The sequence below is a fragment of the Bidens hawaiensis genome, unplaced genomic scaffold (assembly GCF_021521415.1).
Source record: "Bidens hawaiensis isolate Kalapana, Puna unplaced genomic scaffold, B.hawaiensis_p1.1 tig00030218_1, whole genome shotgun sequence".
NCBI classification, from domain to species: domain Eukaryota; kingdom Viridiplantae; phylum Streptophyta; class Magnoliopsida; order Asterales; family Asteraceae; genus Bidens; species Bidens hawaiensis.
Window position 1 is genome coordinate 40,736 of NW_027495029.1, and position 72,089 is coordinate 112,824.

Here is a 72,089-nt window from a genome sequence, read left to right on the forward strand (position 1 = left end):
ACTTGAACCTCAGCTTCAGGATGATTCTCTCCATATCAAAGAAGCATTGCCCTCCAAAGGTAACTTCAAGATCAACTTGTTCTTCAGGAGCTGCAACAGGATCAGCATGAGTTGCTTGCTGTACCATGGGTGGTGGTTAAACCACAGGAGGTGGTTGAGGGATATCAGCCTGTTGCGGTGCTGGATCATTAAATTCATCTTCCGGAGGAGCAACATACTCAGGATTCACTAAGTAACCAAACAAGGCAGTGTGCCTCAGACGTAGCTCCTCCCTGCTACGTGCACTCGATGGTCGACATTGAGCAAAAATTCTTTTAGAAACACTCTCCACGTAAGAAATAGGACGTCGTTGTGACAGATTTGGAGCTACATGATTGAGGATCATCTGTATGAATCTCGGGTACATAAAAAATCTTTCCCGAAGCCACTTCGTGTCACTGACGGTCGATCTCATAGAAAATCATCTAACTGAAACTGTAAGGCTTGTTGTAAGTCAACGCAGTCATCGCCGATTGCATTGTCGCACCCATACCATCTGTACCAGCTTTGCGACCAGACATGCACACAATCATCACGTGCATCAGAAATCTCCACTAATCTAACAGAAACCCCTTTCTTCTCTAAGAGTCCGCCAATGGGCCTGAATACCCCATACGAACAATTGCACCATTTCGGAAAGTGGCCGAAAAGTCAGTAGGGTCGTCAATATTCTCAACCCCAAACTATAAAGCTTCCCTGATCTGATTGGCGGAGAACTGTACCACCTGATTGTTAATAGTAGCGCGCATCACAGGTGGGTCAACACGACAGTCATACTCAACCGAGTTCCCGAAATCTTCAATGTTCGGTAGTGAGATCGGAAGAGTAGTAGTAATGGCATGAAAAATACGTGAGCGAATGAGAAACGTAATGATCTCACGGAAGTCATTAGTTCCACGACCATCCGGATCCAAGGTGATATACATGTTGTGACCCGGAAAAACTGTCTCTTATCACCTCTGCCTTCGTAACCACCGGTACCATCAGCACCAGCCACTGCAGCCATATCTGCAAAACAAACGAGCTAAGTCAGATCACTACATCAACAGGTCATAACTTCGCTGTTTACTAGAAGCGAAGTTATGATGTAGCGAAGTTAACGTAAAGAACTTCGCTGGAGTAGAAGAGTTCAAACATAAATTGTACCAGGGTCAACACTACCCAGGCGAAGTTACAATTTATTGAGCAGAAAGGGTCTTAATGACAGGTTTTAAAGTGGGCGAAGTTAAGTTCAACTTCGCCGAGACCTAACTTCGCCCCTGTTCAACAAAGAAAACAACTATTTGATTTATCAAGACACGGTGAGATCAGAGGGTAGACGAAAGAAGGTAAGTAGATGATTAAGGTAATGGATGACTCGTTAATACTAAAACGGCCTTCAATCGATCTTACTATGTGTTTATAGGGTTTGATAAAAGATGAATTAAAAATCGTACATTGCGAACCAGATTAGCAACCAAAAATAAGAATTATGTGACACAATGATGCAACGAACCTTTAACACTGAACGAAAACTGATTATAATGAGGTTTGATTCAGGTGAATAAGTTCGCCTAGGGTTTTAGACGAAGAGGTTGGACCAAAAGTTTGACCCAGTTTGACCACTGAGGGCCAGTTATATACTTTTGGAAAACCCCAATGGCGAAGTTAACGTAGGCAACATCGCCATTTACCCAACTTCGCCCATGGTCACCTTTTGGTCAACTTCGCCCTTAAAATAAGTTCGCCCACAGCGAAGATAATGAAGATCACAACGTTCAAAAACAAGTAACCAAGAGCTTATGAAGTCAAACCATAAGACAAAATACATAACAAAAGTTAAATAAAAGGACGAGATCAAATTTCAGTCTTGCAGAAACCCAGCATGTTTTTAGAAAAGATCCTAACAGGAATCATACTGATTAAGAGACTGTCACACAGATCCATGTTCAGCGGTATTATGACATAGAGAAACAGGTTTTAGGCAGGTATAAAACTTAGTATGGTTTTCATTGCTTCTGTGATACGGATTAGGTTCAATTAAGCTCAAAATTTAGATGGACATCACATGAGAGATTGTGATGCCTCCTATCTATTCTCAAGGCGTATTTGGCTTTCCCTAAGTCACCCCGAGTTGATTTCGACCCTAGTGTCTGATCAATCAATATTCACATGTCGACCTTCCGACTCGTCTTCCCGAACTTCCTTATACTTAGAAATGTTCTTTCTTGCCTCTTCCTTGATATTTGTAATTAGGTAATCTTCATAAGGCTTAATGATAATAACAAGAGTGTATTTTTTTATGTGACAATAATACAACTGCAAGTCCCGAATCTTGATCACTGCAGAAACATAACACTATCTTCGCGGGAATCGAAACATTTATGGGCTCGTGTATGACTGGGTAATCACTTTTCTTCCTATCATTCAGAGAGATGTATGTGGAGACATGCACAGCTCATAATGACTCACCACAGTAAATCGAGAAGATTTAGTTTGTACCACTTCTACTTTTACGCACCATAGAAAGCTACCATAACATACAATGACTGTTCTAGAGTCTTTTAGGCCTAATAACTTCACCGGTTAAGCACACAAAATCTGTTTATCTATCACTTTTCAAGGTTGGATCAATTTTCATTTTAACACCAATATTAAAACTTCTTGCGAAGTTATAGGCTGAAAAATTATATCATTTCCCTTTAAAAAAAATTTTTAAAATTCAGACGCCCTGAACAAGCCAAAGTCTTTAGGTAAGCGGCTATCCTGAAGATCCAGTGGATCAGCCGGACTGACCACATACGAGTATGTGTCATTCCAACTAAGTATGAATGACTAATTTTAAGCGAAAGAATAAAAACTCATCATAAACCGCCCCGGTCACTTTCAGTCATCTGGCTAATGGCTATCCTTATAGTCTACACGTAGATGTAAGGACCAAACATATTCATGGAATATGTCCTTCAAACTTGAGCAACCGACATAATTTTAAGCGATAGTGATGTTTTTTTTAAAGATAAAAAGAAAACTAGGTTACTCGGGATTGATCATCCCATTAAGCTCAACAAGGTTTTTGAAAACGGGATAGGTTAAACGCTTTTGTAAAAAGATCGGCAAAATCATCCAGTGAATCAACCTTTTCAAGCATAATTAATTTCTTCTCAGCACAATCCCGTATGAAATGATGACGAATGTCAATATGTTTAGTTTTACTGTGTTTAACGGGATTGTTAGTTACTGAGATTGCGGCAGTGTTATCAATGCAAATAGGAGTTTGAGTGAAATTCAGACCATAATCGCGTATTTGTTGTTGTACCCATTAAACCTGGGAGCAGCAGTTAGATGCTGCCATGTATTCTGCTTCGCAGGTGGATATGGCTACAGAGGTCTGCTTCTTGCACTGCTATGACACCAATCTTCCTCCGAGAAACTGACATCCTCCGGTTGTTGACTTTCTGTTCTGATTACAACCTCCATAGTCAGAGTCGGTATGCTACCAAATCCAATTGTCCTCCTTTCGAGTACCAGAGTCCCAGCTTGGGCTTTCCTTTAAGATATCTTAAGATTGTCTTCACTCCCTTCATGTACGATTCCTTCGGGTTGGCCTGAAAACGAGCACAAAGACAAACTGCAAACATAATGTCAGGTCTAGATGCAGTTAGATACATTAAAGAACCTATGATTGCCCGATATTGAGTGGGATCCACATCTTCATCACTGTCGGAATCAGCACCCAGTTTGGGGTTGACGCAGATTGGAGTGTCGAACGGGGTACTGTTGTCCATCTTAAATCTCTTAAGCACATCGTGAACATACTTAGTTTGATGAATGAAAATGCCATCCTTCTTTTGATCTACCTGTAAGCCCAAAAAGAAAGTTAATTCACCCATGGCGCTCATCTCAAACCTCTTCTTCATGACTGCTTCAAACTCCCGACACATAGAAACTCTTGAGGCAGCAAAGATAATGTCGTCCACATAAACCTGGACGAGAAGAAAAACACCCCCTTTTCTTTTACAAATAGAGTGTTGTCGATCTTCCCTCTCTCAAACCCATTCTTTAGCAAGTAATCTGACAAAGTTGCATACTAGGCCCGTGGTGCCTGATGTAGACCATATAACGCTTTGCTGAGTTTGTACACATGGTCAGGAAAATATGGATCAGGGAAACCCGGAGGTTGTTCAACATATACCACCTCATCGACTTTTCCATTTAGAAACGCACTCTTCACATCCAACTGGAACACTTTCATTTCTTTTTGTGCAGCAAATGCCAGAAACAGTCGAATTGCCTCCAATCTTGCCACAGGAGTGATGTGGTTTCTTGTGCTGTTTTCCTTTATTGCAGACACACATTAGTCTTCAAAATTGAAGTTCTTCAATGGAACCCCAAGTACCAGCCTATTCTTGACAATGTAGTTCATCTTACGAAGGTGAATATGACCCATTCGTCGGTGCCACAACTCTGATTCAGACTATGTTGCTTTCGACAGAAGACATGACTCTTCTGTCGCCATCTCGGTTGATCTCATATCCATCACATATGTGTTCTTTTCTCTTGGAGCCTTCATCACTACCCAGGTCTCTGGTATCTTGAAACCAGGATAAAGCACGAGTGCCTCATCCTTAGTAAAATGAACGGTGTATTTGATGCGGTGTGCTCGTACGTCTTAAATATGATAGATTGGATATTTAGCTTTTGCACAAGATCGTGTTTTAAATTTATAAAAGTGATTTCTACAAAGAATAAACACACACAAAATAGGCAAGTGTACCTATCGTATATGTAGAATAGTATTGGTAAGAACCAAGTATCGATCCGTGGACACAATTGTTTCTAATAACAAATCGTTGTTTTACTTCAATCGGATGTTTTAATCATTTTTGGGGTTAATTTTTTTTAACTTTAATTAAAATATAAATACTTATAAATATAATATATAGGTGACCAAGACAAGAAATTGTAAACGAGTTGTTCAATTATGCGAAGGTTACCATCTAATATCTAGAATCCACTCCATTGTTCCTTGATGATTAATAGTTAAACATGTGATAGACTTGTCCTAATAATATATGATAGAATTATGATCCTCATTTTGGAGTGAACACATTCTATGACATAATGAATAATAGCATGCATATTTTCAATTCCATCCTATGCTTAATAGCATGCTACCCCGAGAATGTCAATTTAAGTAGACAAGCAGTTAGTAAAGTATAATGATTAGAAATGACTTCGATTTCTCAAATACCAATTCTAACAACTTCGGGTGGTTGTAGTTAACTCACACAACCTCTCCTTGGTTGATTTATGTAGGTTATAATTACACATTCTGTTAACATATGGTTTCTTTAACCAATTTGATATCCTAAGCAAAGCCATTTTCGGATTACCAAGGTTTAGAAAAATACACCATAACTTATATCTCATCATTTCTAAGTACAATATTAGGATCTATGTTTCGATAATGTATCAAAGTATTTCTATCTTTCAAGAACATGAATCGATCATGAACGATTGCCATTGAAATTGACAACCACCAACTTTGAATTAGTGATTTAAGATGGTGAAACATTTCTCATCAAAAGATAATTGTAATATAACCATGTACTTTACCAAACTAAACCACATGTTTTATATAATTATCAAGTAAAACAAATCTTCTTCATAGATTTTAGATGGTAAAAGGAGTTTAGCTCATAATGAGAATGATGATAAACATTAAGATGAATGATGATAACAAATACATTATTAAACTTTGAACAATCTAACCAAATGTAGATGAATCTTCCTTCTTAATGATGGTGATGATAGATGATGATGATGGTTGATGGTAATGACCTCCAAGCCTTCAAACTCTTCACTAAACCTTCTATGTGAGTGTTAGTGTGTGTTTTTATAAGAGAGAATCAGATAGAAATCTTTTCAAGGCACACTTGATGAATGCAACATGAGCCACTATTTATAGGCAATCTGGATGGTGAGGCACGGCCCCGTGCAAGATGAGCACGACCCCGTGTATTTTTATGACATGTGCCATATTTGTTTTGTCTTTTGTGTGAGGTGGCAACGGCCCCGTGGTTTTTAGTGACATGTGCTAGATTTGTTTTGTCTTTTGTGTGAGGTGGCAACGGCTCCGTGGTTAGCAGGAACGGCCCCGTGGTTTTTAGTGACATGTGCTCAATTCTTCTTTGTCTTTTCTGCATTCTCTTCCACGGCTCCGTGCATGCTGAGCACGGCCCCGTGCTTTTGTTCTCAGATTTTGTCTTTTCTTGTTCCATAATCATGGGGGCGTGTTTCTTTGTTTTCTTGTGTTTTCTTCTGTTTTTCTTCGTCTTTTTGCTTGTTTCTTCGTTTGAGGTTTGGTTTCACCTGAAATTACATTTTATTATGATAAGTAGCCTTTTATGCTATGTTATTAGATAGAAATTGCAGTTTTTAAAGATTATTTGATGCCGAAAAGATGTATATTTCTATGTACATCAGTATTCTTTGTCACAAATCTGAGAGACACTCAACAGGTTGTGCTTCAACTCTTTCACAAAATTCACTTTTTCCAACTTTATTCTTCCATTTGTCACAGTCCCAATACCAGTAATTCTTCCTCCACTTTCTCCTGCAAAACTAACCCTTCCTCCTTGAACAGTCTTCCAATCACGTAACAATTTCTTGTTACCAGTCATGTGCCGGGAACAGCCACTGTCAACAACCCACCTATTGTTTACAGCCCTGCTCGATTGTTCCTGCACAATTAAAGAAATAGATTAAAATCTGGGGACCCAAGACCTTCTGGTCTTGGGTTGATTAAACCTGTTATCCGGCATCCAGTACCTTGGTTGCTCAATGTTATTTTGAGGAGAGTTTCTATAAGTTCTGAAAGGTAAATTTCTATATGACAGTCTATGAGGCCATCCAAACCTTCGTGAATTTCTAGCATTAATGGAATTATAATTGTTGGTTTGGTGATTTACTTGGAAAAAACGAGACTGGTTTCTTTAAAATCTTGGATTAGTCCAATGATTGAAATTTGATGTGTTAGCATTCTTACCAGCGTCATATTTAGTATTCGTTTTATTCTCAGTTTCAGTTGGCCTCATATTTCTATATTTCCTTTGTTTCAGAGGACAGTCACTGACAAAGTGTCCTATCCTGTTGCATCTAAAACAACTTTTGTTCGATTTATTCTTGTTGTTTTGAGCATTCGTCTCAAAAGTTGCTGTAGATAATGAGGTTGTGTTACTATCAGTTTGCCTCATATTCGGTGGAACAAATGGATTTAGGGAGGATTTATTTTCATCAAACTTATAGTCCTCCCCTCGTTTTAGTAACACGACCTCTTCTTTTATCTCACCCGATTCAGACGATTTATCCGAATATGACGAGACAGAAATTGTGACATTAGAACTTGTCTGACTCGCTTCACTCTCATTAACTTTAGTTTCTTTAGCGGAGACTTTGATTGGAACTGTCTGACTAATTTCAACATTCACGTATTGCTGATTACTAGGATTATATGTATAGTTATTATTGTATGGTGGTGGGACTTCTGAGAATCCAATTCCCCCTTTGTTAACCGGGGAACGTCGAACACTTATAATATGATCTAGCATCGCAGAAGAATTTCTAAATTGTTCAATTTTCCTGTTCAGTTCCACCACTTTTACCTGGTAATCAGCTATCTGTTTATCCTTTTCAGCAATTAGTTTGGTCTTTTCTTCTAACACTTCATAGCTAAGATCAATCACTTGTATTTTTTCAGCTAGGGTGGCTTTAAGACTTCTGATATCTTTTTCACTAGCTTTTATTTTTACCGAGTAGCTATTTTCTTTAGTTTTAGAATAGTGATGGTCTTCTTTTAAATTTTTAAATTCAGTGTCCAAATGAAGAAACACTAACCAGACCCCGGGCAGATTACTGGTAACCTGGGGGTTGGAGAGCTGTTTCCCACGAGGGGTTAGACCCTTGGAAGATGGTTCTTCTGATAACCTGCAAAACAGACACCGTGAGCTCGTCACTGAGAAGGGGGGGTTCCTCCTTGTGACCACCCTCCGGCGTGAGAATCAGACTAGATTGCTCTTTAAATATAAAAGTATATTAAGAGATTGCTAGAGCAGATATCAGGTATATATGATATAATGTAATAAGATATGATAAGATGAGATGGTCATACCATTTGTGGTATTTATAGCCGAAGGTAGGTTTCCAAGGGGTTTAGCCGGCCCAACACGCTACCAACTGTAACCTATGCACGTGCCCTGCCTGTGAGTGGTGGATAGGTAGCGGCTGACACAGAGCAGGCGTGTCGTGCACTCTTCCTCTTCTGCCAACTACAGGCTAGGCACGTGGTATGGCAGGAGTTGGTGGGTAGGCGGCGGCTATTGGTCACAGTGCTGTGGCGTGCTGTCTGCCATGCTGCTGTCAGTGAGCTGTCGCATTCTTGGTCAGATCTTTTGTCTGTACCTCGTCAGGTATCACACAAAAGATCCTCCATCATACGGACTGGCTCATTTAGGCGGGAGTTTTCCCCCTCCCGCCTTTGCTCATTCCTTCAGGTGACACTGGGGAGAGTTAAGTGCCTAGTGCGTGTAGCCATGCTGCGCGGGTGGCCTTCCCTCATGGCTTGTATCCGAGGCTGCGGGAACAGGCGGAGTCCTTCACCATGGGAGGCATTTCCTGCGGGACCAGCTTGCATACTGCGCGTAAGGACGTCACTTCTCTGAGCATGGTTGGTCCTGCGGATCCAGTTGGTCTCTGCGCAGACGTCCCTGTTTAAGGTGAGTCTTGCGGGTCCAACTGGGCTCTGCTGGGACCTACCTCTTCAAGTCCCCCCAGTCCAATGTTCTTCTCATGCGTGTTTAATAAAGTGAGGTGAACTTTTGGACTTAAAAGGGTTTTGAAAAGGGTTTTGTAAGGTTTTCCATGGGAAGTCCTTGTCACTTGCAGAAATGCCCGAGTTTCCTGCTTGGTCTTTGGGTATGATGCGGGTAGGTCTGTAACCTCCTCGCAAGTCAGGAGCATTGAGTCCCAGTTGTGTGGATTCTCCATGAGGTTTTGGTAGTTTTGAACATAGTGATCAATTATGTTAAAACCACCAATTCCATCCTGGAGCTTCAAACAACGTAGTTCTCGACGTTCCCGCTATGCGGGGATGTTATTTCCTTTTCCGCAAGCATTGCCCAGAAGATCCTTCTTGGTTTCAATTCCCAGCGGAGCGCTAGGTATGTGAAGGGTTTTGCCTTAACACTGTACCTGCGCTCGTCTTACGGTTACTTTACTTCCAAGGTATTCCTGGCGTCAATTCCCTGCGGGTGCTAGGTATGTGAAGGGTTTTGCCTTTACACTGTACCCGCACCTGTCTTATAGTTACTTGGTTGCCGAGGTACTTGGCTTCAATTCCCTGCGGGTGCTAGGTATGTGAAGGGTTTTGCCTTAACACTGTACCCGCATCCGTCTTATGGTTACTTGTTCGCCAAGGTTTTCTTGGCTTCAATTCCCTGCGGGTGCTAGGTATGTGAAGGGTTTTGCCTTTACACTGTACCCGCATCCGTCTTATGGTTACTTGTTCGCCAAGGTTTTCTTGGCTTCAATTCCCTGCGGGTGCTAGGTATGTGAAGGGTTTTGCCTTCACACTGTACCCGCATCCGTCTTATGGTTACTTGTTCGCCAAGGTTTTCTTGGCTTCAATTCCCTGCGGGTGTCAGGTATGTGAAGGGTTTTGCCTTAACACTGTACCCGCATCCGTCTTATGGTTACTTGTTCGCCAAGGTAAGGGGGTATTTTCCCGCTTCTTTTTAAATTTTGAATTTTGAAATTCGAAAGGTTGGTGGAAAGATAGGAACAGTCCAAACCTCTGAAACGTCGCGCGACGGTTTCTTCTGACTGTCAGGACGTGCAGGAAGTTATGGTGACGTGACATTATATGGTCATTCCAGACGCTTTTTCAGGCGCGTGGGCGCGATTTTTCGGGCGCGTGGCCGCGAAATTACTGGCACACGTCCTGTCAACAGCTGTTGCCAGTCTGCTTTTTGCCACGTGTCATAGTTTCATTGCACCTTCGATTTCTCTCTCCTTCGCATTAAATTCACCGCATTAATTGCGATTAGTATATAAAGGGGGAGAGGGTTATTTGCAATTCACACTTTTCACTTTCACCTCTTCTTCTCAAGTAATTTCCGGCGAATTTTTCTGTTCAGTAAAGCATTACCCTGAAATCTCTTTTCATCTTTCTTCCACCATGCCTTCTCATGATGCTGATGACCAGAAGACTGCTGGCGAATGCCAGTGCTCTCTTCCTGTCGATCTGTACCAGTATATCGTCAGGAAGTTCATGCTCGAGTCTCTCGAGCCTGAGTTTCCTGAACCCCACCATACTGTGTACGATGCCCCTAGTGGCAAGATCGGGGTTTATGCTGCATTCTTTGTCTACGGAAACCTTAGGTTTCCGTTGACAAAGTTTGTGTACCGTGTCCTGGAGAGGCACGGTGTGCACCTGACAGAGGTGCACCCCATGGCCATTGCCAAGGTCCGGCACTTTGAGTGGGTGTGCCGGATACTGGGCCTTGAGCCCCTCGTTGACCGTCTGATGACCTTCTACACTTGGAGGTGCATCCAGGGGTGGTATACTCTTACAACCCGTATCAAGGGTTTAAAGATTTGTACCACCGAGCGGAGTCTTCGCTCATGGAGAAGAGAGTTCTTCTTCATATCCGCTCGCGCCATCCCCATCGCCATGAAGTTCAAGAATGGCCAGGCGCTTCCGAACCTTCCCGCCCTCAACTACGAGGAGGCGGAATGGTTCTCGAAGATATCCCGGGTCCAGTCCCCGGTTTTCCGTTTTCCGGAGTCGGCGATGGTGATGCTGGGGATGAGCCGGGTGTGGAAGGCGGCGAATGCGGATAAGGTTCCGATCGTTCTTGAATATGGTTCGAACTCTGTCCCTTATGGTACGTCTTGTTTCATTTTGCTGACTTCGATTTTTTCTAACTTTCTTGTTGATTTCAGAGGGGAACGATCTTCAGTCGCTCCTGAACCCGCGGGAGGAAGATGGTCCCGCGCGGATGGGTACTCGTGCTCTGGACGAGAACGAGTTGCCCATCTTAGAGCAGACCGCGGGTCGGTTCGTGGAGGTTTACCCGCCAGGCCAAGAGATCCTGAGCCACCGACGGCCAGGTAAGCCTATCTTCTACCCTGAACCTCTCAATGCTGTGCCTGCTGCTGGAGTTGACATTTCTTCTTCTGAGGAATCCGCAGAAGGTCCTCCACTGGTGCGGAAGAAAAAGGCTGCCGTCGGGAAAGGCAAGGAGAAGGTGGCCTCTACGGCCGACCCGGTAGTCCTATCTGACTCGGAGTCAGATAGTGCAGAGGTGGCGGGGGAGCCCGGTGGTGAGGAGACCACCGCTCCGGAGGCTGTAGCTGTTACCTCCGGGGAGGCAGCGACGACGACGGTTACCGGTGTCAAGAGGCCGGCTCCATCGGGTTCGCCCCCGCTCGTCCGTACGTTCAAGCTCAAGAAACCCCGTAAGTGCCCCCATAATTCTTGTCTAGATTTGTTGTTTCAAATAAATTTTTCTAACACTTTTGCTTGTGCAGGTGTGGATGTTGACGCATTCCAGGGTGGAGTTGGAGCAAGTATTCCCCCGCCAATGAGGGAAGGCTCGGTCAGCCTTCCCGAGGCGTCGACCCAGGCGTCTGTGCCTGCTTCCGCTGGTTCCAGCCTTCCTGAGGCTGTTCCAGCTGAGAAGTTGTCTCCGCCGGCCGTGAGTGCAATTTTTACAGCATCTTTCACGGAGCCGGCGGTTACTGTTGCTGAGGAGGTGGCGTCAACAATGGCTACCACAGCGGCTGCCACTATACCTGCGCCACCGGCACCGATGGCCGGACCATCAGGTACGCGCCGGGCTTCCCGCCGATCTATGCCACCTTCCCGTCTACCTGACCTGTTGGATGGATTTCCTTTAGGTTCAGGTGATGGGTTTGGCGGCTATCGGCCTGTTATTGACCCTACAGGTACGTAGGGTTCTTTTTCCTTTGTATATTTTTATCATCTTTTCCTAACTGCCTTTGTTTCTTTTGCAGTGTCGGATTCCAATGAAGTGTATGTTCCAAGATGGAACATACGCCGAGGAACAACCCTTCGTACCCCTGTGGAGTGCGTGGACTGGGCTCGCCACGCTGCTCCTCATGGTGCGTTGGGGGAAGCCATGGCTAGCTACCAAGAGGGTAGGCTAACCAATGAGCTTCGGGTTCTCCAGGCCCGGACGCAGCCCCGCGTCGAGCTGCTTTGTCGTGAAAACGACAAGTTAAAAGCAGCTCGCGCCAAATATGTATCTGAAGCGCGGGCTCTTCGGGAGGAGAACCGGCAGTTGGCCGCTGCCGCAGCCGAGAAGGAGAAGGCATTCAAGGTCCTCGAGGTTGAAGTCCAGGCGCGACTCGAGGCCCGCTCCAAGGCTGCCCAAGCTGTGAATGAACAGCTTCGGCTGGCCAAGGAGACTGCGCGAAACTCAACTGAGAGGGCTGCCAAGGCTGAAGCTGTTGCTGAGCCGCTTCGCGAAGAGAATGAGCAGCTTAAATGCAAATTAAAGGCTCTTCAGCATGCTCATGACGCCTTGGCAATGGAAGATGCCAAGAAGCTGCAGGAGATCCTTGACCAGAGGGGGGTGCTTGACCGGACTGAAAGGAAACTCAAAAGCGTCGAAGAGGCTGCCGCCAAGGAAGTTCAACTTGCCAACCTTGATAAGAGCGGAGCCGAACGTGCTTACAAAGAAAGTCAAGCTACCCTCCAATGGCTGCTTCGAGAAGCGTTGCCTCAGGTATCTTTATCTTTTTCTTTACGCTTTCCGCTCGTAATTAGAAAATGTTCTAACTTGTATTCTTTTGTAGGTTGTGCGTCGGGTCCTTTCAGAGACCTCTTATGACGATGCGATGAGCACAGCCCTCAACGCTTCTCATGAGGATGGGGAGAAGACTGGCTTCCTGCTTGGTCTAGGGTTTGCTGAGAGAGGCTTTCCGCCCTCCAACTTCCCTTTATTCAATGTTAATACTGAAGCTGCTTATGACCAAGCTGTGAACCAGTACGCTGCCTTCCCGCATCCAGTGGTGGAGAAGGTGAACGAAGCTGCTGCTGCTGATGATGGGCTAAACATCCTTAAGGCTTTCCTTGGGCAGCCGCGCTCTGACGGTGCTGGTCCAAGCGGAGGTGGCCCTGAAGCCTGATCCTGAAGGTCCCTTCCCACTGCTAAGATAGACTTCGCTTTGTATAGATTTCTTTTAGGCGGGTAGTTACCCGGCCACTGTTGTAATATATCATTGAAATATACGATTGTTATTCCTTTCATTGGATTCTTTGCTTTATAAACTTATGACTTGCATACTTAGTTTAAAATAGCAATTTTCCAAGTGTTTAGAATAAGAACCTTTGAACGTGGTTGATAGTGGGTTAAAGTTTCGCTTCCTCCTTCGTGATTGTGCGGGTAGAACCGTCACTTGCACTTGGTAGGATGGCTAAACTTTAACTTTTATCTAACCTGCGTGCTGGTTTTTCTTACTTTTTGAGGATAAGTTAACCTTTGAACGTGGTTGATAATAGGTGTGAAGTTTTGCTTCCTCTTTCGTGATTGTGCGGGTAGAACCGTCACTTGCACTTAGGATGGCAAAACTTTACCCATACCTGACCTGCGTGTAGGTTTTCTTACCTTTTTAAGAATTTTGTTTTGAACCGTTCGACGCGCGGTTGTCGATAGGTTAGTGTTCATTTTCCTTTCATGATTCATGCGGATAGACCGGCACTTTCATTTAATGGGATGAACTCCTTCAACTGACCTGCGTGAAGGTTTGCCACGTTATTGGGTTCGTGCGGGTAAGACCGCCTTCCCACGCAACGACTTCACGTAATGTGAATGTCGTCACCAGTGTTGGATAGTTTTAACCGTTCGACGCGCGGTTGTTGACAGGTTATTATTCAGTTTCCTTAATGATTCATGCGGATAGACCGGCACTTTCATTTTTGGGTGCTGAACTTTTTCCCCTTCAACTGACCTGCGTGAAGGTTTGTCACGTTATTGGGTTCGTGCGGGTAGGACCGCCTTCCCATTCACTGACTTCACGTAATTATGCGGTGAAAACCGGCATATTATTGTCCAGAAAAGTATAAATGTAAAATCATCAGCTTCGATATTCTTAAAGAGAATCATTTCCATTAGAAGTGGCTCTTGGCCTTCTCTTTACAAATTGGAATTGATTACATGCAAACTGTGTAATTGAACTCCCTTCCTTGTTGGGACAGGAGTGCCATCGAGCCGACACGCACCTGTTTCGGGATCTCGTTCTTTACGCAGCATGTAGTCTCTATTGAAGCTGATTTTTTATTCGTGTTTACCCCAGCCGTGGTTCCACACGCGCCTGCCTGCCTGCTTAGCTTTTATTTTGCCACGAGGTGCGCGAGCGTCCCATCTCTGACGAATGTTTCGACCATGTCTTTTACGTCTATGCATTCTTCAGTGTTGTGGCCTTTTGTTCTGTGATAGTCACAGTACTTGCTCCGATCAGCATCGTGACGATGTCGGATTACTGGAGGCTTTGGCCATGGGAGCTCTTCAGTAGCAAATATGTCAGTGACGCTTTTGGTAAGTGGCGTCCATCTGGAGTTCCGGTGCAGCTTTACATTATCCCTTTCACCCAATCGGTGCTGTAAGCCGGATGAGGTGTCAAAGTTTACCCTTGACTGCCAAATGCCTTGCTTCCGTTTTTTGTTCAATCGGGCGGTGAGGACGTTGTCCTCTCTCGTCCTCTGGGTGTAAAGGTTTGTGCTCTGCGGAAGGTCTCTACCCAGTTGCTTCTCCGTTTCCGCATAGCGTTTGGCTGCTGTCATGATGCCATCCCATGTGGATGGCATTCCATCTTTACCCGTTAGGGTGCGGATAAGCTCTGGGTCCTGCGCGCCCTGGATGAAGGCTGCGCGAACAAGATCCTCGCTGATATTGCCCAAACTTAACTTCTTTGAGTTGAAGCGAGTGATGAAGTTTGGCAGAGATTCATCTTCTTCCCGTGTGCATTTGAGGATTGTCCATTGCTCCTCGGTATACTTTCGCTGCTGGCTGAAGTGTTGGCTAAACTTCTGCTGGAAGTCTGCCCAGTCGTAAATGTGGTTAACCGGTAAACGATCGAACCAAGCCCTAGCAGCCCCCACCAGCGTCATTTGGAACATGTAACACCACGTGGGTTCCGTCCAATTGCTAACGGTTGCCCCCGCTATGAACCTGTTCAAATGATCGTCTGGATCAGATAGGCCGTCATATGTGCCTATGTTAGGCATTTGTTTAGCACTCTTCGGGGCAATTGCTTCAGCAATGTCCCTTGCAAATTTGGACGTTCCTGCATTTGTAACGTTTGGTCTGAACGTTTTAGAGAAGTCTCGTGGACTTCCATCTTTGCTTTTTGGTTTGAAGGCTTGTCCAAAATGCCTTTTCGGTTGGGTTTCCGTTTCTTTACGCTTCCCTTTTGCCTTATGACGAGGGTTCGCGTCGGAGTCGGATTCCTCCGAGTCATTGTCCAAGTATTCTTCGAATTCGTCGGCCTGTTGGATGGAACGCAAGCGTTCGTCCAACTCAGCTTGGAATTCCTTTTGTCGTGCCTCCGCCCATGCCTTAACTTCATCGAGAGTTTGGCGGGGGAGTCTTGTTCGTTTTTTAAACTGGGTATCGGTGAATCCCAGTGGGCGATTATTTACTGCACTTGCCCCAGCTTGGGTAACTGGGGTAGTGTTCGTAAAATTTACTTCACTTGCCCCGGCTTGGGTAACCGGGGTAGTGTTTGTAAAAACTGTGTTGCCGGTATTCCCTCCAGTAGCTGGGGTTGTGGTTACCGGAGTTTCTTTAACCATCTTTCTAGAAGTTTGAAAAAACTGGAGAAAAATGAAGTTCTAGCTTTATGCACGGATGGCGCCAATGAAGAAACACTAACCAGACCCCGGGCAGATTACTGGTAACCTGGGGGTTGGAGAGCTGTTTCCCACGAGGGGTTAGACCCTTGGAAGATGGTTCTTCTGATAACCTGCAAAACAGACACCGTGAGCTCGTCACTGAGAAGGGGGGGTTCCTCCTTGTGACCACCCTCCGGCGTGAGAATCAGACTAGATTGCTCTTTAAATATAAAAGTATATTAAGAGATTGCTAGAGCAGATATCAGGTATATATGATATAATGTAATAAGATATGATAAGATGAGATGGTCATACCATTTGTGGTATTTATAGCCGAAGGTAGGTTTCCAAGGGGTTTAGCCGGCCCAACACGCTACCAACTGTAACCTATGCACGTGCCCTGCCTGTGAGTGGTGGATAGGTAGCGGCTGACACAGAGCAGGCGTGTCGTGCACTCTTCCTCTTCTGCCAACTACAGGCTAGGCACGTGGTATGGCAGGAGTTGGTGGGTAGGCGGCGGCTATTGGTCACAGTGCTGTGGCGTGCTGTCTGCCATGCTGCTGTCAGTGAGCTGTCGCATTCTTGGTCAGATCTTTTGTCTGTACCTCGTCAGGTATCACACAAAAGATCCTCCATCATACGGACTGGCTCATTTAGGCGGGAGTTTTCCCCCTCCCGCCTTTGCTCATTCCTTCAGGTGACACTGGGGAGAGTTAAGAGCCTAGTGCGTGTAGCCATGCTGCGCGGGTGGCCTTCCCTCATGGCTTGTATCCGAGGCTGCGGGAACAGGCGGAGTCCTTCACCATGGGAGGCATTTCCTGCGGGACCAGCTTGCATACTGCGCGTAAGGACGTCACTTCTCTGAGCATGGTTGGTCCTGCGGATCCAGTTGGTCTCTGCGCAGACGTCCCTGTTTAAGGTGAGTCTTGCGGGTCCAACTGGGCTCTGCTGGGACCTACCTCTTCACCAAACTAACAAACTGATCAGTTAATGCTTTCAATTGATCCGACAGTTGTTCACATTGTTCACAATGAGATTCAGAACATACCTCTGAGAGTTGATCGTTCACTTCTGCCATGTATGCTTGATCTTCCCCCGTCTCTTTGTCACTTCTTCCAGTTTCGATATTTACCAGATTTGCCTGTTCGAACACCTCCTCAACTTGTATATTCCAGTTGTATCCACCGTTTTTCTGAGATACCATAGCCTTGTTTTCACTTCCACTTCCATTCTGTTGAGCAGGCCTGTTCTGACTTCGTTCAACTATCTCATTTGTACACTCTTTAGCAAAGTGACCATTTTGTTGACAGTTATAACAACGAACCTTTGACTTGTCAAACCCCGGTCTTTCTCCAACAAAGTTTCTACCAGTTTTCTTCATAAATCTCTTTACCTTTCTTACTATCATAGCCATTGGCCACTGCAGATCCATTTCTTCTAGATCATCAGCGTCGATCTGATCATAGTCCTCATCCAAGGTTGCAGGATCGATTATTTTTCCTTTGATGTAATTCTCATAAGAGGCAATGAAGGAAGCATATAGAGCAAACTGTTGTCCAGCTGATTTCACACTCATAGGCATCTGTGAGTAGTTCTTGCTAGAAGCACTGGCTGAGAAATTACCAGCTGTGGTTTGTGGTTTTGAGGAACTACTACCTCCTGTTACAAAACATACGTCACCATCCATATTGACCACCACATGACCATCTTAACTGGAGTTTGGTTCTCGCCCCTAAGTAGTAGGCAGTCGATTTTGTTTTCGAACTTGAGCTTGGAGAGCCTTTAGCACCATACATTCCCGGATCCTGAACCTGATCAGTAGGAGTCTCTTTTCGAACCATATTGAGTTCAAAATTACGTAACTTATTAACTACCTTTTCCAAGTCAAATTTATCAAAATCTTTGTCTTCTCTCATCAGCACAGTGTACATCTCCCATTTTGGTGGGAGTGCATCAAGAAGTTTTTCAACTATCTCCTCCTCCTTGTATTCAATGGAGTAGTTATTCAATTCGGTCATCAGGTAATAATATCGTGTGATGATATCATCAAGCGACTCATTTTTCAGATACTTGAATACTGAGAATTGAGTTTTCAGCAGCTTCGTCTTGGAGGTACGAATCCCAACGTTTCCTTCATATCGATTCTCAAGTGCTTCCCACAATTCTCGAGCAGTTTTGTACTTCTTGAAAGTATGGAGAATCTCCTGAGGAAGTGCCATTGTAATGGCTGCATGAGCTTTACTTTCTGCTTCATACATTTTCTTTTCATCATCTTCCATCTTACTGTACTTCTTGATCTGTTCTCGACCTTCAAACATGGATGTTGGGGGGATGCACCCATCTTGAATGCAAAACCACATTTTTGCATCTTGATATATTTCACATACTGTTCAAACCTATCTTTCCATGCAACGAAATCAGTACCTTTAAGCATTTTTGGAGCTTTAGTTGCTGAACCAGCTTCAACTTCCATCTTTACCAGTTCAGTGATGTTTATCGAAGTCATACTTGAACGAAACGAGACTTAGAACTCAAAAACAAGATTCTGTGAACAGTAAGCAGCGAACTTAATACAACTTCGCTTACAAACTTCGCTTGAGGACAACTTCGCTACTAACAACTTCGCTCACTACACGATTTCGCTGGTTTCACAACTTCGCTGTAACCCTATATCTTCGCTAAAACCCTAGTTTAGGTGACGGCAACTTCGCCAGAAGAACGAAGCTGTTTTACAGGTTTTGCACGGCCGATTTCGAAGGTTGTGGGAGTGATGGGAAGGTGTATTTGATGAGTGTTGAGGAGCGACTGACAAAAGAGAGGTATTTCAACGTAAAACAGTTCCGCGAATTATCTAACGGAACAATATTAACACACGTGTGATAATCCTAAACCACACAATCACGAGCAAAATGCTCTGATACCAATTGTAGGTTCCCAGCCGGATCTACACAGGAGTATCTCGTAACACGAGGGTGCAGAATCCCCTACGTATACGATTCGAGTGCTAAGACGATGAATACGTAAATCACACGCAACACACAAGTATATAAGAGAAAACTAGTTATATTGCCAAGAGTAATAACCAAAACCAACCACGTAACACAAAGATGTCACAAAACAGCCATACCAAAATCCTGTCTAAAGAGCCGAAGTTGGACATTATATATTAGTGACAACTTCACCTAACACACTAGGCGAAGTTGTCCTAACTTCGCTCAACTCTTCGCTGAAACATATAGCGAACATAAAAGAACAAGTTCAAAACAATATGAACAAAGTAAACGATTACAGACACAAATAAAACACGAGATACTGAACTACTGGCATTATGCACCAACATGTTCTCAATCCTGCATTAATAAGGTAGATTTGTATAGAGCTCACAAAAGTAATCTGATTAGAGATATGAAAGGCATAAAACATGAAATTTCACCCTTAAGAAACTTTAAAAAGCCTTAAAAGATAAAATAGAAACACAACAAAAGGATTTCTCAAAACTTCAAACAGATTTTGGCGTAAAATGTTGTCACCACTTAGATTCTAAACAGAAAATCGTCGATCTAACCGCCGAGTTAGACGAATCTAAGTTGGAGATTGCAAAATTAACTAATAAATTTGAAAACGCGGAATTCAATTTTAAGAAATTCGATGTCTCTAGCACTGATGTTGAATCTATGAATGAAAAACAATTAAAATGGAAAGAGAATAAGGGTGAGGGTATTGGGTACAGTGTGGTTCCTCCTCCATATAATGTCAACTACAATAGGCTTCCTCTTACTAAAGAAGAGGAAGAAATGGAACCATTCATGCATTACGGCAAGCCAACTACAACTAGCAAAAATGTTCATGGCTCAGTCAAACCTACTAAACCAACATTGAGAGTGAACGATACAAATGTGTTTGCTTCACGTGCAAATGAAGTAATTATAGAGGATTGGACTGATGAGGAGGAAGAATTACCGCTTTTAAATAATAAAGACATCAACTCTAATGTTTCTTTAAATTTGCTTATTTTGGATTATGTTGCCAGTATTGTTTGTGTGGGATCTGTTTTTAAAAGCAAAGAAAATTATGTGGTTAATTCTTCTAAAACTTTTAAAACTTGTTGTGTGGTTTCTAATAAAGTTGATAAAAAATAAAATTTTGCATAAACATTCATCACCTATGTTCTTTAAAGAAGGAAGTTCATGTATTCATAATGGTAATAAATCAAATGTTCAGTCCAAAGCTGGACAACCTGTCTCACACAACAGGTCAAAACTATGGGTTGACCACAATGATTTTTATATTAAAAGGAAAACATGTTTTAATTCTAGCATTCCTGGTCACATTGCTAGAAATTGTCCACGCCGTCCTTATGTCCCATACTACGGACATACTCAGAGTAACATGCCTCGAGATACCTTCAATAAATTTAATTCGAATAACTCAACGTATTACAAGGCAAATCCCTCTTACGGTGATTGGAAAGGAAACAAGGCTGACAGGTTGAACTCCCATCAGACTAAGCCTGCCATGTTTCAAAATCGTGATGGAACCTTGATTTCGGTCCAGAGACCAAATTCGGCCTCTAGATCGAAATCGATCTGGAAGCCAAAGTCCAACGTGTCTTCCATCCGCAAAACAGAGACAAAGTCAACCGTTTATGTTAGTCACAAAATTTTAAAACCCGACTATAAATGGTTGCCTAAATCTTCGGTATCCAAATCACAAAAGACTTCCTGTTCGATCTTAGATGACCAGGAAGACATGTCATGGCAACCCATAACAAGCATATATGAATCTGGTTTACCTAGCACTACTATGGACTGGGTACCAAAAACTAACTAATCTCGCACTTCGTGCAGGAACAGCTATGGAGAAATATCATCAGACCTTGGTATGTTGATAGTGGTTATTCCAGGTACATGACAGAAGACATCTCTCAACTGCATGACATTCAAATACTTAATGGAGGGTATGTTTCATTTGCGGGAGGAGAAAAAGGGAAGATCACTCAGAAGGGTACTGTAAGTAATGGTGTTCCTAAGGTCAAAAATGTTAATTTTGTTCCAGAGTTAAAACACATTCTGCTCAGTGTTTCACAGATATGTGGAAAGGGTTTTTCAACTCATTTCACAAACTAAGAGTGTCTGATCTTAAAACCAGGTACTATCATACTAGAAGATTGGATTCTTGTTCGATCACAAAGAAAAGATAATGCTTACGTGATCGACATGAATAAAAATGTTCCAGATGAAATCACATGTCTATTTTCAAAGGTTTCGGAACATAATGCCATGCTTTGGCATCGTCATCTTGTTCATGCTAATGTTAAAACTCTAAACCGTCTTGCTAAAAACAACATTGTTCGAGGTTTGCAAGTCAAAGATTTTGTAACAATTGAGAAATGTGTGGCTTGTGCCTTAGGCAAACACCATCGTAAATCTAACAAGCCAAAACTGGTTAATACTATTTCATTTGTTTTCTAATTGCTTCATATGGATCTGTTTGGTCATGTTCATGTATTGAGTCTTTCTCGCAGTTCTTATTGTCTGATTATAATTTATGACTACTCACGTTTTACTTGGGTGTTTTCCTTGTTAAATAACAGTGAAACTGCAGAATTGATAAAATGCTTTGTGGTTCTAATGGATAATCAACTCAATTTGAAGCTTAAAGTAATTCGATGTGACAATAGTACGAAATTCAAAAAATCAATGTTGAATCACTTTTGTGCCAAAAAAGGGGTGCTCAGACAATACAGCTCAACACGTACACTGCAACAAAATGGTGTAGCTGAGAGAATGGACATAACTCTAATTGAGGCCGCTAGAACCATGTTGTGCGACTCGAAGCTACCTCTGTTCTTCCGGGCTGAAGCGGTCAACACAACATGTTACATCAAATCAGGTGTTGATTAATAAATCACAGATGAAGACTCCTTATGAGATTGCTTATGTCATAAGCCCACTGTAGTATAATTTTGTGCCTTTGGATGTCCTTGCACTTTGCTGAATATCGAATCGACTCCAAAGTTTGGAGCTAAAGCTAATGATTACTATTTTGTTGGGTATGTTGGTCACACCTCCTACAGAATTTACAACAAGGCAACGAAGCCGATTGTGGAATATTATTATGTGCGTTGGCTAGAGGAGAATGAAACTGATGCTCGTGTCCGTCCTGAGTGGTTGTTTGATTATAATGAACTATTTAAGCCATTTAATGTGTTTCCAGTTGTTGATGCCGAAAACTTAGGTGCAGGGGTCTCGAATGTTGTTGATGAGGTAGAAGATATTTCTGTTGGTTTTCAAAAGTCTATGGTGCTGGCCATAGGTCCGTCGGAATCGATTGATACTGCTCAGCCTTCATCTTCGAGTCTACACAAACATGTCACTGAGACTGTTTCTTCATTAAAGTCTCCTGAAGAATGTGATTTACATACTCTAAGATTCCCGCAGTCAATGTTTCATCAGTATAGGTCGAGAGTACCAAACGTCAAAACTTTGGTAGCACTCTATTTCCAAATGTCATACCAAATGAATACATTGCTAGTACTCCGTACTAGCACAGTACTGCGGCATATGGATGGAGGAACCCTCTTTCAGAACTTCTTGAAGATCCAACAAACTATCCGACTACCAGTTATGTTCCCGATTATTCTGTTTCAACATAGATTCAATGGGATCATCCAATCAAGAACGTCACAGGTTCACTTGAAGCAGGCGTCTCAACCAAAAGTCAAACAGGACACATCAACAGCTGCCTATATTCCTTTATTATTTCTCAAATTGAACCAAAGTCTATTGAGATGGCTCTACAAGAACCGAGTTGGGTGGATGTTATGCCTGAAGAGCTGAATCAGTTTGACAAACTCAAGGTTTGGAGATTGGTTGAGTTACCTGCCAGTAAAAAGGCATTATACACAAGATGGGTTTTTCGTAACAAGCAAGATGGCACTGGGTTTATTGTTTGAAACAAAGCGCGGCTTGTTGTTTGTGGTTTTCGTCAGGTTGAAGGTTTAGACTACACAGAAGTGTATGCTCCAATGTCTCGTCTTGAGGCCATTCGGATTTTCTTGCCATATGCTTCCTACATGGGGTTCCGGTTTATCAAATGGATGTCAAGATGACGTTTCTGTATAGAGAAGTAAAAGAGGAGATATAAATGGATCAGTACCGGGTTTTATTGATTCAAAGCATCCTACTCACGTCTACAAGTTGGAAAAAACTCTCTATGGTCTTTATCAAGCTCCTCAGGCATGATATGCCACTTTGATGGCTCATCTTCTGGGAAATGGGTACAAGCAAGGGACCATCGATCAGAATTTGTTCCTTAAAACTGTTGGAAAAGATCTGATCATGGTTCAGATTTATGTGGTTGATATCATTTTTGGTTTCACCAATACCGCTCTATGTTTCGAATTTGAGGAGGTAATGAAGAAAAGATTCGAGATGAGTTCGTTGGGGGAGATGACGACATTTCTGGGGTTACAGGTTCGACAGGAATTTTGTTACATCAATGGATATATGTCGAGGACATGTTGGCGAAGTACGACTTCCTAGATTCTGAGTGTACGACGACTCCTATGCCGGAATGACCTTTTCTTTCATTGGATCATGAAGGAAAAATTGGTAGATCAAACGTACAATCGATCAATGATCAGATCCCTGATTTATCTCATTACTAGTTGCCCCAACATCATGTTTGCAGTGTGTCAATGCACACGTTTCCAGGCTAATCCTAAACTTTCTCACTTAACTGCTGTTAAACGTATTTTTAGATATCTAAAAGGGCAACCGAAGCTAGGTCTTCGGTATCCCAAAAACTCAGATTTTGATTTATAGCCTTTATTAACAACAATTATGGAGGTGATGATATTGACAGGAAATCTACGTCTGCTAAATGTCAATTCATGGGTAATCAAATCATTTCATGGCAATGAAACAACAAACGGTATCCACATCCACTGTTGAGTTTGAATACGTTGCTGCTTCTGCCTATTGTTCATAGGTTATCTGGATGCAACACTAATTGTTGGATTACGGTTTGGAATTTCTTAACACTCCTATCTTGTGTGATAATGATGTTGCTGTTGCTATTGCTATTGTTAAAAATCTTGTTCAACATTCTAAAACCAAGCACATTGACATAAAAATCCATTTCATTCGTGACTGTTACAACCAAAAATTGATTCATTTTGAACAAGTTCACACTAATAATAATGTGGCGGACTTATTTACAAAACCGGTCGGAACAGCCAGATTTTTAGTGCTTGTAGGGTTTCTTAAAATGCTATGTTTCAACAATTAAGTATTTTTTTTGTTAATTTTGTACCTAAAAGTTTTGTCTTTCTGTTAAAATTTTTGCACAAATACAATAAGAAAATTAAAAATACAAAAAGAGTGTGTGTATTATAAAAAATTCAAAATTAAAAAAAAACTGTGTGCGTGTGTTTTATAAAATTAAAAAATATAATAATTTTGGCTTTAGGTTCTTTTTCTACATGGGAATGATATGATTATTCAGTTACAAGCTTTATAGAAAGCTCAAAATGTTTTCAAGTGGAAATTTGATCCAACCTTTGGAAAATGATAAATAAATTGATTTTGTGTGCCTAACATGTGAAGTTACTAGGCTAAAAAGGCTTTTGATCAGTCATTGATATGTATGGTAGCTTTCCATGATGTGTATAAGTCTGAAGTGATATAAACCAAATCTGCTACACTTACTGTGGAGAGTCATTTTGAAGATTTATGCATGTCTCTAGATACCTCTCTCCGAATGATAGGCAGAAAAGCAATTACCAGTCATACACGAGCTCGTTAGTGTCTTGATCACCAAAAATATTTTGTTGTTTATTTATTGCTAATTTAAAAAATAATAATAGTATAATTTTGATGTCAAATTTGTTTTAAAGCTTAAAGGGTCAAACTAGAACTAGAAGGGTGGGGCATTCAAGTTAGTCTTAAACACTCCGAATGTAAGGCATGTAAGTCCAACGTTCAACCATAAAGCTAAAAAATTTTGTTTGTCTAGTAAAAGTAAAAAACATTTTGATCAAGCACTAAGGAGTTTGAGTCAAGTTGGGGTGGTCTGGAGAAAGCCAAATACGCTTTGAGAATAGATAGAGGCATCATAGGTCCATAAGTGATGTCCATCTAAGCTTTATGCCTAATTGAACCTAATGCATATTACTAATGCAATGAAAATCATGATAAGTATCTAAATACCTGCTATCAACATGTTCTTTATGTCACAATAATGCTGAAAATGAATCATTGTGATATCTCAATCAGTATGATTCCATGTTTTGATTTTTTTTCATAAAAGTTTGCTCGTTTAACAAAATTGAAATTTAATCCCACAATATGTTAGAACTACTGAAGGTTGGGTGGTAAAATTGTTTGTGTTTTGGTTTTATCTTTTAATTTTTCATTCATGTTTATTTTTACATCAACTTTACCTCATGTTTACTCTTGTCGAAACAAATGCGTTAAGGAATCATTTTTGTATCAAACGTGGATAAGACTTGGTGTTCATTTATGTTCTCAGCCCATGAGGCCTGGTATGGTTTAAAAATGTGTTTTTGGCCCGGATGGTCTGGCCCAAATGTTCCTTAGTATCATTTTGTTCTCAGCCCAACGCTTTTGAAGTTTAAAAGGGAGCTTTCTTGTGTGTGTATTATTATTCATTACTATCAAATCTACAAAATTAAATAACCTTTAGATCTTCAAAATCTGCAAAAAAAAAATCTTTAATCATCTGAGTTGTTGTTGATAATCATAAAAGATATATGATTTGTTGAGTCAAAGATTTGACCAAAATGAAGTATATGGAAGATTGGAATCTTCTCAACCTCCTCAGAATTCGCTAAGTATGGATCCGGGCACACCTTAGACATCCGAGCAAGCTTTTACTTAGCCGGGTACGATATTTTGTCTATCGGGCAAGGTTATCTTCAAGTAGTCTTCTTTAGTGGATATCCGAGCAGGGTTTGCAAATTAATGCATTGTCGGGAAAGGTTCACTAGTTTATGTAAATCCGAGCAAGGTTCACTTTATCAAGCAAGTCTGTTCTTCATAGCCAAGTAAAGTTCACTCCCGAGTAAGCTTTTGGCTAACCAAGTCTATGAAGCCAAGTGATTGGAAGACCGGGCAAGGTATTCATTAATAATAGTGGTCCGAACAAGCTTGATGATTGAAATGGAATATCACTAAGTAACATCGGGCAAGGTTCAACTCAAGCAAGGAACAGTACTCCCGAGTACACTTTGCTAATAAGTTATTTTATAGCAAGGAGTTGAAATGGACCATTGAAGAACAAGGTTGCTCGTAAGGGTTTGTCGGGCAAAGTCAAGAAGATTGAAGTCTACCCGATGAGTATTTTACTTGGTAAAATACTCTTCAAGTAAAGTCTACCCCGAAACTGATCCCGGGCACACTTCTATGTTACCAAGTTGTGAAGGATGGCAGAGTACATAGCCTACTCGGAAAATGAAGATTGATGCAAAGCCTACCCGGAAAACTTGTTTTATACTTAGAATATTTTCTGATTATGTAATTTGAATATGTATTTACGTTTGGGGTTTCTAGAAGGAATGACAACTGTCCTAGGGTGGTAGGCCTATAAATAGAATGTTTTAGGGCACGCCGCCTACATGACGAAAAAGGAAAAGACAGACAGACACTTTAATTAAAATAGAATATTGTGTGTGTGACGGCTGTCTTAGTATCGAAAACCCCTTCTTCAAGAAACCCTAAATCGATTATCCAGTTTGTATGATTGATATTATATAAATGGAAATCATTTGAGTGAATCTTGTTTTTGTTGGTTACCTTTGAATACTGATTAAGCAACCGTATGTTTGTTATTGATTCCGCCTTTAACAAATGGTCATCTTTCTAAATATAGCAACCCGTCATTAACTCTCTTGTCGACACATTTATTTGTGTGAGTTATGACATGATTAAGTAAGATCCAGCTGAAATCAAGGGACCTGACATGATTTTTATAAAAGGAGTTGTACTTGGGTCACTATTAAACAATCTATGGGCTTAATGAGTGTTCTTAGTTTGAATGGTTGTTTGGATTCTGATATGTGATTGTGATGTTGGATGGGAATATCTTATTGTGATGAATGATTTTGGTATGTTTGGTCATATTATGAGTTCCTTGAGTTGCAGGTTTATCCGTTAATGGTGTTTTGGTGTGTTTGGGAAGATGAAGCAAAATTCAAGATGAAATCCAAAGGGTTTAAAAGGCCCGAGATCATCGGCAATCTCGGGATCCCGGGTTCTTGAGGTTGGTTGACCGAAAACCTTTAGTCAATCAGAGAACCCCATATATTAGTAGAGATCTCAAGGGTTATGGTCAACTTTTGACCGAGAACTCATAAGGTTGACCGAGAACTTTGGTTCTCGACTGTCAAGGCTTAATTTTAACAGAAAACTCTAATGTTGGACCGAAAGCTGCTTTATTCACCGAAATCTCTTATTATGGATCGAAAACACCTATTTTGACAGAAAACTTCTTATATTTGGACAGAGATCTCGTTTAATAATATTGAGATTATTAATATTTGGACTAATTTGCAAAAGGGGGTTTATAGTATTATTATTTCATTTTTAGTCCTTATAATGCCATCAAGTTATCAATCTTAATAGATATCCAATCCAAAAGATAATTGATTATGGACTTAAGTTAATGTATTTTTAACTTGACTCGTTTGTTGCAGTCATGGCTGATCAAGCACCTCTGAAGTATGTTGATAAACATAATATTTTTGGATGTTTATTTGATCCTCCTCCAGCTCACAAGGAGTTCAAGTCTATGATTGTGGGGCTGAATACGTGCAGAATTTCTTTTGCCTTACTAGAAAATCTTGTGATCTGCAAGAAGATGGTGACTGATTTTTGGAATCATGCCTCTATCAATCAAAGAGGTGTCGGTGGAGCAGTTATAATAGAGTCAAAGATCCAAAAGAAGCCTATAATTGTCTCTTAGGCAATTATTCGTGATGTATTGTTGTTTGGTGATCAACTTGATTACCCTAGAGAATTTTCTACTGAGGCTGTAGCTGAGATAGTGCAACGAATGAGATATTAGAGAACCTATCCTCCAGCCATCAAGAAGTTGTTTCATCCATATTGGAGGTTCTTGATTCACACCTTCTTTACGTGTGTCTTAGGGCGAAAGGGGGTTCTGACGAAATCAGCCACATCCAGATGTCGGCTGTGGTTGCTTTGATCATGGACTGGAACTACAACTACTATGATTTCATGTTCGATGATATGAAAGCAACCTGAAGGGGAAGAAGAAGGAAACGCTCATGATGTATCCGAGGTTCCTACAGATAATCTTTGATTCTCATTATCCTGATATGAATAGATATGTAGAGACGCTCGATCTAAAGGCCATGGATCCGAATACCTTTGGTTCAATGAAGCAATCGAGGAAAGGGGCTAAAGTGGTCTATCAGGTACTTAATCCGGTGATAAAGTTTGGTCGATTTGCAGAGACTGAGGTTGTTTCTACTGCTTCTATAGTTGCTGAGGACCATGTTGTTCCGGTTCAAAGGTCGTCAATTGCTTTTAAAACTATTTCAGATGACGAGACTGATAGTTCTCCATCTCAACCATGGAGACAGAACACCAGGTGCAACAATTTGTATCTACTTCTGAACAACTTGAAGCATTCGAGACGTTAAAAGAAAAGCTCAAGTCAACTGCATTGAAACCTCCTTAATCAGTTGTTGTGACACATGATGATGATGATGATGATGATGATGTTGAAGATGAGTCAGCCACCGATCTTATTCCGCGTAAACGAATAAAGAAAGATCCAAGATCTGGTGTGCTGGCTAGTGATCTTATGCCAACCATTCAACCAACACCTAATGAGCCAACTATTGAAGCTCAATATGAACGAGGCCTGTATGTTGAAGCTCAGCATACTCAAGACCAAGTTTTTGATGATATTATGAAAGAGTTTGAGTTTGAAGCCCATATCCAGTCTACCACCGAACCTTCAGGATCATCTAATCCGATTGGTTAAGAGAGCTCGAGTGCAGCTGAGAAGATGCCCGCATTCTTGCTATGCAAGACATATTTTCACAAGATAAGGGTAAAGGGATTACTTTGGAAGCTGAACCAGTCGATGTACACACTTTACAACGCAGAGTCTTTGAGCTTGAACAAGACTTTGGTGAAATATGTACGCGTTCAAGAACTTGAAGCCAACAACACTGATAAAGACTCCAAGATTCAAGAGCTCCAGGCAAACATGGGTGGTCTTACTGCTTTATACTTGGATCTCCAATACAAGCTTGTTAAACGATTTGGAGATGAGTTTAAAGGGGGTGATGATAGTGCTTCCAGTTTGCGTCCTGCTTCAAATATCGATACTTCTGCGCAACTGGAGAAATACTTTACCGCTCCACCAAAGACTGCTAAGCAAATTGAGAGTATCAGAAAGAAGACGTTGATTATGAAGAACTCTAATCAAAATGTTGTGTCTTCCGATCAACCAGAAAAGTTTGTTATGGAGATTCAAAAGGGTTTTTTTTATAAGTATGGTGATAGCTCAGGGGTCATTTCATGGGGTTATGATATCAATAAGGAAATGTGGTGGTCAAGCGTAAATCTTGGAACACGGAATACTACAATAAGATGAAAGGCTTCGGTTCGTGGACAAAGGTTTATTTAAGTGATTTGATACATGCACTTTTCCACAACCCAAGTCATGATCTAAAGGCTACCAATTTCTAGAATTTCTTGAGCAATCAAGTTGAAAAGGGGTTCCCCAATATGCCTACTGTTGATTCGTTTGTTAAGAAAGCGAAGGGGGTACGTGATCCTTATACAAATATGTCGATGCTAAATGTTATATGGCCTCCAACTACTAAAGCGATGTCCATTGTGATCACCAAAAGATTTCCTAAAGGTGCTCTTGATGAGATGAAGTTTTGGACTTATGATGGTGAGACGGGTACTGTGATTATACGGCTGAAGAAGGGACAATATCGTATTGTTGATCCGCGAGACTTGTTGAAGTTCGGTGAGAAAGACATCAAGACCCTTAGCGGCTTTCAAATCATGGCTGAACTAATTTATGAGCCAGCTGTTAAGGAGTATACTGGTATGGTTGGATCTATTATACGAACATGTTTATGGGCAGGTGCTTACAAAGAGGCTGATGCTGAAGTGCTGGAACACGAGTAAAGATAAAGCCATAAACCAAGGGGAAGATTGTTGGCCTACACTTAATGGTTTATACTTTATATAGTTGGGTTTAGTTTTGGGCTAATTTGTAATACCGAAATTAATAGATTTCAGTGGGCTTTTTGTACGGGTTTGGGCTTAGGGTGTTTGGTGCATTATATATACATTGTAATTAGGTCTATTGGGGCGCATTCATTCGTAGAACAGTAAGAGACGAGAGAGTTGTTTTATCATTCATATTGTAATCACTGTTAAGGGCTTAAGCACCCGACGTTGAATATAAAGTGTTTTGAAGTCCTTTTGTGTGTTTATTCGTATTTGTATTGAATAGATTCGTTGTTAGATTCCGTCTAACAAAGGGTTTAAGTGATATCACATTGAAATATCCTTAAATGGGACTTACACAATCTGATATATAGCTTATTAGCTTACCAACTGTTAATTGCATTCATGCTTCATTCATTGCCGTTGGTCGTCTTCTTTTACTTTGCAAAACATTTCAAGTATTGCATCCTTTAAAAAACAAATTTACCAACTGTATCAAAAGAGGAATTTTTTAAAAACCTAAGTGTATAGTCTTAAAGTATCAAAGAAGTTGTTGCATATGTGACCCAAATATTTAATTCACTTTTTTCAACCTGTTTTTGTAAGTTGTTTAACTAGTTGGCCTAATTTTTTGAATGAAAACATGTAAGAATAATATATATTTATATATGGTCATTATAATCATTTATATTATAATAGATCAAAATATAAATTATACCGTATTATATATTAGTTTGGTAATTTTAGATGGATCATATTAACCTTACTAACTAATAAAGGGTTTCCCCTTGGGTGTATATATAGAGAGATAAATATTAACATTATAACCTAATCATACACACAGAACAATTTTGTGTGTCTCCTCTCTCCTAAACCGGGTTCCTCTCAAGAACCCTAACACCATCATTAACAATACATCCTAAAGGGGAACTCGATCAAGATGACAAACATGTCGACTACATCATATCCTGTTGCGGTAACTACTCTCTCAGCTGTAACAGATTCATAGGATTAATATTTATCATCTTTTAAGTTACTTACATGAAGAACTGATCAACATGTGGTATCAGAGCGATGTTGATTAATCAGTTCTTAATGTTTTCCCTAAATCTTGAATTAAAATCGAAAAACATGAATTTTGATTAAAACCCTAATTTTTTCAGTTTTCATGTTTTGTTAAGAAAACTGGTTTAATTGCTAAACTCATATTTAAAACTCTAATATATTCGAAATATGTTAAGAATATGTTTAAAATTTCGATTCCAGAGAAAACTGACTAAAGATTCTTCGAAGATGTTCTTCATGTTCATCATAAAAACCGAAGAATCGTTATTTTTGGTGAATCATAGGAATAAAATATGTTGTCTCCAATTTTGATTGATTTTTATCTATTAAAAAAGTTTGAAGCATGATATAGTTTTATCAATAAAATATTTCAAAATCTTGGATAATGATAGTAAAATCTTTTAAATTTGGAAACAAGATAATCCATTAAAATTTGAACTTCATCTTTATCATAAATTAGTTTATGGGATTTAAAAATAATTGATGGGATATAATAATTTATGAGTTAAAAATAGTTTATGGGTTAAGGATTTAAAATTAAATTTCGGTTTTTCTTCTATAATGGTTTTGGTTTACCAAAATCTCGAAAACCTTATAAAACCCGAAAACTCTCATAATCCCAAAAACCCACTAAAAGTCGGGCTCACTAAAATTCCCGAGAACTCATAATTCCCAAGAACTCAAAAGTTTCGAATAACTAATTTACTGAGAACTCTAATTTTCCTATAAACTGTTCTAATTAATTGTTTTGTAAACAATTAAATCTTATAAAATTTTACAAAACAAAAAAAAACTTAACTTGAGTGAATTTTGATGTATCACTTATGCCTAAAGGTGATGTGTTACATTTACCATATCATTCAAGTCTAATTAAAAGCTTTTGTTAGTTTTTCCATAACGTGATACAAATGTCTCATTTCTGTCCAAAGGTGTTTTGTTACATTTTTATCTAGCAAAACTAGCCCGTGCATAATTAAAATAGTTGTCTCACTTCTGCCCAAAGGTGATGTGTTACAATTGTTTTGCACACATACTCAAAAAAATTTTAATTCAGCTCTAAGGTGAATTATTTTTTTTTTAGTAGAACTTTTAATTATAGTCTATTAATTTGATGTTAATAATAGAAATATCACATCTTCAATAAAATATAATGATCTTCACATTAATCTAATGATCATAAATTTAATCTGTATTATTTTAATATCCCATAATATTACTCACTATAACATTCTTCTATAAATAACGATCTCATCCAAATCATCCACTCTAATCTCAAAACACAACTGGATTTTGTCTCATAAAGAGTTTTAATAACATTTAGCTCTTCTTAGTTTTAATTATCCATTAAGACATGATATGACTATTCTACTGCTCTTTCTAATAACAATCATTCTATTGAAAACTAGAGCATAACAAATGGGATGAGTCAATCATAATGTCTCTTATGATAATGATAATCAAGAACTTATTTAAATAAATGTTATCACTAGAGTTATTCTTGATTTAGTTTTTCCTAAAAAAAACAATAATAATAACTCATAAGATGCATGCATTCCTTCTAAATACTAACTATAAGGTTAAATGGTATCCCTGAATACATCATAATGTACAATACCATGACCCATAAAATTAAGAGTTCACACATGAAAATAAGTACAATTTTATAGTACATTACATACAAAAATTTTCAATCGTACAATTTGGTGCATAAGAATCAACTATAACACTCAGAAGTACCAAAGGAAAATGAGTGTGTTGATTAGCAACATATGTACAAGAAAAGAAATGTCTAGTACTAGAAATAAGATGTTTTTCAGCTCACACCACTAAAACTTAAAAGAGGATAATTCTAAGGTTCATAAACAAAATGCACGTATTGCTTCCAGCTTTAAGTTCTCTAAGTAGAAGTCTCATTGCAAATATATATCATTGGATTAGGCATAAGCACTACAAGACTATCCATAATTTAAAAGAACACCCGGCTAAAACTGATAGTTGTATAAATGATATTTAAGTCTGCTAATCCTAATATTCCCATCAACACATGATTGGCTGAGTCTAGTTCTATATGTTTACCCGAAATCAACAAATAACTAACACGAGTGTCAGTAACAAATTTACATGTTAAGGTTATTAGAACCATGATAAACTGTCTTTTAATTACACTTTATGATACCTTAAATATTTTGGAGATTAATCAGAATTTAGTATCAATACTTAAGCTACATTATGACACTTATGAGGTTTGCATAGCCAACATAAAGTAATTCTTACCTTAAACTATCATATTATTTGTTATCAATATTTGAATTGAAACATTAATAAAATATAACTAGATGATACTACATACTTTCACAACTTTTGTTATCATGCAAATAAAAATTTAACAAAAGACAAATGAGACCTATAAAATTCATCCATTAAAACCAAATTTCATGAGAAATCATGACATGATTGACGAGGGTGACTTTTCATATAATCTCATTCTTAGTGATTTTAAATCATGTGTTAGATGCCTTAAACTTTGCTTGGCATAAGAAATAAGTATGGGTCCACTAGAAGTTATATTTCACTTAAATTCGTGAAACTTATTCAAACGGAATATTCAGACATAATTTTTTTATCATTTAAAAGGCTATTTACTTGTATCTAATATGTCTTCCATGGTCCACGGTCTTAAAGAAATCCATTCATATATATACTTAATATGATTTCTTCTACTTATGATTCTATATCTCTTATGACATCTGAACGTAATGGAATCAAATCAAGTCTAACATATATATGATAGATTCCCACGTCATGTACATCATTGAAACTTTTCTTGTATTTTTCCTAGAGATAATAAAGATCAATGGGAGCCTTAAGTGTCTCAATTATAACTTGGTAGATTTGCATGAGATGGGGGAGTGAAAACTTGATATTATCTCAATTACACATCTTGTATAAGACACTGATTCATCACAACACTATTTCATCAAAACTTATCTCTTTAGAATTTATTACTACTCTTACAAAAGTTTCATTGTTTCCTAAATGTGGGCATACTACAATTTCTTACTAAAATAATCCTCACAAGAGAAACTACGATGACTTACATCACTGTTTCTCTATTAGAATCTATTGGTATTTAAATATTGACCCTAAGCATGCTAATTTCCTTAAGTGTTTCTAAGGTCAGTGGGAGTAGTAGAAGTCCTTAAAATGACTTGTTAAAAGTACAAGAGGCCGGGGGAAGAGAGTCATTAAATTTTACTCCAAATTAACTCCCGTTACACCTCTTGTACGCCATACTGCACCAACTCTTACGCACTTAGAATCCTAAAAATGATAGCAACCTAACTAAGAGCTAATCCAACAAACTGAGACTTTTAAAATTACCCAATAATCAACTTGGGAGGCCATCTAGGTTTTAAAACCTACTAACGTTGATGATTATCTACCTCCCTAACTAAAGTTGAAATGGATGTTGGAAAGTTTAATGATCCTACCCCTTCTAATTAAACCATTAAATCAATCAATCTTCTAAATGGAAAAAATCTATTATTAGCAAAATTAACTTCATAAGTCAGAATAACATTTGAGATTTGGTTGATTCACCTAAGAGTGTTCAAAACTAAACTAAATCCCAATAAAAAAAGTTTAAGACATTAAGAAGCACGATTGATTGTTAAAAGTTATATTCAAGGAGAAACCAAATATCAAAGAATCTTCTTACCTATATTACAAAAGATTTATTTAAGTATCATTATTATTCTAGTAGCTTATAATAGTTAAGAGCTACATTAGATGAACATTAAAGCAACTTTCCCTAACAATCGGCTTACATACTTATTTGTTCATAAAACAACCTAAAATTTATAAACTTAAGGTCAAAGTCTATAAGTCAATATGATCAATATATGGGTTAATGCAAACATCAAAATGTGATGAAATCTTTATACAATTATTTTCATCAAAAATCAAGTGGATTAATGTACCTACCTCAAGATGAGTGGGAGCAACTAAAAACAAATTTGTCCTAATATAGATGACATTCTTCTAACAAGTATATGTTACATAAGTCAAAGCGTTGTTCACACATACTTTGATACTATAGATCTCAGAAATATTCCTTACACGTGTAGCATCAATAATGCTCTACTTTAGAGGATAATAGGATCACGTATATTATTTCCTTATGCTTCATTAAGTAGAAGCCTTATATAAGTTCAAGTCTATAATCGTTTAGATATTATTCAAAATTGAAACACACTAGATATGTCTAGATTAATGTGAAGCATCTAAAAAAGTACTAAGATATCTTTAAAGGAAACGAAATACTATAATTTAAAAGAAGAAGTGAGAATTCAAACCGGTAGATTACTCTAAACTTTATCATATTCAGAGATAAGAAAATGTAATTTTCGGGATATATTCTTATGTCAGCAAATAAATCTATCTCATGGAGGATTCATAATGAACTGATAACAATAATCTAAGTCATAACGACATAATATGTTAATTAATTGCAACGTTGTTGTCAATAAATGTTGTTGAACATTTATTAGTGGACTCATAAGTTTGTCTAAACTCCGTATAAATTACAAATTGAAGACTTATTGTGATAAAGTCAGCTGCCATGTTTTCTCATATAATAACAGTTTGAGAGGTGTTGCATTAAATTTTTATATGAAATTAATTATTCGTTTATAAACGAACTGAGGAATCTAAATTTTCGTATCGAATACCTTCATGATATGCTTAAGGATCCAATAACTAATGGTTTGTCACCCATAAGTCTTATGAAAGCGCTTAATAATTAAGACAAGATTACTAATGACCATGTATAATTGCATATCGTACTATAAATGATTAACTATAATTATTTCCTCAGTTTTGATTTTGTACGTCTCTTAATATGTTCTGCATGCATAATGACATATAGACGAACGAATATACAAATCAAATGTTTTGAAGGGCTTACTTGAAAATTTTGATCATAACTACTTAGGTTTTAAATAAAGACTACAGTATGATTAATGGGGGTCTTGAGCTGATGTTCAATTCAATGACTGTATTTCTCTGCTTCAGTTTAAATTTAAAGCTAAAATGAGTGTTAACTCCTGATCAGGCTTATCTAATATTCATAATAAATGATTACCCGGCCAAGTGGGAGAATGTAAGAATAATATAATATAATACAATATATATACATATATATATATATATATATATTATATGGCCATTATAATCATTTATATTATAATAGGTCAAAATATTAATTATACCTTTTTATGTATTAGTTTGGTAATTGTTAATGGACCATATTACCCTTACTAACTAATAAAGGGTTTCTCCTTGGGTGTATATATAGAGAGATAAATATTAACATCATAACCTAATCATACACAGAACAATTGTGTGTGTCTCATCTCTCCTAAACTGGGTTCCTCATAAGAACCTTAACACCATCATTAACTATACATCCTAAAGGGGAACTCGATCAAGATGACAAACATGTCGGCTACATGATACCCTGCTGTGGTTACTACTCTCTCAGCTGTAACATGTCCATAGGTTTAATTTTTATCATGTTTTCTATTACTTACATGAAGAACTGATCAACAAAATTAATTTTACTCGCTTATATCAGTAATTAAATAGTGCATCATCGTATGAAGATTGTAAAGCATCGTCACCGTATCTGTAAAATGCATGTCACTATTGCATCTCTTTTTAGTTATTTCGCAACAAGCTCCAAAGGTTTGCACTAAAGGTTAGATAGACCCATACACATGTATTTTTTTATATATAAAATTAATAATATTGATGTGTAGTGACAATTGGCGGGAAGACGGTAATTTAATAGGTATTGGAACTTGGGGTCATGCGTACATGAACGTGACAGCTTTGGATCTTGTCAAAGTTGGTATTAAGAAAGCAGTCGAGGTCAACACGGCTACCAAGTGGGAATATAAATAGGCTCAAGAGCTTTGCACAAGGTTAGATAGACTCGATTGACTTTTTTTTATAAAATTAATAGTATTAACGTGTACTAACAAGTGACGGAAACGTTAATTTGCACAGGTATTAGAACTCAATAGTACAAACCTAAAGGCTTTGTGACAAATGGCTCAATAGTAGACATTTACCGGAACAAGAAAACTGGCCCTTCTGTAAGATGTCCAACCTCACATCAGAGCGGTTTGTTTTAACTTTCAATGTCAAAGTTGTCTTATGTAATTAGATCCTTTTGTAAAGTGCTCATTTGACTTTCAAAGTCAAATTGTCATATGTGATTGGATCCTTTTGTAAACTGAAATGGCTCTTTTATGTTACATGTTTGCAATGCACGTCTACTCATAGGTTTGTTTATAGTTTGTCATCTCACAAGTCCTTCGCAACAAGTGGGTTAATAGCACAACGTGTCTCTCTTTTCTCACGGCTTCATGCCCCCCTTCCCCCGCAACGCGAGGGGTTCAAAAATCTAGTTTAGTATAAAATAAACAAGTTTAGCCTAAATGTACATATTTTTGTTCACTTGAGGAATTGAGGTATGATATATATGAGAGAGACAACAATATACTTCACCTCCCGCTTCCATCGGCCTCATCATACTTCAACCTCAGCATTATCAATGACTCCCTCATAACAAAGCAAGCTAAAAAAATATAATCTGGAAGAAACGTTGGTTATACATAAAAGTGAAAAATAGAAATATAAAGCACAACACATTAGGGTAATAAACTTTTACTTCACAAAAGATTAATGAGCTTAACGAGCTCGTGACTTTTGGTTAAAGAACACGTACATAACGAGTGTCGTCCCGTGCAAACTTTCTTGTTCTCCGATTGCAAGTTTGGGTTAAATGATCTTCCTAACCCATTATATAGATTGGACTGGGATGTGATTCTTGTGGACGGTCCACATGGGTACTGGCCCGAAGGACCGGGGAGTATCTCCACAATATTCATCGCCACTAGAGAGGGTTTTTGTGTAAAGAGAATTTGGTAAGTCTTCTAATAAGGATATGTTGGCTCACTTTGTGGTGGAGAGAGTGGCGATGGAGGGTGGCAGAAGCCAGTTCTTCAATAACCACTAGAGAACGCTCTCATAAGCCGCTAATCGGCACTTTGTATTTTTCAATATAAGCGTTCGAAAGTAAAGTAATTGTCATGTAGCATTATTCAAGCATTTTATATATTAAATGTAGCAAATTAGTATTAAAATCCGTGCGTTGAAACGCATAAAACCGTGAAAAAGTTTAATGTCATTTACGTCAAAACATTGAAAAAAATTAGTACGTCGTAACAGCAAAAAGAAACTAAAACGTTACCAAATTAAACATCGAACCATTGATAAAAATAAGCACATTGTAAAGGCAAATTCGGATTTTGTAATATACAATACTTTAAAAGCGGTAAGAAGAAAACAAAAAAGTTTTAAAAAAAAATCAAAACCTTTAAACAACTTTGACAGCAAAGGCTTATAGCTTTGATGACTTTCACATTATAACACACAACTCTAATTTGAATAAAATTCATACCAAAACATAGATAAATAAGCCCGTCGCAACGACATGTTACAAATTCTTGTAAAATATAACAAATTTAAAGTTACAAGAGAAAACAAAGTCTCCAAATAAATATGAATACATGTCCGCAATAGACGATTGTACATCATGCTTCAAGAATCGTACAATTCAACTGTTTAATGATCAGTAGATTAACAAACAAAAGTTTCCTAATTGTTGTATATATAATGTGTACCCATAAATCTATAAAAAATTAATATCTGACTTATAAGTCATCGAGTCGAGTCGCGATGGGTCGGGCCAAATATTCTTGACATAAAGAGGCCTTGAAACACCAAGCTCTCTAAGTCGATCGACCATACCATAAAGAAACTCAAAGCTGAGTATGTGTTGTGCATTAAAATCATCTCTAACATGCGGATGAACCCTAAACCATTCCCCTAACATCTTATGAACATGAGCCCGAATCATCCTCCATGGAACCGGATACTTTTCACAAAGCTTCAAATACTCAACAACCAAGTCAGCTTGATCCAGTTGAGCATCTTGAACACCCTCTTCACCGTCAGATACCAAATCAGCAGTCCTAAATCCGCCAAACAAAGCTGGGTTTTCAAGCAGGGTCTCAGCTGAAAGCACCCCATCAGCACCCGTCTCTTCTAAGCAACGTTTCACATCATCCATGTGACGTATGTTTCCGTTTGCCAGAACTGGTATTCGAAGAGCGTTTTTAACTGCGCGTATTGCTTCCCAATTTGCCCTGATCTTTTTGCCATCTTTTTCATCGCGTGTGCGCCCGTGTACTGCAAGAAGTGCACATCCTGCATCTTCTAACATTTTTGCATAGTTTAATGTGTCTTGTAAATCTGGGAAGATTCGGATTTTGCAAGATACGGGAACATTTAGGTTTTGAGATAATTTTTCAACCAATGACTTCACCAGAGGCAGTTTATCCATTAAAAAAGCTCCATAGTTTCCTCGCTTGGCAATACGTTGTGGGCACCTGTTAATGGAAGATAAGCATACAACTATATAATATAAGTTATAACCAGAGGTGATTACAAATATACCTAACTGCCCCCAACCTTATAGCTTTGTTTAGTAAAATTAGCACAAAAAGTTGATTTAGTTTACATTTGAGAGTAAGAGACAATAAACTTTACAATAAAACACATAAGGCCACAAACTTTCAATCCCTTTTTATTTTGGTAACTTATAGTTCGACAGAAGTAACTAATAACTTGACCAAAGACACCTACTTTTTATGCAAATTCCCCTTGTTTATACTATAAACATGTATGTGTGGTACATCAAATCATGTACACTAGGTGTCTACTGTGACACGCATGGTAGGCCTGAATTTTATTCCCGTTGACACATATGTATTAGCTTTTGTCCTAGTCTTTAAGTATATAATCAAGTAGTGTAAAGTTTTCAGATTTCACAAAGTGAAGCTATGTATTGCCATAGTACCTTTGATTAACAAAACTTATATGTTTGGTTATGTACCTTCTTCAAACATCCACATGTGCAAACATTTCCTAATAAAGCATAACACAACTTCACGCATAAAATGGAGCTCTAACAAAATAGTCTTTGCTATTTTTAACCACTTCTAGTCCTATCTTCCTGAATCCTATTTCTGATTAGATCTCTAGTCATCATATTCGCAGGTAAGTTTGAGTGTAAATTTGCTAAACAAGTGCCCTAGGTTTGTGTCCGTTTGCGTATGTTCATACATGTTCGTTTGTCTTTCTTCAATTATTTTCATTCATGATCATTCATGTCCATGAACTGTCCGTTTAGATTTTAAATGAACAAACATAAACAAATATGAACATGTTCATTCTTTAAACAAAAACACTTGTCCGATTAAGTGTCCATGTCCGTTTAAAGTTAAATGAACGGACACGAGGATGGAACCTTAATGTTCATGATCGTTCGGTCCATTTACAATCCTAGCCCCCATTTAAGTTTGTATACAACTCAATACAATGCACAACAAGCTCAGTAAACAGCTTACCCCAAATTAATGTCAACGTAATCGCAATATGGTTCCACCCTGCGTGCGGCCTCCAGTAAAGTATCTGGATCATTGGCACAAAACTGAACAAACAACGGCCGATCTTCCTGTACAGATATCAAATTCAGCACACTACACAGAATCACATTTACAATCAAAACCGAAAAACGACGACGTTAGTTACCTTGCAAGTAGTAAATTCAGAAGCACGATACTTGTCATTCTCCGTAAATATACGAGAGTGAAGCATAGGCGTGTAAGCACCAGTCGCACCGTATTTACGGCAAAGTAATCTAAAAGGTAGCTCTGAATTATCCACCATTGGTGCCACAATTAGCTTGGGCTCACCGAGACTCTTCCAATGCGCCCATGCTCGTTCAATTCTGGCATCGGTGGTTAGGTGGGTGTTGGGAGTGAGTACCGGTGAGGTGGGTGCTGGAGGACAGGCGTGTGTGGTGGTTTCGGAACAGAGGTCTTCGGCGTTGTTGGTTTGAGTGATGGAATCAACGGCCATGATGACGGCGGCGGCGGTGGTTTGCTAGGGCTAGAGCTTCAGGGTTCTGCCTGGGAAAACGGTTGGACCGGGTTGTTGCGTGGAAATCTATCTTTTAAGCATGTTATGTTATCTAAATTATACTATAGCCAATTAAATAGTTTTTGAATGATTTATTTAGAATAAAGTTTAAATTTCTTTTTTAACATCTAACTATACAATTAATTAAAGCAATAAGCTTTAAGTCCATATACCTCCTTTCTATTGGTTGATTCTCATAGTTTTCATTTATATCAATGGCTTTTCTAATTTTCAAGTTAATAAAATAAATCAATAATATATTAAATTAAGATTCATCAATGCTATTAAATTATTATCTTTCCTCTTTCCTTTAATTTTTAACTTTTCATTTTGAATACTTAAATAATAAATAATAATGTAATAATGTAATATTTTAATATAACATTTAGTTAAAAGTGTAAATTTAGATTAATTAAATACGAAATAGTATTTAGCTATAGTTTGAATACGAAATATTTAAGTATTCAAAAATGAAAAAAGTCAAGACAATAATACGAAATATTATTTAGCTATGGTTTCAATACCAAATATTCAAAATTTCTTTTTGAAAATTTAATTATTTTTGGTTGATTTCATTCACCACCTTTGTTATTTTTTACTTGATTTCATTCACCGCCTATGTTAATTTTATAGATAATATATAATAAATAATTTAATTAATTATTTGTTATTTCATCAATAGAAGAGATTACGGATAATATATAGAGATACCGATATAAAATATTATAATTGTGTTAAAATATTATATTATTTAAATTTAAATAAAATAAATTAAATATGTCAAATTCGTAAGAAAATTAAGGAAATTAGAAAGGATGACCCATTTTATAAAGGTAAGGTTTAATTACGGATTTGTAATTTTTAAATTTGATATTCCCTTCTTCCTATTTGAATTAAGTTTTACTATAATATATAATAAATAATTTAATTAACTATTTGTTATTTCATCAACAGAAGAGATTACGGATAATATATATATATATAATATAGAGATACCAATATAAAATATTATAATTCTGTTAAAATATTATATTATTTAAATTAAATTTGTCAAATCTGTAAGGAAATTAAGGAAATTAGGAAAGGATGACCCATTTTATTAAGGAAATTACGGATTTATAAATTTTTAAATTTGATATTCTCTTCTTCCTATTTGAATTAATTATTGTCTAAATTATGGTCTAAATTTGAATGTAAATTTTATTTAATTAACAATCATTAAGTTTTACTATAATTACGTTAGTTGACCCATTTACCCACTGATTTCATTACAGTCATTTACTTTTAAGAATTAAAATACAAATCCATTGACCCTTTCACCCATTCACTTATTATTGTCAATATATTATAACAATTAGTAACTTTTTATTTTCACACCTTATATGAATTACAATACATACTATATAATTAGTAACTTACATTTTTACATTATGTAACATTGCATTTTATAGAATTACCATTACATAAAATTCAAAAATTTGTAAAAATAATATTTGTATTTCGAATCTAATTATGTAACATTGCATATTATTTGAAAATCCATTAATTACGATATCAATTCTATTCATTCTTACTATAATTTTGTTGAAAATTTTTGAAATTTCCTAAATTTATGTTTTCTAATTAAGAACATTTATACATTCCTTCTATATATTTCTCTACCCTAATTCATTTGGAACAAATATGTACATTTGATAGGCTAATTCTTACACCATCAAGATATCTTTAGCAAAAACAAGTTTCTTTATGCCAAGGTTTTTAGTTTTTGTTGTTTATATATCTTCCATTTCATATTTCATTTTTGAGGCTTAAAATTGTTATTGTTATTTAATTTTAATTTTTTTGTGTTTTTTGTTAAATTTTACTAGCAAGATGGAGCCAACAAATATCACCATGTTGAACCAACTCGATGTTCTTAACAGTGAGTGTATCCTAAAGGTCCATATTTTGAAACTTTGGCGACTGAAGGACAACTCATAGCCCGGGCAAGATTGGTCCATCGAAATGATTATTCAAGACGAAATGGTATTCTTAACACATTCATTAATTTACTATATTATTCATACAACTATTTACTAATCTTAATAATAATGTGGCAGGGCAACAGAATGCAAGCCTATGTAAGGAAGCCTTGCATTCCCAAACATGATGTTTGGCTTGCAGAGAATAAATCTTTGATTGTTCGGAAGGCCTTGCTCGGTGCAAATATGTCTACTTACAAATACATCGATTGCCCACACAAACTTTGTTTCGCAGCCGAGACGCGTCTCTCTAATTCCTATGAATTTGAAGGCCACCTGTATGGGCTTAAATTTGTTACTTTTGATGACATAAAAGCCAAAAACTTTCCACATAACGGAACTATAGGTTATTTGTATTTATTTTTTACTACCTCATTTTGATTATTAAACATTTTGTGACTAACTTTAAACATAATAACCCTCATTATATGTATAATTATTTATATATTTTATTTCTAGATGTCATCGGACATGTTACAAAGTTTTTTAATAATAAGAACTCATTCTTAAGGGAAACTCAACATCAAAACCGAAGAACGATGGAGTTTTGTGATTTGAGGTATAATTATTATATATTTTTTGCTAATATTTTGTTATTATATATATGTAAAGGTTTGTACAAATTCATAAAGTTGTAAAGGTTTGAACCATTCATATTAAATTTAGGAAAGGATAACCCATTTGATTAAGGAAATGGTTTAATTACGGAATTTGTAAAATTGAATTAATTATTATCTATTGTTTGAATGTAATTAATTTGTAAATTTGAATTAGTTATTGTATAAATTATGGTGTGAATTTAAATGTAAATTTGAATTAATTAACAATCATTAAGTTTTACTATTATTACGGGTGTTGACCCGTTGACCCATTGACCCACTGACTTAATTACGGTCATTAAGTTTTAACAATTATACAACGGATTTTGACCCATCAACTTATTCTAAATTAGCAGTTAATTATTTAAATATACAATTTTGACCCATTTTAAGTATAATTTCGCAAATTATCAATTAATCACCTTTTTGATTATGGAATTATTTATTTACGGTAATTTTAATTAAAAGTTGTATATTTTAATTATAAGTTGTATATTATTTGAATAATGATTTAAATATTTGATTAAGCATTAAGTGTTTACTATAAATACAAATGTTGACCCATTTAATGCTTCAAAATTAAGTAAACATTGATATAAATATATTGTTTTGATTTATACTTATAAATATTCAAATTCTAATTCATATTATTATAATTGATAATACAGTTCAATTCTATTTTAATGTTTTAATGTTAATAAATCAAAACCTTATTAGCAAGTTATTTTTTCACAACTTATATTAAGTTTAGAATTATTTAAATGCTGATATATACCGTAATTTTATATTTTATATATAACCTATTACATTATTTTCAATAATTTTATAATTTTCAATCAGGGTATTCAGTATATAAAATATATACCGTAAATTTGTATTTTAGATATAACCTATTATATTTGATGGCATTCAATTACATATTTTTATATAATAGTAAACACATAAAGTTAATTTATATTTTTACGTTGGTAACTTTAGAGACTTTATTCCCTATTTAAGTATAGTCTAAATTTAAATATAGTATAGAATTATTTTAGGAACATTACATTTAAGGTTTTCACCATTGTTCCCTAATTTATGAACTTTTCATTCAAAAATTAAATTTTAAAAATTCATTAATCGTAATTACCTTATTTTCGTCCTTATTTTAAGTTTATTGACTTTTCCTAAATTATTCTTTCTAATACAATATGAAATTCGTGTATAAATTCTTAGCACTCATACGCTCATTCTTACACTATCCAAACTTCCTTAGCAACAACGATTTACTTTCTTTTTAAGGTTTTTAAATTTTGTTCTTTTTATTTCCTCCCATTTTGTAATGTATTTTTCGGCTTAAAATTCATATTGTTCAGATATCAACTTTGTGTTTTTTTTATTTTTTTAACCACTAGGAAAATGGAGCCAAAAGACATAACCATCTTGAACCAATTCGGTAAGAAAAATTAGTTATTATCCGGTAAGGTTTTATTTGATACTTTAACTGCCGATTCTCATATTATTCATTATTTCATTAACAATTCGTTTTCTTTTCCCTTTTTTGTTTGTATTGATTTTAATTATTATATAATTTTCTTATAATCTTTTTAGGTTCTAAATCAAAATTAAAGATTCAATGGAGATGTTAAACTATTACGGGTTTCTGGTAAGGTATTATGGAAAATACTATAATTCCTGATTCTCATATTATTCATTATTTCATTGTTCATTCATTTCTTTGCCATTTAAATTATTAGTTTTATTATTTTTATTATTTATGTTACATCCATTTGGAATTAAATTATTTTTATGATTGTTAATTATTCAGGTTATAGTCATTGCAATATCAATTTTTTCGGCTATTGGTAATTATTCCGGCTATACATTATAACAACAATTTTACATTTGTTCACATAATTCAAATATTCCATAATTAGTAATTTTTTCTATTATTTTACATTAATTGTTATTGTATTTAATTATGATTATTCCGGTTAATAACTAAAGTTCCGTTTAGTTAGAATAATATATTATTTAACATTTATTTAATTTTATCATTTCAGCTTATGGCTCCCAACTAGAAATGCTAATGTCATGGATGGAGTATTTGTTGTAAAAATGTCTTACTTTTTATATAAGATTAGATGTAAATATTTTTATTATTCATGTATTTTTGTATTTTTCACAATTCATGTAATTTAATTGATTTTTGTATAATTAATGTTATATTGTTGTTGGTCAAAGTGTATTTAATAAATTTCCATAATTTTGAATCATTTTCAAAATCGTTTTAATATATTTCTCTAGTTATCATTATTGGTTAAATTCTATTTAATATGTTTTCATATTTTTAATTTAAATTTAATATCATGGGCAATTAAATCACCAATGTCAACGAAATTTAACAAATTTGTATACTTTTCAATATTATCAAACTTTATATTTTAAAATAATTCACATTTATGTGCTTATCTAAACTCATTTCCAAATAATACTGTAAAAAGAAATCTATGCTTCCATTTGAATTAAATTATATTTGTTATTGTTAATTATTCAGGTTATAGTAATTGCAATATCAATTTTTCCGGCTATTGGTAATTATTCCGGCTATACATTATAACAACAATTTTACATTTGTTCACATAATTCAAATATTCCATAATTGGTAATTTTTTTCTATTATTTTACACTAATTGTTATTGTATTTAATTATGATTATTCCGGTTAATAACTTAAGTTCCGTTTAGTTAGAATAATATATTATTTAACATTTATTTAATTTTATCATTTCAGCTTATGGCTCCCAACTAGAAATGCTAATGTCATGGATGGAGTATTTGTTGTAAAAATGTCTTATTTTTTGTACAAGTTAGATGTAAATATTTTTATTATTAATGTATTTTTGTATTTTTCACAATTCATGTAATTTAATTGATTTTTATATAATTAATATTATATTGTTGTTGGTCAAAGTGCATTTAATAAATTTCCATGATTTTGAATCATTTTCAAAATCGTTTTAATATATTTCTCTGGTTATCATTATTGGTCAAATTCTATTTAATATGTTTCCATATTTTTAATTTAAATTTAATATCATAGGCAATTAAATCATCAATATCAACGAAATTTAACAAATATGTTTACTTTCCAATATTATCAAACTTTATATTTTAAAATAATTCACATTTATGTGCTTATCTAAACTTATTTCCAAAGAATACTGTAAAAAGAAAGCTATGTTTCCATTTGAATTAAATTATATTTGTTATTGTTAATTATTTAGGTTATAGTAATTGCAATATCAATTTTTTCGGCTATTGGTAATTATTCCGGCTATACATTATAACAACAATTTTACATTTGTTCACATAATTCAAATATTCCATAATTGGTAATTTTTTCTATTATTTTACATTAATTGTTATTGTATTTAATTATGATTATTCCGGTTAATAACTAAAGTTCCGTTTAGTTAGAATAACATATTATTTAACATTTATTTAATTTTATCATTTCAGCTTATGGCTCCCAACTAGAAATGCTAACATCATGGATGGAGTATTTGTTGTAAAAATGTCTTACTTTTTGTACAAGTTAGATGTAAATATTTTTATTATTCATGTATTTTTGTATTTTTCACAATTCAAGTAATTTAATTGATTTTTATATATTAATCTTATATTGTTGTTGGTCAAAGTGTATTTAATAAATTTCCATGATTTGAATCATTTTCGAAATCATTTTAATATATTTCTCTGGTTATCATTATTGGTCAAATTCTATTTAATATGTTTCCATATTTTTAATTTGAATTTAATATCATAGGCAATTAAATCACCAATGTCAACGAAATTTAACAAATTTGTATACTTTCCAATATTATCAAACTTTATATTTTAAAATAATTCAAATTTATGTGCTTATCTAAACTCATTTCCAAAGAATACTGTAAAAAGAAAGCTATGTTTCCATTTGAATTAAATTATATTTGTATTGTTAATTATTCAGGTTATAGTAATTGCAATATCAATTTTTCCGGCTATTGGTAATTATTCCGGCTATACATTATAACAACAATTTTACATTTGTTCACATAATTCAGATATTCCATAATTGGTAATTTTTACTATTATTTTACATTAATTGTTATTGTATTTAAATATTATTATTCCGGTTAATAACTGAAGTTCCGTTTAGTTAGAATAACATATTATTTAACATTTATTTAATTTATCATTTCAGCTTATGGCTCCCAACTAGAAATGCTAATGTCATGGTGGAGTATTTCTTGTAAAAATGTCTTACTTTTTGTACAAGATTAGATGTATATATTTTTATTATTCATGTATTTTTGTATTTTTCACAGTTCAACCAATTTAATTGATTTTTATATAATTAATCTTATATTGTTGTTGGTCAAAGTGTGTTTAATAAATTTCCAAAATCGTTTTGATATATTTCTCTGGTTATCATTATTGGTCAAATTCTATTTAATATGTTTCCATATTTTTAATTTAAATTTAATATCATAGGTAATTAAATCACCAATGTCAACGAAATTTAACAAATTTGTATATTTTCCAATATTATCTAACTTTATATTTTAAAATAATACACATTTATGTGCTTATCTAAACTCATTTTCAAAGAATACGGTAAAAAGAAAGCTATGTTTATATAATATATTAAACTATTCTCTAGCCAAGGTCATTGTGCAATTTGATTTTGTATTATCAATATATCAGATGTTGGAGACACTTGTCTTCATGGATATAAAGATTATTAATATAGATCAATAACTAAAACCAATAATTTAAGATTTATACATACTGTTGGGCTCAATGAGAACTACTATATATTTACGAACCACTAAAAATTATTTAGTTCACCTTTTGTATGTATTAAAAGATTAATACATTATTAGTATCTTACTAATGGAAAATAAAATGCGTCACTATATCAAATGGTTGCCACATCCAGACTGTTATTAGCAGCCATATGGATATGTAGTTAGACATGCCAAAATGTATTGCTGTGCAAGTTTTTGTCAAGATTTATAACATGTTTGAGCTAATATGGGTTATTAGCATCTTGAGTTCAAGGCATAACAAGTTCAAGTCTAGATTAGAGTGTATACAAGTTATGACTCTATGAATCGTTAACAAGTCATATAAGTCAATTGATGTTTCTAAGTGTTTAATTATTAGCTATTAAAAAAACCAATTTGTTCCTTTTTATATTAATCTTTGACAACACCGAAATACTACAAATTAAAGTATAAACCTTGTATACAAGAAGTATTTAGGGAGTTGTAAATACTAAATTTATGATACTTTTGTTAAATAAATAATTAAATTGTAAAGACTTTTGTTCGTGTTTATTTTAAATTGCACTTCAAGTAGTTCTTCCTACATCTTGTCAAAGTGAAACGTACTTAAACTATAAAAAAAAACACGAGTCTCACAGTTGGATGTAGGTGAAGGGAATGTTGGGGGGTCCAAATGACGACGAATGAATGTACAAATTCCCGATGATATTTTAATTAACAATTCATTATATCCAGTATATGATTTAATAGACTTTGTATATCACTCGATTTTAGACAAGTTCAATGAACTTACTTTCAAGAACGGACAATATTGTCGATTAAAATTATATATGTTTATTAGACGATTTCTATATTTCCACCCGTGGCGCCCACGGGTTAATAACCTAGTTGTTCATATAGTTGTTAGATTTATCAAATATATTTCTAAGTAGGTGGTTTATAAGTGGATTTAAATGTTTTAGAAGGCATGAAGTACCCGGCGTTACTTAGTTGGTCGTTCAAAAAAAATATGTTAAAAGGTGAGAAGGTTAGTGATAATGAAAGTGAATATAGGCATTATTAAGGCAGGAAAAGTTTCACTCTCACTCTTAAGTATTAATAAACATGTGTTATAGTTAGTGATAATTAAGATTTTTTTTTTCTAATTTTTAAAGCAACTTATGAATTATTAATATTAGTTAATTTTAAATTATCACTTATTAAAAATGTCAATCCATACCTATGTCAAAATCGTCTATGAGAACAAAAATATATTATTTAAGAAAAACTTTGTTTTCGCTGAAACTTGTATCCGAAGGTTCGTGGTAAAAAACAAAAACTAAATTTCATAATTATTTGAAATAAAACATATTCAAGAGTTAAGTATTGTTTACGTTCATGTGATGAAAGGACGGATATAAGTTGCAACCCAATTTTAAAATTTAGCCTCCTTGAACCTGACACAAAATAAGGGTTGCAACATGTCTTCCCCTTTCACCACTTGGACGCAACCATTACTTTGATTTCTTGTTCAATGTTAAAAAAGATTATAATAAAAAATAAAACAGAATTAAGTGCCAAATGTAAGGATATGATTGGCAATAAAAAGGCGGAGAAGACTTTGACCATGTATGTGTTAGATGGTTAAAAAATCTTATACTTTGTGTAGTGGGCGATACTGGGGTATCACCTCGACGTCGTCGTGAACACCGTGTCCCCCGACGACTGAGGGGGGGGGGGGGTGAAAAATGATGTCGCCGGTTTTGGTTTATAACAATAATATTATTTTATTAATATGCGTGTTATATATACATATATATATATATATATATATATATACACACGTGTGTGTGTGATGTTATAAGGCAATATCTACACCATAAAATGAAAATCGCCCCCATCACTCCCCTCCTCCTTGCTGACGTGGTGCCACGTGTAAAAAATTGTCACCATATATAGTTTCTTCACTACACATAGCCTTCATTGACTAGGACTAAATAATGCGTTATAATACATGGAAAAATGAATACAACACTGGATACTTAGGTTGTGTTTGTTTTTGCTTATAAGGTTTGCAAGGAGCATATGTCTGCATGCGAGCAGACATAAGCTCTTGAAGACTGTTTGTTTAAAAAAAAAGATCTGAAAACTAGTTTTATGGTCTTAAAAAATAAGGTTTTTTCACCATCTTCACACATCTTCACACTTCTTAACATCATACCCAGTACCAACACCCAATGTTCAAAACCACCAACACCCACCGTCCGCCACCACCCACCGTCCGCCACCACCACCACCATCCACATTCCGCCGCCACCATCACCACCCACCGTCCACCACCACCGTCCACCACCACCACCACCCACCGTTCGCCACCACCACCCACCACCACCACCCACCACCACCACCATCAACCACTCACCACCACCATCAACCACCCACCACCACCACTACCCCCATCGGCCACAACCACCGTCCACTACCACCACCATCCACCACCCACCGTCCTCGCCACCACCACCCGCAACCACCACCACCCACCGTCCACCGCCACCACCATCCACCACCACCACCCGCCACAACCATCCACCACCACCATAGTCCACCACTGTTCATCACCACCACCACCCATTGTCTGCCACCATCACCACCACCCACTGTTCACCGCCTACCACAATCGTCTACCACCACCCACTTTCATAGTTCGTACATCACTGCCAATTATTTTAGCAGTTTGCAAACATTAAATGACTTTTATCTACTGTAATATATATGATAAGTAACTAATTTTCAGCTTATGCAGACGATTTCCAGTTTATAAAACAAACACTATCATATTTTCAGATTGCAGACCTTCAGACCACATCTTTAGTTGCAGACATTAAATCAGATGAAATCAGATTGCAGACAATTTTTGTCTTTAAAAACAAATAACACGTTAATAGGGCCCTTAGGGACTTGGGCTCATAATAATAATCCTACTATCTTATACTACTCTTCCGAAAGATTGGAAAACAAAAATACATAAAAAAAAATGAAGATTGTAGAAGAAGAAAATTGGACGCTAAGACTAAGCTCATCCGTATTTTTGTTTGAATGTTCTATCCATAGTTTACTTGATTGTGTCATCTATCCATAGTCATCAAAAAAGAATATCAATGGGTAACAGTACTAGTCTTCAAAAGCATGTGGTTGTGGGGCTAATTTGACACGATTGTAGTTCACTAGTTCATGGTTCCCAGAATGATAAACACAAACTGTTGGAGATAAGTCGATAATAGGGAACGTAATCGTATAGCGGCATGTCGAGTCTAGCAATCGGTCTCTTGGATCCATAAATCAAGACATGAGATGTGTATATTTAAGAAGAAAAAAGAAAGCAAGGTCCGTGATTGTGGTCAGGCGAAGGTAGGGCTGACATATTGTGTATACCCGTACACACACGATAAGACGAGAAACATGTACCTGTACACGACACGAAAACTTATCGTGTACATGTTTTCCAAACACAAACACTAACCTAATAATACCTGTTGGTATACATGATAAGAGTTGTTTAGTAACACATATTTAAGAACATGTTTATTGAAACAAAAGTGGATGCGTCGCTTCAGTTGTCAATGGTATGGAATAGGTGTAAAAGAATTAGGGTTAAGTTGTTAGAATACAATACATATTATATTATTATACTAGCTTTAAAACTCGTATGATGCATGAAATACTTAAAAGAAATAGAATTAAACTATAGAAATTAAATGATTAATTTTTTTAAAAACTAGAGTATATCAAATTGAATTGTTTCATAAGTTCATATTATATTTTCTAATAGAATAGTTATACGAATGTGTGGTGTATTCTCACACAATTTTCTTCATAGTCACGAAAAAGATGCACTTAGTGATTTTATAAGTTGTAAATAATTTTTTTAATGAAATAACAATTTCTAACAAAAGTTGATAAAATATTTCATAATGTATGACATAAAAAAAGAATGTCGTATAGAAAATTAGCATGAATAAAACATGTTTTTGTATTACAGTTTCGAAAGAGATGAGATAGAAGAAAGCTCCATGAATGTTGAATGAATATGTGAGAATAAAATTGTTATTAGTTCATAAGTTCTTGTTTTTGTCATCTTAGACATATTAATACCATTTATTGAATTTTATCACATTCATTTTCAAGACTCAAAAGTGAATATAAATTGATTAAGAAAGGTAGATCAAATTTCATTCAAGATATAAATATTTTGATTATATTAAATAAACACCCGCATATTTTTAATCTCTATAATTTAGGTAATTAGTTATTTGATTAAAGTTTGGATTGATATATTTTGATGGGTTATAATTGGAATCATGGTTTTTGTAGGAATGATAAGAAGAATCTAGTTCATTGATTTTTGACATGGATGGTTAAGATTAGTTTAGGGAGGAAATCACGTGCAAAACAAATGGAATGACATAATATGTATAACACATTTGTTGACTTTCTCTCCACACATGCAAAACACATGTCAAATTCACCCATCATTTTAAAACGTCCATAACTTTTTTATACGACAATGTTTTAAATAAAACAAATTTACTATAATAATAATAAGTGTTTCTTTATCTTTTATATGAGTAACATATTACTAAATAAAAATTAAAAAAAAATTAGTGGTTTTTTTACAAATTGTATTTTACAAAATTGTGTTATACAATTGTGTTTTTCATTGTGTTTTTTTTTTCATAATATTTTTTTCATTGTGTTTTTAACATTGTGTTATACAATTGTGTTTTTCATTTTGTTTTTGCTGTTGTGTTTTTTTTATATCATTTTTTCAATTATGTCTTTTACATTGTGTTCTTTTCATAGTGGTTTCATATTGTTTTCCATTGTGTTTTTTCCGGTAACTGTTTTCTGGCTTCTTTTCGTGAATTTTTTGGCTATTTTTCCGGTGAAACTTCCCGGAGATTGTTTTCCGATAACTTTTCCGGTGAAATTTTCAGAGACTTTTCCGGCGAGATGGTGGCGGTGGGTGTGACAGTGGTGGCGGTGAGCGTGGAGTGGTGGTGGTTGTAGGAGATAAGTGAAAATGTAAGTAGCTTTTTGAGATTAATGCAAGTGGGTTTTGAGATTAAAAATAATTGGGTTTTAATATTAAAGTAGTAGAGTAAAATAACTTCATTCATAACTTTCTTAAGAAAATCAAATTTCTTATTTGAACCTAATATATGTTTTGATTACACTGACATAAATATGTTTCAATTAAAAATAGAAAAATAGTTTGAGCGAAAAATTTAGCTAGGAATAAATCTGTAAATAACATGTGTCCTCTGTTATTTACTTTTATTAAAATAGGTAGATTTTAGTTATAAAAAAATCTATAAACAAAATCTAACATGTACTTATCAGGTAAACGGGTATTTTTACCTACTTAGACATGAAAATTAACATGTCGATTCGTGTATGCTTGTTTAGTACATGAAACTTGTTAAAGCCATACATTATACCTGTTAAGGTCGTGTAAATTCGTGTCGTGTATAAATGTAAAAAAAACTAATCTAATCAAATCGTTGTTTGACATAGATGGTCATGGACCACGACCCTTGGTGCAGCTAAAACACCGATAAAAGAAAATAAAGAAAAAGAAGTGGCCGCTGAAGTATAGTAGTCGCACTTCAGGACCAAACCAAGAGAATGATGGTGAATGAGTATAAATATAACCCAACACATGTGAATGTAATCGCCGGTCTAAAACACAAATAAATAACTTAGTTACATTCTTTTTCCAAGATAACCCGGGGGGGGGGGGGGTTTGGTTCTGGCATTGATACCTAAGGACGTCTCGAAGCAAAATTGGATAACTGGCTTGAGTTTTCAACCGATAACAAAGCTTTATTTAACGGAAACTAGAAAATAGAAAAGAAATGAAATAGAAAACGGAAGAGTTGGTCAAGGTGGTGGCTATCGAACACCAACAATCACAGTAGAACGACTTAGCGATGATAGCCATCGAGAACGGAATATTATGAAGCATAAACTACAAAGAGTTGATTCACCAAAATGTTATCAAGAATGTGAGGAGAGCTTGACAAATTCTCGGTTAGCTATTAGCTTATTCAGTATGTCATAAACTCATTTCAATACCATTATTTTGCTAATTGTTATGTTTATCGTCATAACTTCAATCATCGTTTAAAAAAATTGTTTAGATTATTTATTACGTTAGGGCTTAAGAGACATATTTTTTTCAGTTCGGTCGATGAATTCTCAGGGCGAGCCTTGATGTTGTGAGTGAGATTACTGGTCTACTTTTTAAACTTGTTTTAAGCTTTTTGATGCCCGAATGCCCAATGTTATAGTAGTAAATATGATAAATTGCAGTATTTTTTGGAACAACATTTTGAATTAAATAATAAACGGTAAAACGAACTTAGCAAGTAGCTAGGAACAGTGCAAAGAATAAATAAAGAGACAAAACAAGAACAATAACAATACACATACTCTAGAAACACCTATAAGATGTTTCGAGGATAGGAAAGCCAAGCCCACACCAACGAGTTCTGTTTAGCTGTATATTTTATCCAATTAAAAACCATACTCTTGATCTATTTTCTTATCCTTGCAACCGATTGTGACTTTCAATTGAACAAAAAGTCATTCTGATTCTTTCACATACTGTTATTATAGTATAACAGAATTAAAGTACAAACTATAAACATATCGTGAAAGTTAAAAGATAAGTTGTGAAAATCGATACATGTGTAACTCATGAGTTAGTTGCCTATATTTAAATATAAGTTGTGATAAACGTGTAAATGTTGTTGAGACGTGTGTTCTATGAACTTATGCGTGTAAACTTACATTGTGAATACCTTCCGTTGTGATCATGAATCATTAAGCAAACGTTTTGGAACATTTAAGCAACTTTAATGTTTTTATCTTCATTTTTATATTTGTGATATATAGTTAATAGTTAGTTTCTTAACATCACTAACCGTCACAAAAAAGTTGGTATAAATCAACTACCAATCTTTTATAATGTGCGTTTGGAACCTGATTTTTTTTTTAAATGATGATAATTTAAAATGGAAGAGATGAATTTTATAAAACCTATAAGTTGTTACCGGAAAAGGCCAAAGTCACCTAAGATTAATACATAGGTATGAGTTGGGTTGAGTTTGGGTGATGGTTAGAATGAGTATGTGTTAGGATGGGTATGAGTCAAAATGAATTTTTAAAAATAGAGGGTTAGAATGAGTATGGGTCAAGATGGGTAAATCTAACCCATATTGACCCAAGTGTATGTTAAATACAAAGAGTTTCATAAACCCTTCAAAAAAAATTCAAAAAATTTAACAAAAAAATAATAACTCAAAATATAAATCAAAAAACGCAAAATGTAAAATAACTAAAATGTTTCCCCCGTCATCCTCGTTCATTAAAAAAAACAGTTTTGTATCAGTTTAGGTTCGATTTTTGTCAAGTCTTTTTTTTTTCGGTTCGGTTTTTTTTTTTTTTTTCATTTCGGTCGGTCCTGGTATTTATGTGGTTTCAATGATTTCGGTTTCGATTTCTCGGTTTCTATTCGGTTTTGTGTTTTTTTTTTAAATAAAATTGAATGGAGCTTGTTTTAGTCCATTCTAACCCACGAACAAAATCATTCTAACCCATAACCAAAAGTCACTAGCATTTCCCCAACTCATCTTGACCTTCTTTGAAAATTCTTTTAATTCATCTTAACTCATTCCAATTTTAAAAATTATCCATATTAATTTAAACCAACCCATTTAAGTTTGTTTTATCACCCCTGGTATTGTATAATTGTAATTGTATATCTTACTGTGTGTGATGGAGACAAAGTTGGTCCACTTCTTGTCAATTTATGACTTATCATCCACTAATTTTGACTTTTTGGATGAACATTTTGACCAGATTTATTGAGTTTCCAACTTTCCACCCTCCACATTTAGTGACACTAAATTGTCTTTTCTCATTTAAATTAATTTCAATAGATTATCCAAAACATAATTAATCATTAATATGAATATCTAATATGCATATCCAATAATTATATCTTTATTTGTTATTATTTTGTTTCTTTCTTTAATAAGTAGTTTCTATTAAGAGTGGACAAATTAAAAATGCTTTTCACATTTTTTTTCCCTGTTCTCTTGATTTTTTCGATACCCTCATTTCAATTCGGGTTTCTTGCGTTGAGTTTTCATGTCAACTAACTAATTTCATTTTGAAGCAATCCAAATTTGAATTCATTTTTGTTTGATTTTAATATGAAGCTCTAATCTTGGAAAACTTTATTGTTTTCGAAAGAGGGGGGTAGCTATAATCCTATTGGGTGAGAATTTATATAGTTCTACTTCGATTTTTGTTTTGATTTCAAGCCAAAATCCTATTCCAGTTTGGATTCATTTTGAATAACAATCTTTAGAAATGAAATCTTAACTTTCTATAATACGAGGAATGCCTAAATAATAAAACAGAGAAGGAGAGGTTGGATTTGGATGAAGTGTCATCGGTTAAGGGGGGGCTCGAAATGTTACCGGGAACACCACTCTGGCCTCTTGGAACCAAGCCAAATCCATTCCACTCGTGTTAGCCGTGTTGAACACCTTGATCCTAGGTTAAATAAAGTCAAAACTGGAGAAGAGAATGGCAACTATATGTGAGGGGGAAGAAAAATGGCAATGGTGGCAATATGGCTCTTCTAGTGTGGGAGCAATCAGAAGTGATAAGCGGCTTTGAGAACAATTTAGATTTCAATTTGTGTTTAGAATTGGATTGGGTGTGCAAGCATACAAACGTAGATTAAAGCACCCACAACGAATGCACAACATCAGACCACAAAGTCATCACCATCACCACCTCACCTCCTCCTTTACCCCCCCCCCCCTCTCTTCTTCCCCTCACAAAGCCATCCATCGTTGTCCACTATGACCTCTCTCTCCCTCTCATGTGATTCACCTTGGACACGAACAAGCAAATCACCCATTGTTGTGGGTAGTCCATAGTTAGGGGTTAGCAACAGCAAGACACGATTTAGAACTGAGGAACCATATTCAAACCGGTGTATTAGAACCATTAAAGTGTGTTACCTTACGGTTCCTAGTTCTCAATTTTTGCATTAAACTATTCCCGATTCGATTCCGGTTAGAACCACAATTCATGGTATGGGATCGAAGAACCGGACCATTGAATTTCATAAGTTTACCCTATTGTCTAATGGGCTTTTTATATTCACTTTTCAAAACTTCTTAAAACAAAGCGACGCAAATTGTTAAAATTCTAAAGTCAAAAACGATCAAACTTCTCTCATTCTCTTGCAACTGTTCAATCTCAATCTCTTATGTAGGTGTTTATATCTTTCCCTTTATTGATTCTGTGTGGTTATAATCTTAATGAACATGTATTAATACTTTTATATTGATAGTAGTCTTAATAAGAAGCCTTGGTGATATTTGTTTTTTTTATTATTTTGCTAATTATAATCTCAATAAATACATACATAATGGAATTGACTTAATAAACATAATCGGTTTTTGAGACAAAACTGATTAGCAAAAACCGATGAACCATTTTTATTGGTTCTGGAACTTAACCGGTTTACTATAACGGGGTTCGGTTCCGGTTTTATTTTCAGCCATTTTTGGTTTCGATTCAAATCCGATTCTATTTTGGCGGTTCCGACCCGTTGCACGACCCTATCCACATTTTTTATACTTAGTTAGGTAAACCGAACAGACCTAATAAATTGTATTAAAACGATACCGAAAGATAGTTCTATAAAATAATTAAAAACATAAAATGGTAAAAGATTGATTGGGATGGAAAGATACTATTTTTGCATTTAAAAGATGTACTTGGATAGGATCATAGGCTAGTGGAAATATAATGTGGTGCCTAAATGGATGAGAGACTGGGTGAAAGATGGATTAGGATGGAATGACGAATTCGTCCACCCTAAAGTAGCGTTTAGCACGCAATATTGACAGTTGGATTGAATACATCATTACGAGAAAATGAAAAAAAAAAGAGTGTTTGATTGGTCAATGAAATTGAATCAACGTTTCGACATTCAATCCAATTCTATCAAAATCATTCTTTCTCACTTTCTTGTTTCAATTCTTTCCTATTTCACCTTATTTTCTTGACATGCCGCCAGCACCAACATCATTTAACAACCACCACTGTTGCCGATGTCACACCCCAGTCGGCGTTGGATTATACGTCAGGCGTGAACAGTGATGGTTCATAGCACATGACACCAACTAAAGTTATAATATCCATTCATCAAGTTTAAACATATCATACATTACAAGTAGTTTCAAGGTAATAACATAGTATAAAGATAACACTGTTTATTATTTTATTAGCCTAGGTCCATAGCGGTATGACGTTTGGAACTTCAAAGCAAACATCAAACTTGTGTACCTGCATAATGTATAAAATAAGACGGTCAACTATATGAATAGTTGGTGAGCAACCATAGATTGAGACATATATATATATATATATATATATATATATATATATATATATATATATATATATATAATAGATTGAAAACACAATTCGACATGTCAAATGTTTATCTAAGCACGTATGATTGAGTAACACACATGGTGTGTGATCAAACCTTGTTCACTTGATTCCATAACCCAAAGGTTATACTAAAAGTCGGTTTCGATTGTCCAAATGCCAAACGGTCAAATTCGGACATACGTCAATGGTCGGGTATATTTCATGTATATAATCATATTAATGTTTCATTTTAGTTTAAATGTTGTGTGAACATTAGTACTTCAAACTTGTTTATGCGTTTCAGGTCTTTTAATGCTTTGGATTCTTATTGATGATGCTTACTGTTAGGGCATGAATTTTATACTGAGGATCCTTTATCCTTGACTATCTTATGGATAGTTTATCCTTGAAATATGTATCAGGATATAAAGGATCGACGATCCTCGGTATTACCTGTTACTAATGATTGTGTTTAGTATGGTGATGTGTTAGACAGGTGTGGCAACTTTAAGACGTACTTGCATCAATTATCCTCTCAGAGTACTCTATAGCTGGAGCATGGATCCAGGATCCTAATTCAACGTAGCTGTTAATGGACGAACTCATGTGAAGATGGATGTTTAAATATCAACAACGACTACAAGACTCGTTCTCCCGCTTATCTCGCTACTGGACGGCTATTGGTACGTGGTCAAAGGTCGTGGAGTGGCTAGTGGAAGACTTCCGGATAGTTAGGGAATATTGTTAGTGATATTTTGTTATTTAATTGAGCTATGATCGAGTAGGAAGAACACATGTATTATCACACACACTAGAGCAGAAACAAACATTCTCTCTATTCACTAGCTTACTTTGTAATCTCGATCATTTACTCCACAACGATTGTAACACCCTTTTTATCTAATATAAACGACGGTGATAGTTTTCACCGTCCGGGGGTTTTTTGTGCCGGAGATCACGATAATCACATACTCATCGACCAAAGGTTACCTTGTTGATCCTTGACCGAAAAGATTCGACCAACGATTACTTAATTAATCCTTGACCGAAGAGATTCGACCAAAGATTACCTTGATAAGTTTTGACCGAAGTAAGATTATCTTGGTTAAGGGCTTTTTCCCTCGTAATCACATCGCTGTGTTCAACAAGATTTCACTTATACATTAGTTATTATCGAGTTAGCACCTTACCTCACATTTACAAATTTGGATACTTGATCCTTAGCAGATTTTTGTCCAAAACACTTACGAGCTTGGAATGATGATTTATAGGAGCGGAATTGAGTGGCAGGCATCCGAATGCGGAAAACAAGAAAAAATCCAAAACCCCTGCCATTGAAGCCTTTCGCGCTACGCGAAGGGATGAGAAGATGATTATTCGCGCTACACGAAGAACCTGTAATCAAAGCCCGACTAATTTGTGTCACACCCCAACCTACGACGGAAATGTCGGGGCGTGAGCTGATTGTCACAGCTCTCAAGGTTACTATCATGCACAATATTTAAATAACAATATCTATTAATTGAATTCAATTATCAAATAAATCAAATACAAACAAGTACATAATTCATACAACAATACAAATTTTATATTTCTTGATTAAAATATTCTTCTAACTTAATTCTTCACTAAGTCTTCACCAACCTGCATATGCGTATAAAATAAAGTTTTGTCAACAACACATGTTGAGTGAGTAAAACACCAGTTTAAGACACAACAATAATAATATATAATAAATAAAGAAAGATGCAAATTGTTCCTGTGAGAACAAACAGTTAAGCCATAGCACATACACAAATGATCAACCATAAAGAAAGCAACCATAAAGAAAAGGCTCAACCAATCCATATAAATGGACATTGGCTACCAAAGCAAGGACTAAACCGTTGCCATAAAAATGGACATCGATTGCCGAAGTAAGCATACAACGTTCAAATAAAGCAAGTAGGCAAATAGCAAGTTAAGCATAAACTGATATACACACAAGGATTAACAGTTGCGGTTTTGAATACTAGATAATAGATAAATATATAAGATACGCACATGTCCCCAAAAAGGTTTAAAAATAAGTAAAATAGGGGAGTGATTACTCACCTTAGCAATAAGCAAGAGATAAACGAATGCGGTAAGAACGGTAGTAAACAAGAGTTACGCTCTTTGGAAGTTATCGACGAGAATTCCTAAGTAACAATAGTTGAGGAATAAATATGAATGGAATAATGAAGCTAAAACTAGATAGAGGTTCGGTATTCGATGATCGGGTACATTCTAATGAAGGTTTAATATTAATAGATTTATTATTAGTTTTACTATCAAAGGTTTATAGAAAATAACATATTTTAATTGTATAAAATTATAATTATAATTAAATAAATATTTATAAATTTTGGAAACATTATATAAAAGATATTTGCTTCAAATGATTATTCTTGACTAAAAATACATTTTATGTTTTTATGTATTTTCTTATTATAAATATCGTAAATAATAAATAATAACAATAGTTCGTGCCGGAGACCTAACCTGAGGTCTAGTTCGTTCCGGAGACACAACCCGTCCCGGAGACCGTAGGCGGTTCGAGCCAACGCGGACGCCCGAGAAAACATGCAAAGAAGCCCGCCGGCGAACCTCGGGTTAAAAAGACGGTGATACTGTGGAGTATCGACGAGTGCGTACTATGTGCTCATGCTTGGTGCGTGATATCGGAAGATGCCAAATGCGGTAGGTTTTTAAAATACATATATATTTTTTTAAATTTCTTAGAACAATCATTGAACTTGTAATGTTTTTATTTTTTTAGCGAATTATCAAAAAATGGGGGTATTTTGGCACAAAATTAAAGAGTTGTTCCACGACCTTGGCGGGGACTCACGTCGAGAAAAAGATTCGTTATTGTCGAAATGGGGCGACATAAACACCAAATGCATGGGTTTGCATAGGGTTTTCTCTCGGATGAATCGAAATAGGAGTGGCGGTGTTTCGGACGCGGAAGTCATGGAAAACGCGTTGATAGAGTATCAACATAAGGTCTTGGGGGCCTTCAATTACTTCGGCATTTGGAAAAGAACATTTGAGGTTTCACCCAAAATGGGGCTTGGTTTTGGATGCCGAAGCCGAAGTGGTCCGCGTAATAAAAAGTCTAAAACATCGTCTTCGGTTGATCAAGACACGCCCTGTTCCGACGCTCGAAACTTCAACCTAAGCGATAATGATGCCGTGAATACTACCGAGATGCCTCGGCCGGGGGGTAGAAGAAGCAAAGGCAAGGGAAAGGGGTCGCTTCGTCGTCGGCAACGGGTTCGAATCCTGAAATGGAAAGTCATTTCAAAGAAATGAACTCTCGACTCCAAGATTTACACGAACTTGGAACCCAACGACTTAAAGTAAATTTAGACGCCGTCGAACTACTAAGAAGGAATGAAATGGACAAAGACATCGAGATTTTATCAAGTAAGCTAACCGAAGCCGACCCGAGAGTCCGATCTTTAAAAGCCGCTCGACAAGCGAAAAATATAACATGTAGTTTTATTAGTATTATTTATGTATTTTTTTTAATTTGATGTATTTTTTTTATTTTAATTTAGTTTTTATTTTGAAGTTTAATGTATTTTTTAATTTTATGTTTATTTATTTAAATGATTTATTATTTAATTGACTGAGCGTCACGTGGCGCATAACGTCTGAGAGTGGAGAGTTATAACTACACCCTGTTTTGGTAAAAAACCATAACTCTAACTGGACGCCACGTAACGCATAATGCCTGAAGATGGATATTTGTGACTACTCGTGTTCTTAACAATTTTCGAAACCACCTATTCATACAAATAAAATTCGATAGGCTAAAACCTAATTTTGTCCACATGCATTTCTGTATCTATATTTCAACTTTTAAAAAAGTCATCAAAATCAAATCCACCACCACCCTCCAAATTTTCAACTCCTCCCATTTTAGTCAACGACAACCCACTCCCCCCTTTTTTTCTTAATCACAAAAAGTATTTCACAAAGATAATACTACAAACTAATAAACAAATATCTATATTTCAGTCTCAAATCTCCATCTTCATATTAAGAAAAGTAAATGAAGAGGTAGGTCCCAGCAGAGCCCAGTCGGACCCGCAAGACTCACCTTAAACAGGGACGTCTGCGCAGAGACCAACTGGATCCGCAGGACCAACCATGCTCAGAGACGTAACGTCCTTACGCGCAGTACGCAAGCTGGTCCCGCAGGAAATGCCTCCCAATGGTGAAGGACTCCGCCTGTCCCCGCAGCCTCGGATACAAGCCATTAGGGAAGGCCACCCGCGCAGCATGGCTACACGCACAAGGCACTTAGCTCTCAATCGTTCAGTGTCACCTGAAGGAATGAGCCAAGCCGGGAGCAATCCCGCACAGAGGCGGGAGGGGGAATACTCCCGCCCAAATAAGCCAGTCCGTATACTGAAGGATCTTTTACTGTACCTGACGAGGTATGGGCAAAAGATCTGATCAGAGATGCGACAGCTCACTGACAGCAGCATGGCAGACAGCACGCCACAGCACTGTGACCAATAGCCGCCGCCTACCCACCAACTCCTGCCATACCACGTGCCTAGCCTGTAGTTGGCAGAAGAGGAAGAGTGCACGACACGCCTGCTCTGTGTCAGCCGCTACCTATCCACCACTCACAGGCAGGGCACGTGCATAGGTTACAGTTGGTAGCGTGTTGGGCCGGCTAAACCCCTTGGAAACCTACCTTCGGCTATAAATACCACAAATGGTATGATCATCTCATCTTATCATATATTATTACATTATCATCATAATATACCTGATATCTGCTCTAGCAATCTCTTAATATACTTTTATATTTAAAGAGCAATCTAGTCTGATTCTCACGCCGGAGGGTGGTCACAAGGAGGAACCCCCCCCTTCTCAGTGACGAGCTCACGGTGTCTGTTTTGCAGGTTATCAGAAGAACCATCTTCCAAGGGTCTAACCCCTCGTGGGAAACATCTCTCCAACCCCCAGGTTACCAGTAACCTGCCCGGGGTCCGGTTAGTGTTTCTTCATTGGCGCCATCCGTGGGAGAAGCTAGAACTACAATTTTCTCCAGTTTTTTCAAAACTTTATACAAAAGATGGTTAGAGAAATTCCGGTAACCACAACCCCAGCTATTGGGGGGAATACCGGCAACACAGTTTTTACAAACACTACTCCGGCTACCGAAGCCGGAGCGAGTGAAGTAAATTTTACGAACACTACCCCACTTACTAAAGCAGGGGCAAGTGCAGTAAATGACCGCCTACTGGGATCCACCGATACCCAGTTTGAAAAACGAAGACTCCCCCGCCAGACTCTCGACGAAGTCAAGGCATGGGCGGAGGCACGACAAAAGGAATTCCAGGCTGAGTTAAATGAACGCTTGCGTTCCGTGCAACAGGCCGACGAATTCGAATACTGGGAGGATGACTCGGAGGAATCCGACTCCGACGCGAACCCTCGTCATAAAGCAAAAGGGAAGCGTAAAGAAACGGAAACCCAAGCGAAAAGGCATTTTGGACAAGCCTTCAAACCAAAAAGCATAGATAGAAGTCCACGAGACTTCTCTAAAACGTTCAGACCAAACGTTACAAATGCAGGAACGTCCAAATTTGCAAGGGACATTGCTGAAGCAATTGCCCCGAAAAGTGCTAAACAAATGCCTAACATAGGCACATATGACGGCCTATCTGATCCAGACGATCATTTGAACAGGTTCATAGCGGGGGCAACCGTTAGCAATTGGACGGAACCCACGTGGTGTTACATGTTCCAAATGACGCTGGTGGGGGCTGCTAGGGCTTGGTTTGATCGTTTACCGGTTAACCACATTTACGACTGGGCAGACTTCCAGCAGAAGTTTAGCCAACACTTCAGCCAGCAGCGAAAGTATACCGAGGAGCAATGGACAATCCTCAAATGCACACGGGAAGAAGATGAATCTCTGCCAAACTTCATCACTCGCTTCAACTCAAAGAAGTTAAGTTTGGGCAATATCAGCGAGGATCTTGTTCGCGCAGCCTTCATCCAGGGCGCGCAAGACCCAGAGCTTATCCGCACCCTAACGGGTAAAGATGGAATGCCATCCACATGGGATGGCATCATGACAGCAGCCAAACGCTATGCGGAAACGGAGAAGCAACTGGGTAGAGACCTTCCGCAGAACACAAACCTTTACACCCAGAGGACGAGAGAGGACAACGTCCTCACCGCCCGATTGAACAAAAAACGGAAGCAAGGCATTTGGCAGTCAAGGGTAAACTTTGACACCTCATCCGGCTTACAGCACCGATTGGGTGAAAGGGATAATGTAAAGCCGCACCGGAACTCCAGATGGACGCCACTTACCAAAAGCGTCACTGACATATTTGCTACTGAGGAGCTCCCATGGCCAAAGCCTCCAGTAATCCGGCATCGTCACGATGCTGATCGGAGCAAGTACTGTGACTATCACAGAACAAAAGGCCACAACACTGAAGAATGCATAGACGTAAAAGACATGGTCGAAACATTCGTCAGAGATGGGACGCTCGCGCACCTCGTGGCGAAATAAAAGCTAGGCAGGCGAGTGCGTATAGAACCCCAGCTGGGGAAAACACGAACCAATTCCAGCTTCAAAAACGAGACTACATGCTGCGTAAAGAACGAGATCCCGAACCAGGTGCGTATCGGCTCGATGGCACTCCAACATGGAAGGGAGTTCAATTACACAGTTTGCATGTAATCAATTCCAATTTGTAAAGAGAAGGCCAAGAGCCACTTCTAATGGAAATGATTCTCTTTAAGAATATCGAAGCTGATGATTTTACATTTATACTTTTCTGGACACTAATATGCCGGTTTTCACCGCATAATTACGTGAAGTCATTGCATGGGAAGGCGGTCCTACCCGCACGAACCCAATAACGTGACAAACCTTCACGCAGGTCAGTTGAAGGGGAAAAAGTTCAGCACCCAAAAATGAAAGTGCCGGTCTATCCGCATGAATCATTAAGGAAACTGAATAATAACCTGTCAACAAACCGCGCGTCGAACGGTTAAAACTATCCAACACTGACGACATTCACATTACGTGAAGTCGTTGCGTGGGAAGGCGGTCTTACCCGCACGAACCCAATAACGTGGCAAACCTTCACGCAGGTCAGTTGAAAGAGTTCATCCCATTAAATGAAAGTGCCGGTCTATCCGCATGAATCATGAAAGGAAAATGAACACTAACCTATCGACAACCGCGCGTCGAACGGTTCAAAACAAAATTCTTAAAAAGATGAGAAAAACCTACACGCAGGTCAGATAAGGGTAAAGTTCTGCCATCCTACTAAGTGCAAGTGACGGTTCTACCCGCACAATCACGAAAGAGGAAGCAAAACTTCACCTATTATCAACCACGTTCAAAGGTTAACTTATCCTCAAAAGATGAGAAAAACCTACACGCAGGTCAGATAAGGGTAAAGTTCTGCCATCCTACTAAGTGCAAGTGACGGTTCTACCCGCACAATCACGAAAGAGGAAGCAAAACTTCACACCTATTATCAACCACGTTCAAAGGTTAACTTATCCTCAAAAGATGAGAAACCTACACGCAGGTCAGATAAGGGTAAAGTTCTGCCATCCTACTAAGTGCAAGTGACGGTTCTACCCGCACAATCACGAAAGAGGAAGCAAAACTTCACACCTATTATCAACCACGTTCAAAGGTTAACTTATCCTAAAAAAGTAAGAAAAACCAGCACGCAGGTTAGATAAAAGTTAAAGTTTAGCCATCCTACCAAGTGCAAGTGACGGTTCTACCCGCACAATCACGAAGGAGGAAGCGAAACTTTAACCCACTATCAACCACGTTCAAAGGTTCTTATTCTGAACACTTGGAAAATTGCTAATTTAAACTAAGTATGCAAGTCATAAGTTTATAAAGCAAGGAACCCAAAGAAGGAAATAACAGTCTTATACGCAAAAAGATTAATATTCCAATGATGTATTACAACAGTGGCCGGGTAACTACCCGCCTAAAAGAAATCTATACAAAGCTAAGTCTATCCTAGCGGTGGGAAGAGATCTTCAGGATCAGGCTTCAGGGCCACCTCCGCTTGGACCAGCACCGTCTGAGCGTGGCTGCCCAAGGAAAGCCTTAAGGATGTTTAGCCCATCATCAGCAGCAGCAGCCTCATTCACCTTCTCCACCACTGGATGCGGGAAGGCAGCGTACTGGTTCACAGCTTGGTCATAAGCAGCTTCAGTATTAACATTGAATAAAGGGAAGTTGGAGGGCGGAAAGCCTCTCTCAGCAAACCCTAGACCAAGCAGGAAGCCAGTCTTCTCCCCATCCTCATGAGAAGCGTTGAGGGCTGCGCTCATCGCATCGTCATAAGAGGTCTCTGAAAGGACCCGACGCGCAACCTACAAAAGAATACAAGTTAGAACATTTTCTAATTACGAGCGGAAAGCGTAAAGAAAAAGATAAAGATACCTGAGGCAACGCTTCTCGAAGCAGCCATTGGAGGGTAGCTTGACTTTCTTTGTAAGCACGTTCGGCTCCGTTTTTATCAAGGTTGGCAAGTTGAACTTCCTTGGCGGCAGCCTCTTCGACGCTTTTGAGTTTCCTTTCAGTGCGGTCAAGCACCCCCCTCTGGTCAAGGATCTCCTGCAGCTTCTTGGCATCTTCCATTGCCAAGGCGTCATGAGCATGCTGAAGAGCCTTTAATTTGCATTTAAGCTGCTCATTCTCTTCGCGAAGCGGCTCAACAACAGCTTCAGCCTTGGCAGCCCTCTCAGTTGAGTTTCGCGCAGTCTCCTTGGCCAGCCGAAGCTGTTCATTCACAGCTTGGGCAGCCTTGGAGCGGGCCTCGAGTCGCGCTGGGACTTCAACCTCGAGGGCCTTGAATGCCTTCTCCTTCTCGGCTGCGGCAGCGGCCAACTGCCGGTTCTCCTCCCGAAGAGCCCGCGCTTCAGATACATCTTTGGCGCGAGCTGCTTTTAACTTGTCGTTTTCACGACAAAGCAGCTCGACGCGGGGCTGCGTCCGGGCCTGGAGAACCCGAAGCTCATTGGTTAGCCTACCCTCTTGGTAGCTAGCCATGGCTTCCCCCAACGCACCATGAGGAGCAGCGTGGCGAGCCCAGTCCACGCACTCCACAGGGGTACGAAGGGTTGTTCCTCGGCGTATGTTCCATCTTGGAACATACACTTCATTGGAATCCGACACTGCAAAAGAAACAAAGGCAGTTAGGAAAAGATGATAAAAATATATAAGGGAAAAAGAACCCTACGTACCTGTAGGGTCAATAACAGGCCGATAGCCGCCAAACCCATCACCTGAACCTAAAGGAAATCCATCCAACAGGTCAGGCAGACGGGAAGGTGGCATAGATCGGCGGGAAGCCTGGCGCATACCTGATGGTCCGGCCGTCGGTGCCGGTGGCGCAGGTATAGTGGCAGCCGCTGTGGTAGCCATGTTTGGCGCCACCTCCTCAGCAACAGTAACCGCCGGCTCCGTGAAAGATGCTGTAAAAATTGCACTCACGGCCGGCGGAGACACCTTCTCAGCTGGAACAGCCTCAGGAAGGCTGGAACCAGCGGAAGCAGGCGTAGACGCCTGGGTCGACGCCTCGGGAAGGCTGACCGAGCCTACCGTCATTGGCGGGGGAATACTTGCTCCAACTCCACCCTGGAATGCGTCAACATCCACACCTGCACAAGCAAAAGTGTTAGAAAAATTTATTTGAAACAACAAATCTAGACAAGAATTATGGGGGTACTCACGGGGTTTCTTGAGCTTGAACGCACGGACGAGCGGGGGCGAACCCGATGGAGCCGGCCTCTTGACACCGGTAACCGTCGTCGTCGCTGCCTCCCCGGAGGTAACACCTGCAGCCTCCGGAGCGGTGGTCTCCTCACCACCGGGCTTCCCCGCCACCTCTGCATTATCTGACTCCGAGTCAGATAGGACTACCGGGTCGGCCGTAGAGGCCACCTTCTCCTTGCCCTTCCCGACGGCAGCCTTTTTCTTCCGCACCAGTGGAGGACCTTCTGCGGATTCCTCAGAAGAAGAAATGTCATGAACTCCAGCAGCAGGCACAGCATTGAGAGGTTCAGGGTAGAAGATAGGCTTACCTGGCCGTCGGTGGCTCAGGATCTCTTGGCCTGGCGGGTAAACCTCCACGAACCGACCCGCGGTCTGCTCTAAGATGGGCAACTCGTTCTCGTCCAGAGCACGAGTACCCATCCGCGCGGGACCATCTTCCTCCCGCGGGTTCAGGAGCGACTGAAGATCATTCCCCTCTGAAATCAACAAGAAAGTTAGTAAAAATCGAAGTCAGCAAAATGAAACAAGACGTACCATAAGGGACAGAGTTCGAACCATATTCAAGGACGATCGGAACCTTATCCGCATTCGCCGCCTTCCACACCCGGCTCATCCCCAACATCACCATCGCCGACTCCGGAAAACGGAAAACCGGGGACTGGACCCGGGAAATCTTCGAGAACCATTCCGCCTCCTCGTAGTTGAGGGCGGGAAGGTTCGGAAGCGCCTGGCCATTCTTGAACTTCATGGCGATGGGGATGGCGCGAGCGGATATGAAGAAGAACTCTCTTCTCCATGAGCGAAGACTCCGCTCGGTGGTACAAATCTTTAAACCCTTGATACGGGTTGTAAGAGTGTACCACCCTTGGATGCACCTCCATGTATAGAAGGTCATCAGGCGATCAACGAGGGGCTCAAGGCCCAGTATCCGGCACACCCACTCAAAGTGCCGGACCTTGGCAATGGCCATGGGGTGCACCTCTGTCAGATGCACACCGTGCCTCTCTAGGACACGGTACACAAACTTTGTCAACGGAAACCTAAGGTTCCCGTAGACAAAGAATGCAGCATAAACCCCGATCTTGCCACTAGGGGCATCGTACACAGTATGGTGGGGTTCAGGAAACTCAGGCTCGAGAGACTCGAGCATGAACTTCCTGATGATATACTGGTACAGATCGACAGGAAGAGAGCACTGGCATTCGCCAGCAGTCTTCTGGTCATCAGCATCATGAGAAGACATGGTGGAAGAAAGACGAAAAGAGATTTCAGGGTAATGCTTTACTGAACAGAAAAATTCGCCGGAAATTACTTGAGAAGAAGAGATGAAAGTGGAAAGTGTGAATTGCAAATAACCCTCTCCCCCTTTATATAGTAATCGCAATTAATGCGGTGAATTTAATGCGGAGGAGAGAGAAATCAAATGTGCAATGAAACTATGACACGTGGCAAAAAGCAAGCTGGCAACAGCTGTTGAAAGGACGTGTGCCAGTAATTTCGCGGCCACGCGCCCGAAAAATCGCTCCCACGCGCCTGAAAAAGCGACTGGAATGACCATGTTCTGTCACGTCACCATAACTTCCTGCACGTCCTGACACAGTCAGAAGAAACCGTCGCACGACGTTTCAGAGGTTTATCTTTTCACCAACTCTTCGAATTTCAAAATTCAAAATTCGAAAGTATTAAAAAGTAAGCGGGAAAATACCCCTTACCCCTTGGCAAGCAAGTAACCGTAAGACGGATGCGGGTACAGTGTAAAGGCAAAACCCTTCACATACCTAACACCCGCAGGGAATTGAAGCCAAATAAACCTTGGCAAACAAGTAACCGTAAGCCGGCTGCGGGTACAGTGTTAAGGCAAAACCCTTCACATACCTAGCACCTGCAGGGAATTGAAGCCAAGAACCTTGGTGAACAAGTAACCGTAAGACGGATGCGGGTACAGTGTTAAGGCAAAACCCTTCACATACCTAGCACCCGCAGGGAATTGACGCCAGGAATACCTTGAGAGTAAAGTAACCGTAAGACGAGCGCAGGTACAGTGTTAAGGCAAAACCCTTCACATACCTAGCGCTCCGCTGGGAATTGAAACCAAGAAGGATCTTCTGGGCAATGCTTGCGGAAACGGAAATAGCATCCCCGCATAGCGGGAACATCGAGAACTACGTTGTTTGAAGCTCCAGGATGGAATTGGTGGTCTTAACATAATTGATCACTATGTTCAAAACTACCAAAACCTCATGGAAAATACATACAACTAGGACTCAATGCTCCTGACTTGCGAGGAGGTTACAGACCTACCCGCATCATACCCAAAGACCAAGCAGGAAACTCGGGCATTTCTGCAAGTGACAAGGACTTCCGCGGAAAGAATCCCCATGGAAAACCTTACAAAACCCTTTTCAAAACCCTTTGCTCAAGTCTAAAAGTTCACCTCACTTCATTAAACACTCATGAGAAGAACATTGGACTGGGGGGACTTGAAGAGGTAGGTCCCAGCAGAGCCCAGTCGGACCCGCAAGACTCACCTTAAACAGGGACGTCTGCGCAGAGACCAACTGGATCCGCAGGACCAACCATGCTCAGAGACGTAACGTCCTTACGCGCAGTACGCAAGCTGGTCCCGCAGGAAATACCTCCCAATGGTGAAGGACTCCGCCTGTCCCCGCAGCCTCGGATACAAGCCATTAGGGAAGGCCACCCGCGCAGCATGGCTACACGCACAAGGCACTTAGCTCTCAATCGTTCAGTGTCACCTGAAGGAATGAGCCAAGCCGGGAGCAATCCCGCACAGAGGCGGGAGGGGGAATACTCCCGCCCAAATAAGCCAGTCCGTATACTGAAGGATCTTTTACTGTACCTGACGAGGTATGGGCAAAAGATCTGATCAGAGATGCGACAGCTCACTGACAGCAGCATGGCAGACAGCACGCCACAGCACTGTGACCAATAGCCGCCGCCTACCCACCAAC

The 72,089-nt window shown here is 37.7% G+C and overlaps 1 protein-coding gene across 1 annotated transcript; it reads right to left on the reverse strand.

Moving 5' to 3' along the window:
• Positions 1-38,819: 38,819 nt before the first annotated feature.
• LOC143580079 (uncharacterized) lies at positions 38,820-41,326 on the reverse strand. The gene is made up of 3 exons (XM_077063210.1): positions 40,969-41,326; positions 40,785-40,891; positions 38,820-39,764 (listed from the first exon to the last, which is right to left on the reverse strand). Exons 1-3 carry the CDS (start codon positions 41,296-41,298, stop codon positions 39,005-39,007), a joined length of 1,197 nt encoding a protein of 398 aa, XP_076919325.1. The 5' UTR covers positions 41,299-41,326; the 3' UTR covers positions 38,820-39,004.
• Between the last annotated feature and the right edge of the window lie 30,763 nt (positions 41,327-72,089).

Bases quoted from the DNA above. Each gene is read 5' to 3' on its own strand.
- LOC143580079 (XM_077063210.1), bottom strand. From the start codon at position 41,298: ATGGCCGTTGATTCCATCACTCAAACCAACAACGCCGAAGACCTCTGT. The intron at 40,892-40,968 runs GTAACTAACGTC...ATATCTGTACAG, and splicing joins CTGAATTTACTACTTGCAAG to GAAGATCGGCCGTTGTTTGT. The intron at 39,765-40,784 runs GTAAGCTGTTTA...TTCCATTAACAG, and splicing joins TACGTTGACATTAATTTGGG to GTGCCCACAACGTATTGCCA.